This window comes from Neovison vison, chromosome X (assembly GCF_020171115.1).
Source record: "Neovison vison isolate M4711 chromosome X, ASM_NN_V1, whole genome shotgun sequence".
Taxonomy (NCBI): domain Eukaryota; kingdom Metazoa; phylum Chordata; class Mammalia; order Carnivora; family Mustelidae; genus Neogale; species Neogale vison.
The window spans coordinates 64,950,870-65,022,958 of record NC_058105.1 but is presented as its reverse complement, the minus strand read 5'-3'; the positions used below and the strand labels follow the sequence as shown (position 1 = coordinate 65,022,958).

The 72,089-nt window shown below is 37.1% G+C and overlaps 1 protein-coding gene across 1 annotated transcript; it reads right to left on the bottom strand.

Annotated features, from left to right (window-relative positions):
• Positions 1 to 12,211: 12,211 nt before the first annotated feature.
• On the bottom strand, positions 12,212 to 53,868 carry CYSLTR1 (cysteinyl leukotriene receptor 1). The gene is made up of 3 exons (XM_044235033.1): positions 53,590 to 53,868; positions 17,174 to 17,254; positions 12,212 to 13,469 (listed from the first exon to the last, which is right to left on the bottom strand). The coding sequence occupies exon 3, from the start codon at positions 13,440 to 13,442 to the stop codon at positions 12,420 to 12,422; it is 1,023 nt and encodes a 340-aa protein (XP_044090968.1). The 5' UTR covers positions 13,443 to 13,469; positions 17,174 to 17,254; positions 53,590 to 53,868; the 3' UTR covers positions 12,212 to 12,419.
• Positions 53,869 to 72,089: the final 18,221 nt, after the last annotated feature.

Genomic DNA, 72,089 nt, shown 5'->3' with positions numbered 1-72,089 from the left:
AACAATAAAACTAAAAAAACAATCTACTGAATTGGAGAAATTATTTTCAAATGACATATCCAATAAGGAGTTAATATCTAAAGTATATAAAGAATGTATACAACTCAACATACATAATCAAATTAAGAATAGGCAGAAGATATGAACAGACATTTCTCCAAAAAGGTGTGTAGATGGTGAATAGACACATGAAAACATGCTCAACATCACTTATCATCAGGGAAATTTAAATGAAAACTACAATGAGATATTGTCTCACACATATCAGAATTGTTAAAATCAACAACACATGAAACAACAACTGTTGGTGAGGATGTAGAGAAAAAGGAACACTTGTGTACTATTGGTGGGAATCCAAACTGGCATAGCTACTATGCAAAATGGTATGAAGTTTCCTCAAAAATTTAAAAATAGAATTACCATGTTATCCAGTAATTGCACTACTGGGTATTTATCCAAAGAATACAAAACATGAATTTGAAAGTATACATGCTCCCCTATATTTAGTGCAGCATTTTTTTACAATAGCAAAATTGTGGAAGCAGCCCATATTTGTCAATAGATGAATGGATAAGGAAGATAACATAGGTGTATGTGTAAAAAATGTGTATTTTCAATGGAATATCAGTCATCTACAATAAAGAATGAAAGCAAAACAAATGAACAAAGGAAAAAAAAGAGTAAAGTCAAGAACCAGACCCTTTACTGTAGAGAACAAACAGGTGGTTACCAGAGGGGAGTTGTGTGGGGCGATAAATGAAGTAAGTGATATGGCTTAAGAGGACATTTTTCTTGATTAGCATTGTGTAATGCATATAATTGTTGAATCATTACATTGTGCAATATTCTTCATCCATTCATTTAGGATGGACACTTGGATTTCTTCTGTATCATGGCTATTATAAATATTTTTGCAATAAACATTAGGTGTGCATTCATCTTTTTGAGTAAGTGTTTTTTTTTCTTCTTTGGGTAAATTCCCAGTAGTGGAATTACTGGATCATACAGCTATTCTATTTTTAATTTTTTGAGGAACCTCCATACTATTTTCCATAGGAGCTACACCAGTTTACATTGCCACCAATAGTTTATGAGGGTTCCCTTTTCTCCACATCCTCACCAACATTTGTTATTTCTTGTAGTTTTGATTTTATCCACTCTGATAGGTGTGAGGTGATATCCCGTTGTGGTTTTGATTTGCATTTCTCTGATGGTTAGTGATGCTGAGCATCTTTTCATGTGTGTTGGCCACCTGTAAGTCCTCTTGAGAAAAATGTCTTTTTAGGGGCATGTGGGTGGCTCAGTTGGTTGAGCTTGATTTCAGCTCAGTTCATGATCTTGGGGTTGTGTTATTGAGTACTGCATGGACACCATGCTCAGTGAGAGTCTGCTTGAAATTCTTTCCCTCTGCCTTCCTCCAATTCATGTGCACACACTCTCTCTCTAAAATGAATAAATTGTGGGAGGCCGCAATAAGGCTTGAGACGAGGACCAAACCAGGCCCTGACTTGTGCCTCCTTTAAAGTCCGAATAGCCTAACAAAAGGTTTAGGACGGGAAAAGTTGAGTAGCACTGAGAAAGGGTCTGTGCTATGTGTTGTGCGCTCGCCTACGTGACTTCCCACACGCTTGCTAAACAAATGAGAACAATTCGGTTGGGGTCATAAGTTCGTTGCTGGTCCTTGCTGCCCTAGTACAGCCCATAAATTCCTTTCAGGTTTGCTGTATCAATACAGAACAGTTGTACTGGCATCAGCCATTTGGCATCACAAGGTCTGCTTATAGTTAAATGTGAAACTTATTATGGGAACTCATGGTTGTTTAACTAGATACAGGTGTGTTGCTTCTCCTATTATCACTATATATATGGCCTTAATGCTTTGAATAAACTTAGCACTGTTGGACATTCTCCTCAGTGCTCTCCTGCCCCCATCTCTCTGTTTCTCGAGTTCTTTTCTTCATCCTCTTACCCTCATGTTCCTGGCTGATTTGTCACGCCAGCCACGACAAGTGGCGCCCGAACAGGGACCTGAGAACATTTTAAGGGGGTGCACATACAGGCAAGTAGTTGCCGACAGTCAGTTAAGAGGAGCCCGGGTTGACGGGTGACAGCAGGAGTAAAATAACATGGGGCAATTGCAGTCTATGAAACAGGTCTTCTTTATGACCGCTTCGCAGGCCCTTATGAAGCAAAAAGGGTCCAAGGTCTCTAAAAGGGCCTTGCAGATAATTATGTAAATAAGCCTTCTAGTATACCCAGGTTGCTGGGCCATCCCTAGCAAAGGGGACTCTGACTTTATCTCTCTCTGTTCTTCCTAATAGACGTGGGGGCTTCTCCCTCACTCATTTCCCATGGTAATGGCTATAACTGAAGCCAACTGGGGTTCGTCTAACTTGAGACAGAGACTGTAGGGAATATTCCCAAGCAGCTGCCGAAACTCTCTTTGTTTTGGGGAAGTTTTCCTGTCTTCTCTGGCCCGACTTGGACTGCTTAACCCCTCCCCCCTTGCTGGTGGGAAAGCATGGCATCTGCTCCTCTCTTGGAGCTGATGAGCTCTAAAACTGGGATTCCTTTCTCTGCCTCCTAGCAGCACTTTGTTTCTTCTGTCTCCCCCTTCTCCTGTTTCTGCACTAATGTGCGTGCAGCCTGCATGACTAGCCTCCATGCACCATGGATCCTTCTCTTTTCACTGTCAAGGAGCAAGAAGAGCAGCCCCTGGACCTAATGCCCCCCACTCCAGATCTCCCCACTCGTGTCTCAGGTAAACATTCAAAGTGGGGTGGGCCCAGGTGGAACATAAATCAGTATTGGAACTAAGTTAATTTGTTGGTTTAATTAAGATAAACATGTCTTTGAAGTTACAGCAGTAAACGTGAAGCTTTTATTCTATCAAAGTTTACTGAGGGGCGCCTGGGTGGCTCAGTGGGTTAAGCCTCTGCCTTCGGCTCAGGTCATGATCTCAGGGTCCTGGGATGGAGTCCCGCATTGGGCTCTCTGCTCAGCCGGGAGCCTGCTTCCTCCTCTCTCTCTGCCTGCCTCTCTGCCTCCTTGTGATCTCTCTGTCAAATAAATAAATAAAATCTTAAAAAAGTTTACTGAAGGTCAAATAAGCTTGTGTTATTTGTTAAAAATCTGTTAGCAAAGAAATGACTAAACTGATAGTTAATTGTCTGTCTCAAGGTTTTAATGGGTAATTACTGAAATAGCTTTCAAAGTTTTTAGTAACCTAAAAGTTCAAAATTTTGGTTGGATGACTGATGGAATTAAATCATGGACATCTAGGTCTTAACCAAACAGGGTAAAATGCTAAGTCATTAATTACTAAACATAGGTTTGTACTTTTGACTTCTTACAACAAAGAAAATAAGAATAATTAAATCTGTTGGTAAACATGTTTTGCACTTAACTGATTCATAAATTGGCATCTAAAGAACTCTGTTGTGACAGTTCACAATTAATAGTCTTCACTAGAGATTAAGGTGTTTTTAAGAGTACAAAATTCTACTAACTGTAAGACTGATAAAAATAAAAAGTAAACAACATTTTATTAAAGATAAAAGGTAATTTTGTCCTAAATAAGATGGTTGTTTGGAAGAAAATGGCTTGGGACAGAACCTAAATGCAAAAGAAAAGTTGTAGAAGGTTTATGAAGGGAAACCTTCAGAAAAGGAGAAAAAGACCAGATGCCTGATCCTGTCCTCCGCAGAGGATGCGATTTTGTTTGCGTTTTTCCTCAGGATGAGGATACCCCACGCTGGCTTCCAGAAAGGTGGTGCTGAATCCTCGCGTCTCCAACAGAGGATGGCTCGCCTCATGTTGAACGGCCAGAACAGACAGGGAAAAAAGACGTCTCCCACCTTATAGCCGGAGGGATGTTTCATGCAGAACTCTGGAAACTGGTTGCTGCCCTGGGACCAGTTGGAGTGCAAATAGCCAGGAGTGGTTATACTGCCACAAAAGACTTCAATCTGACTCTGCGGGCCTGTGTTCCTAGACCTTTTTTACTGGTAGTGGGCTCGGGATCAATAGTTCTCACCTCTTTCCAAGGGGGACATCTATCATATAATACCCATTGTGACCATTGTGTGTTAACAAATTGTCTACCTGTGTCCCTGCCTTCATTAGGCACAGGTCCCATGATAGTGTTTGTAACTATGCAACCTCCATATATGTTATTACCTGTAGAAGTAGAAGGACCTTGGTATGCTAATTATGGTTATCAGTTTGCCCTTGAATTGCAGTTGCAGCTCAAACGAGTCAAATGTTTTCTGGGTCTATTGATAGCAGGAATAGCAGCACTAGTAACACTCATTCTGGTTGTTTACTGGACTCCTCATTATATTACCTGCTTTTGTTTTAATATGGTGCATTGTACAGATTCATACTGGACAGCAACAATTACATGTACAAGCACAAATTCATATGCTTGACTTATTTAAAAAGGAGATGTGGGAGGCCGCAGTAAGGCTTGAGACGAGGACCAAACCAGGCCCTGACTTGTGCCTCCTTTAAAGTCCGAATAGCCTAACAAAAGGTTTAGGACGGGAAAAGTTGAGTAGCACTGAGAAAGGGTCTGTGCTATGTGTTGTGCGCTCGCCTACGTGACTTCCCACACGCTTGCTAAACAAATGAGAACAATTCGGTTGGGGTCATTAAGTTCGTTGCTGGTCCTTGCTGCCCTAGTACAGCCCATAAATTCCTTTCAGGTTTGCTGTATCAATACAGAACAGTTGTACTGGCATCAGCCATTTGGCATCACAAGGTCTGCTTATAGTTAAATGTGAAACTTATTATGGGAACTCATGGTTGTTTAACTAGATACAGGTGTGTTGCTTCTCCTATTATCACTATATATATGGCCTTAATGCTTTGAATAAACTTAGCACTGTTGGACATTCTCCTCAGTGCTCTCCTGCCCCCATCTCTCTGTTTCTCGAGTTCTTTTCTTCATCCTCTTACCCTCACATTCCTGGTTGATTTGTCATGCTGGCTGCGACAATAAATAAATCCTTAAAAAAGAAAAATTCTTTTAAAGTTTTCCCCATTAAAAAAATTACATTAATTTATTTATTATTTATTATTTATTTATATTGATTTATAAATATTCTCTTTATTCTCCAAGATTCTTCATAAGTATAAATCAGACAAGTAGTGGAAGGACCTTCTATTTTTGTTTGTTTGTTTAAAGTTTTAATTTAAATTCTAGTTAGTTAACATGTAGTATAATATTGGTTTTGGAAGTAGTGTTTAGTGTATATAACATCTGGTGCTCATCAAAAGTTCCTTTCTTAATACCCATCACCTACTCAGCTCATCCCCCACCCACCTCCTCTCCATCAACCCTCAGTTTGTTCTCTAGAGTTAAGAGTCTCTTATGGTTTTCCTCCTCTCTTTTTTCCTCCCTTCCCCTAGGTTCTTCAGTTTTATTTCTTAAGTTCCATCTAGGAATGAAATCATATTATTTGTCTTTTTTCTGACTTGCTTGTTTTGCTTAGCATAATACACTCTAGCTCCATCCATGACATTGAAAATTCTTCTGCCCATTTTTAAATTGGACTCTTTTTTTTTTTTGGTGTTGAGTTCTGTAAGTTCTTTTTATATTTTGGATAGTAATCTGTTATTGGATCCATCATTTATATGTGTCATCTTCTATTCAGCAGATTGTGTTTTTGCATTGTTAATGGTTTTCTTTGTTGTTGAAAAACTTTTTATTTTGGTATAGTTCCAATAGTTTAATCTTGATTTTGATTCCCTTGACAGAGGAGACCTATCTAGAAAAAAAATGTTTCTATGGATGATGTCAAAGTGATTATTGCCTATGCTTTCTTTTACCCATTCAGTCACACTATGAATTTTGATTGGAGCATTTAAGGCATTTACATTCAAAGTAATTATTGGGAGGTATGTACTTATTGCCACTTTGTTACTTGTTTTATGATTGGTTTGTAGTGCTCTGTTCCACTCATGACTTGTTCTCTTCCCTTGTGGTTTAATGGCTTTCTTTAGTGATATGATTTTTCACATTTCTTTTCCTTTCTTTTTGCATTTCTATTACAAGTTTTGATTTGTGGTTACCATTAGGTTGATATGTAACATCTTATGCATATAGCAGTCTATTTTATTTTGATGGTCAATTAAGTTTCAACCCATTCTAAAAGCACTAAATTTTTTTACTGCCCCCCAATGATGTACTTTACATCCTTTTATATTGTAAAGCCCTTGAGTTATTTTTATAGATATGATTTATTTTGCTGCTTTTGTGCTTTGATGTCTATTCTGGTTTTATAATTGATTAATCTACTATTTTTATTATACTGGTATGTAGTGAAATTTTTTACTTTCCCAATTTTCTTCCTCTTGATTATGGTCTTCATTTTCCACTTAAAGTATTATATTTAAAGTTTTTTGTAAGACTAGTGGTGATAAACTCCTTTAATTTTTGTTCATCTGGGAAACTATCTCTCCTTCTATTCTGAATGATAGCTTTGTTGGATAGCATATTCTTGGTTGCAGGTTTTTTCCTTTCAGTGCTTTGAATATATCATGACACTTCCTTCTGGCCTGCAAATTTTCTGCTAAAAAATTAGCTAATGGCCTTATAGGATTTCCTTTGTATATAACTGTTTTCTCTTGCTGCTTTTAAAAATTCTCTCTTTATCACTAATTTTGCCATTTTAATTACTATGTATCTTCGAGTGGTCCTCCTTAGATTGATTTTGTTGGGGGCTCTCTGAGCCTCCTGCATCTGGATGTCTGTTTTCCTTCTCAGATTAAGGAACTTCTTGGCTATCATTTCTTCATATAAATTTTCTGCCCCCTTTCTCTCTCTTCCTTTTCTGGTATGTCTATAATGAAAATTTTATTATGACTGATTTTGCTGACTTACCTTAACCTATTTTAATTAATTAATTTTTTTGCTGTCTAGTTTTATTGCTTTCCATTATTCTGTCTTCCTTCTCACTGATCCATTCTTGTGCATTTTCTAGTCTATTATATATTCTCTCTAATATATTGTTAATTTCTGTTATTCTTCATCTCTGATTTTTTAAAATATTTTCTATCTCTGTTGAATGTCTTGCGGAGATCCTCTACTCTTTTCTCAAGTCCAGTTAGTATGTGTTCGTAAGCTATGTGGGAACTGTTTATGCTTGTTCCTGCAGGTATCTGGGTATCATGGTTGGAGGGTGGGTTACAGAAATGGTGCCTGCCAGCTTTTTTGTTCTTGGATAAATCTCTTTAGGATCCTTACCCCCACCCCACTGAATGTTCTCAGTTTAGTAAATAAATCACTCTTTCATATATCCAGGTGTTTTCAACCACCAACCAGCTGCTTCTATGTTCTATCTTGCCAGAATTATTTATTATGTTGTTTCTTTAAGGGCAGTGATTCATTTTCTTCCTTCCAGCTTTCCCAGAGCTGAGCCTGGTGATTTTTAAAGTACCTGAAGTCAAGCCCCACTGATTGTAACAACTCATGAAGCTAAGTCCCACTTGTTTACAAAGCCAAATGTTATGTGGACTTGTCTTCCCATTACAGGTTCCTCATGTCTGGGGTCCCTGGCTTGGGGGATGTTCCTCTCCCTTCTTTGGAATTATGGCACACCTTCCATTTGTAGTTAGTCTCACCAGAAGTTTGGTTACCAAAGGGGTCTTTGCCTCTGTTACCATTTTTGATGTGACCTTCTCTCTACAGTTAGGTGTGGAGAATCTGTTCTGCCAGTTTGGGATCGCTTTCTGGGTTAATTGCAATGATATGGCTGTTATTTACTTGTATTCATGGGAGCATGTGAACTTAGGATCCTCTTACTCTGCTATCTTCCCAAGCTCTCCCCAATTTTGCTCCTTTAGTATCAGACAAAGGCATTCTAACCCAGGTTGTGCACATGAAGAATAAAATAAGTGTGCTTCTTTTCCTACCTCTGGTGCAGTGGTGCTTACTGAAAAAGGCCCACAAATCTACATTGCTCTGAAGTCCAATATCACCTTCAAAGCTTCTAAATTTTTTGCTGTTGTAGTTACTAAAGGGATAGTAAAGTTAGATATTGAGGTATATATTTAATTATCTCAAAAGACCATTTAAAAGTTAATTAAAAATGAAAAATCATATTATTAAAGTGAAAGCCAGGAGATTTTGACAACAAAGAGAAACAAGTTTATGGTCTGATAGGAGTATACACAACCATTTATGTTTATTCTGGAGAATAAAATACAATGAATTGCCTTAATATTTGACATTATTTTTTGAATGCTGACACTCTTGGTTGAACAAAATAAAAACACCAAATGTATAATGAAAATGAGCTGGAATAGCTGATGTATTTTCAAAGGACTATTAGAAACCAAAGGAATGTATGTAAAGACTGTGGCATGGTAATGCCACAGAGTATTATATAGACATTAGAAATTATAAACACTAAAGTCCTTCAAATTCAATATTTTAGGATAGTATACAATATTCTTAAGATGTTTTTCCAAATAAAATCATAGGCTTTAGTTCATGGTACTTGTGTTCATGTATTTAAAAAATTAAGCATATAGTTATTTAAACCTGTTTTGTAAAATAAATAAATCATTGAAAAAACCTTCACTTTTACTTCTTATTTTGAAGGTAGAAAATGGTTCAGCAGGAGAGCATAGCAAATTAAGAAACTGAGTTCTGGAGTCAGACTGCCTAGATTTGAATCCTAGTTCTGATCCTTACTAGCTGTCTGACAAAGGGCAAGTTACTTAATTTCTTTGTGTCTCAGTTTTTAAATCAGAAAAATAGGAGTAAGAATAGTATATATATCACAGGGCAATTATAAACATTAAATGAGGTGATATAGATAAAATACTTAAAACAGAATAAAAGGTCATTAATTAAGTACCCTGATTTAAAGGCATAGTTTTCAACCTCAAGGAATTGATAATTCCATAAAGTGTTAAGTCCACTTTGGGAGAAAATACTTACACATAAGAAAAAACTAGAAAATAATTATTAAACTGTTTCATACAAGATAAAAAACATAAATGATGTAAAGAATAAAAACAAATTTGTGGTTAGCTTGTGGGTATGCTTCTCTGTGGGAGAAAGTGGGACTGCTAGCAAAAGTGAGAACATAAGAAAACACAGAAGTGGGAATAACTAAGACAAAAGGTTTCTAAATTTGCATTAGAATTTAATTATGCCCATATTTTGTTCTAAATCTTTCAAAATTTAGAATCGATGTTGTAAATATGAATCGGTATATTTAAGTAACAAAACCATTTATAAGTACTTTAGAATTAAAGGTAAAGCTTTAACATATGAATGTTAATATACATATGTATGTTATGATCACATTTGAGTTTCAAAAATGCCCTGTAAAAAAAGGCAAGACAAGTGTTTTTATTACCGTTTTACAAATGAAGAAGTTGAAAATCAGAATTCATGTCACTTGCTTAAAGTTACACCACTAGTAAGTACTAGAGACCAGATTAGCAACCAGGTCTTCGGCTTCCAATGTAGTGCTGTTCCATCACACTATACTTATGGAATAGCAGAAAGCTAAGAACATGAGAAATGAGGACTGAATGTTTTGATAGATATTATGTTTGATCTTCACCTCAAACAGGGAAAAAAATGGTATAGGATAAAAGTGTAGATACTGCCAAATATCAGGTATGTTAAAAATAATGGATACCAGTTAGATATACTATGCCTTAGAGGTCCTCTTTCTTTTTGAGTGTTTTCCTAAGGGGTTGCAACATTAGAAGTGAAATAGAAATAACATACACATGGAAGATTCAGATAGAATCCTTTCATAGCTTTTTTCTTCACCATTATCATTTTCTCTGAGGTAATGTGCCTTTTTAATTAATTAATTAATTTATTTTTTTATTCCAATTTATTTATTTTCAGAAAAACAGTATTCATTATTTTTTCACCACACCCAGTGCTCCATGCAAGCCGTGCCCTCTATAATACCCACCACCTGGTACCCCAACCTCCCACCCCCCCGCCACTTCAAACCCCTCAGACTGTTTTTCAGGGTCCATAGTCTCTCATGGTTCACCTCCCCTTCCAATTTACCCAAATTCCCTACTCCTCTCTAATGCCCCTTGTCCTCCATGCTATTTGTTATGCTCCACAAATAAGTGAAACCATATGATAATTGACTCTCTCTGCTTGACTTATTTCACTCAGCATAATCTCTTCCAGTCCCATCCATGTTGCTACAAAAGTTGGGTATTCATCCTTTCTGATGGAGGCATAGTACTCTATACTGTATATGGACCACATTTTCCTTATCCCTTCATCCGTTGAAGGGCATCTTGGTTCTTTCTATAGTTTGGCGACCGTGGCCATTGCTGCTATAAACATTGGGGTACAGATGGCCCTTCTTTTCACGACATCTGTATCTTTGGGGTAAATACCCAGTAGTGCAATTGCAGGGTCGTAGGGAAGCTCTATTTTTAATTTCTTGAGGAATCTCCACACTGTTCTCCAAAGAGGCTGGACCAACTTGCATTCCCACCAACAGTGGAAGAGGGTTCCCCTTTCTCCACATCCTCTCCAACACATGTTGTTTCCTGTTTTGTTAATTTTGGCCATTCTAACTGGTGTAGGGTGATATCTCAATGTGGTTTTAATTTGAATCTCCCTGAGGGCTAATGATGATGAGCATTTTTTCATGTGTCTGATAGCCATTTGTATGTCTTGATTGGAGAAGTTTCTGTTCATATCTTCTGCCCATTTTTTGATGTGTTTGTCTGTTTCATGTGTGTTGAGTTTGAGGAGTTCATTATAGATCCTGGATATCAACCTTTTGTCTGTACTGTCATTTGCAAATATCTTCTCCCATTCCGTGGGTTGCCTCTTTGTTTTTTTGACTGTTTCCTTTGCTGTGCAGAAGCTTTTGATTTTGATGAAGTCCCAGAAGTTTATTTTTGCTTTTGTTTCCTTTGCCTTTGGAGACGTATCTTGAAAGAAGTTGCTGTGGCTGATATCAAAGAGATTACTGCCTATGTTCTCCTCTAAGATTCAAATGCGCCTTTTGAAACACAGAATGAAGGAACAGACCACACTTCAGCAAAAGCTTGCCCATGAATATTATATTTCAGCCTTAATCAAGTTGGTGTGTTTAAAGAACAAAGCTTCCACTGTAATATAAAACCCGACATAAACATCTTGATATTTCTATCTACTTGCCAATAGAGAAGAAAAAGTACAAAATAATAATAAAACTTATAATTAACTTCCATGCATAAGTGCATGTCATAGAGCAAAATCTCTGATATAGTTACATAAATATAAGTTCTTCCAAAACAACTTATAGTATCAACATTCAGATTTTATTCATAAACCCACTGTAGGTAGTTTTGATCCCAATAAGTCTGTAGAAAAGTAAAACCCTTTCCCTCTTCTTTAGATAAATTTTAAATTATTTCTGTTCATATATGGGACTGTCAGTTGTTTGGTTCTTAAGGAAGAATTGTAGGGAGAGAATTCCCTGTAAGAACTTCAATAAACAACAAAAACTCCATCATTCTCTTTTGAGGGACTGGGTCAGGAGCAGAAGGAAATTGGACACAAACTAGCTTTTGACCAAGTTCATACTACTCAGTTTCCAGGTTGCAATATGCAACCTGGAAACTTTAGGGCCATTTGGCTGCATATTAGGGTGTTCTAGCACTTGCATATTCTGTTTTGGAAGAAATGGCCCTACTTCGCCTAGTCATTCAATACTACAAAGGAAGAGAGTGACAGGACATTTTATGTAACTCCTGGATCATTCCAGTTCTCATCTAATGGCACGCATGCAAAGGAATATGTTAGAGTGACTGGGGATTAATTGCTAATTTTGTATCTTAAAGGACTAGTTCTTATCCTTTGTGAAGCTTTTATTTGAGGGAAAAAACTTGGGTTTTTTTGGAAAAAGCTTTTATTTGAGGGAAAAACTTTGGTCTCAGATCCATTTTTTACAATGCCAAGACAAAAAGGTTCTTCACCTTTCAGTGAATGATCAAAAAACTACTTATAATTTAGTTAATAGTTGTGGACTGAGGGGCGTCTGGGTGGCTCAGTGGGTTAAAGCCTCTGCCTTCAGTTCAGGTCATGATCCCAGGGTCCTGGGATCAAGCCCCCAATCAGGCTGTCTGCTCAGCAGGGAGCTTGCTTCCCTTCCTCTCTCTCTGCCTGCCTCTCTGCCTACTTGTGATCTCTGTCTGTCAAATAAATAAATAAAAAAATCTTAAAAAAAAGTTGTGGACTGAATTTTTAAAACTTAAAATATCCTTAGGACCTCTAACAGTGTGGATTCATAAATGAGATATATTTATAGACATACATGCAGTTAGGTACTTATAAATCATTAATGGAAATACTCATTTTTTGTAGATAATTTGAGGTAATATTTGGGAAACTTTTTTCAATGATTTTCATTGGAAATGGGTTTAAATTATTCTCTACATGTTTCTTCTCTTTTTTCTGGCGAAGAGCCCTTTTTCTTGGTTACATAAGTCACACTGGACAAGGAATGCTTTCTAAATGTAGACAGTCTTCTCCTAAAGCTCCCCCCTGAAAAGAAATATAAGAGAGGGTCAAAGCAACAATTTGATGCAGCCAGAGACAAGGTTATGACCACTGACTTTTGCATTCTAAGAACAGAATCACAAGGTTTAGTTTCATTGTGTAAAAAATGAAGGTGGATGGTGCGTTGAATATGATATGGCATGAAGCTAATCAAAAAGGCAGCTGTCACAACTATGATCATTCCTACAGCTTTTTTGCGGCTTGATAGATTTTTCTTCAGTGAATTTTTAAGTAAGGTTAAAATGATCATTGTGTAACATACAATTATAGTAACAAAAGGAATGATAAATCCAACAAACAATGACACATAATGCAAGACCAAAACATAATTTTTAGCTTGATTGTCCTGTGGAGGCTCAAAGCACTTGGTATTGTTTTTCTCATCTTCATAAGTTTTGGACATAAGAAATGGAGAACTGGTCAAAATCACAAAAATCCAAATGCTAACACATACAAACCTGGCTTTCTTCTGTGTAATCAAATTAATGTTCTGTACTGGAAAAACAATTGCAATACACCGGAAAAAGCTCATGGCTGTCATAAAGAAGATACTACAATAGAGGTTGACATACAAGGCATAGGTGCTGAGACGGCACAAAAAGTCACCAAAAAGCCAAACGCCTTTGTGAACATAATAGACTACACGGAGAGGCAGTGTACACACACACAGTAGATCTGCTACTGCTAAATTAGTCATGTATACTTGGAAAGCTGACTTCTTGTGATTTGTTTTTATGAGGACATAGAGCACAAAGCTATTTCCAAAGAAACCCACAACAGAGATCATAGAGTACAAGGTGGAATACACTTGATTGCGGAAGTCATCAATAGTGTCATTGCACGTGTTGTTATTGGCAGCAGATAATGTCAGATTCCCGACTCCATCCATGTTTCTCTAGGACTGTCTCCTTGGTGCCTAAAAAATATATATATACTATATATATACATATATATATATACACACATATATATACATATATCCTTGTCAATTTTTATTAGACAATAAATTATAGGGCTTATTAAGATTTCATTTTATATTGTCATATATATACTTTTTGACCCTGGCAGGAAGCAGAGATGGTGGGGCAATAAAGAGGGATTCAGCAGCACCTTGCTTCTAGGAGAAGGGTTTGGGTCCTATAGGCATCAAGAAAACTCTTTTTCCCTCCTTTCCCACCCAAGTTTGTTTAATGGACTTCCTTCTAATCTTCAAAACCTAGCCAGGATAGCTCTGCTTTTCTTTTAAGTCATATTACTCTAGGCTATTCTGTAAATCTTCCTTTTTAATTGAGTTTTTCTATTAGATAAAATCTTTAATGATAGTCATTTTTCATAAATATAAATATCCATATATCCATCTATCTATAGCTATCTATCTATCATTATCTATCTATTGGAAGAGCATTGAATTTTCTTGGAGAATAAAATCTAGGTGAAAATACTCAGTTCCCAGAGGAGCCTGAGTGGCTCAGTGGGTTAAAGCCTCTGCCTTCGGCTCAGGTCATGATCCCAGGGTCCTGGGATTGAGACCCGAATTGTACCCTCTGCTCAGCAGGGAGCCTACTTCCTCCTCTCTCTCTGCCTGCCTGTCTGCCTACTTGTTATCTCTGTCTGTCAAATAATTAAATAAAATCTTAAAGGAAAAAAAAAAGAAAATACTTGGTTTCTTCAAGAAAAGGGCTTCCTAGGTAACATCTGCTGGTTGATGCTCATTTAATTGTTTTAATGAGGGAAAAAAGTTCCAAAGAGGTAAAAAAAAAAATTAAAAAAAAATCTGCACCATAAGTTAAGGCCCTGAGGAAAGATGTAACATAACTCGTTAAAATATACTTTCTGGGTAAGGATATTGTTACAGCTGTTTATTCTTGCTCTCTTCCTAGACTCACTCTCAAAGCCATACTATTCAATGATGCATGGTCATTTCTTTCATACCAAGAGGTTGTTACTTGGTCTAGGTTAGTTAAACTATATCAAGACAGTCAATTAAGGCATTAAACAAGCTCTGATCAGATAGCTCTAGGCCTAGGGATGAGACAATGTGAAAATAATTTCTAGTGTTCCTCCAGATTCTTTAATTCTTTAAGAAAGTGGGAGCAACTCATCAATATAGAATATGGTGGATAACCTTTTTTTGTGGATAAACTTTGATTAAAGTCTGATTTCTTGGCCTTTTACACAGTTCTTTCTCCTGAGTAAAAGAAAGTTGGGGTTTGTAAGGTGGCAAGACTGCTTGAACATGCAAGAACTCCCAACAATGGAGGGGATTGATCTTGTCCCTGAATTAGAAATAATGAAACGAAGAGCTATGGGAGTGGTTGTAGGTGAGATATAACTTCCAGGTTTACTACTGCTAAATACTTGGCTAGTTGTTTCATTTTTTCCTTTAATTGAAAAATGTCATAATTTTTCACCAAGGACTGTTGGTATATGACAAAAAACTGAGGATTAATCATTCTGAGGGTGGATACCTAAGGTCAAAGAGATAAATGAGTTGACTATTCCCAACTTCTGCATTATTTTTCAGTTTGCTTTCCAGTTACCTGCCTCTGTCACCTTTGGTTCCCTGAACTCAAGTGCAATTGTGGAAAAGAGGGAAACTGCCTAAACTTAAGTCTTTCTTTGTTAGCCCTGTTGCTAGGTTTTCCACAAATTGTGCAGTTATGATGAGGCACTAGATGGCGCTGTTGAGGTTTTTTGTTTGTTTTTTGCTATACCCTTGGAGAACTACACTTGAAAGGTGTTAGATTAATTACCATCTGTCTTTCCTACCACTATCAATCCCCACAACATCTTTCTAAAAGCTCTAGGTAAATTGTCCATATACTGGGGCTTCTTCCAACTATATCATATTCTGTTCTAAAAACTTCAGTGGTCCCTGAGGGCTTTCAGAATAAAATCCAAACTTCTTACACTATGGAGTATTATGCCTCCATCAGAAAGGACGAATATCCAACTTTTGTAGCAACATGGACAGGACTGGAAGAGATTATGCTGAGTGAAATCAGTCAAGCAGAGAGAGTCAATTATCATATGGTTTCACTCATTTGTGGAGCATAACCAATAGCATGGAGGACAAGGGGCGTTAGAGAGTAGTAGGGAATTTGGGTAAATTGGAAGGGGAGGTGAACCATGAGAGACTATGGACCCTGAAAAACAGTCTGAGGGGTTTGAAGTGGCGGGGGGGTGGGAGTTTGGGGTACCAGGTGGTGGGTATTATAGAGGGCACGGCTTGCATGGAGCACTGGGTGTGGTGAAAAAATAATGAATACTGTTTTTCTGAAAATAAATAAATTGGGGAAAAAAAATCCAAACTTCTTGGCATGGTATTTAAGGCTCTCTATAGTCCAGTTTCAACTAAATTTTCCTAGCTTCTCTCTCACTTTTCTTCTTTGCACACCCTATAATTCAATGAAACAACTATTTTACTATGCTAGGTACATGTGCTACATGTTTTCTCACCTGACTTTTTTCCATGCCATTTCTCTTGCCTAAAGTACTCTTTCCACCATCTAGGTATATGCACAAACTCGAATTACACCCTTTTTGGGTGTAAAGACTTTAAGACTTTCCTCATTCTCCTTCCACAGTAATTTCTATCATTTTCCCTTCTAGAGAACTCTAAATTTCTCTTTCAGATCAATGATTTGTATGTATATGTTATCTTCCCTTATAGACTATCTGGTTGATATATAAGAAGGCATGTCAAACAAGGCTAAGACATACGTACTTTGATCATAGATGTTCAACAAATGCTAACTGAATGAATAAATACATGAATGATGAACAAGTTTGTCATTTTAAATTATTATTTATCATTCAAAACCACTTAGAGTTATCTTTGCATTCCAGTATCATTTAAAATCTTTCCAGCCTCAGAGCCTAAAGTTGCTTCTTAAGGTATTAAGGAAGGAACTAAATCGTAATGCTAACTGTAAGATTGAAAAACATTATATCTTGACACAGAATAATCATTTGTTTTTGTGTTAAATATTATAAATTTGACATTCCAGATCTTTGAATAAAAGGTGCCAAATAAAATTGATAAATTAATGGACAGCAGATGGTCATTAGTCCCATTAATAAATTTTCCAGTCCTTACAGACCAAAATAAACTTTCCTAGTAATGTTGGTATCTTAAGTTCAACTGTTTATTTATAACTAAGTCAAATCAATGACTTGTATTAGGTCATAAAAAGAAAATTGTAGAACTTTCAAACAAGTAATGACTCATAGAAGGATAGAGATCATGTAGTCTAAGCCACTCATTTCACAAATTATGGCTTTGCTTATCTTAGACAGCATTTAATTTATTTTTATAGAATTTACTGTGATCCCCAAATAATGAGACCCACACTATATGAATTCAGAGATACCTAATTCCTATTCCTGCCTTCAAGCAGCTCAAAGTCTGGGTGGGGGGTGATAACTCAGAAGTATGGAAAACTTATAATATAGTATGGTAAGAACTATCTTAGAACAAAGAAAATGGGCTATTAATTGATCAATATAAACAAACAATAAACACAAAATTATTTTTTTTGCAGATGACAAAGGAAGTTACTTTGTTAAGATAATTTGCAAGTTGAAGAAACAAGATTGATTTGGAAAGTGGAACCATACCTCTTTCTGACACTGCAGTGCCTTTCACGAATGTTCCTAGTTAGTGGTCAGTGCTTCTTATGATGTAATTTCAGATGAAGCCTAAAATGAAATCACAAGATTGAAAAGAAAGTCAGTGACATAAGAAGGAGTCCAGAAGGGTCATGGGAACTTAGTGGCCTTAAGTACAGATCCAGGGTGTGTCATGGGACATCACAGCTTTACTGACAGATTTAGGTCTAGTTATTTGATTCCTTCCATGCCTCCTTCTTTCTTCTACTATCATTTTTACATCCCTAGGGGATGGGGGTGGAACTTTGAGTATGGACCAGGGCTGATCACAAATTTTTGTTGCTGTGTGCAGGAAGCTTCTGTATTTAAAGATGAACCCAGGATTATAAAAATATTCTCCTCTCTATGAAACCATGATATTTCCCCTATTTTCTCTTCTAAAATGTTTGTTATTAAGTTCAAAGGGGAAATAATTTGGAAGTTCATATACAAGGGTCTGTTTTTTTAGGAAAAAGCATTAGAACATTAAAAATATCAAATATATCTATCTGGAATGGCTTATGGACAGTTTTTATTGAAGGAATTATAGATCAGAAGACCTTGGGCCCTTCTCCCTAAAATCTCACAGTATCAGTTATTGTTTGTATCATTAATTTGGCATATTTATATGCCTTCAGAAATCAACTGTTTTATAGTTTTATTGTTAAATTTTCATGAGTATATGCTTCTTCTCTTCAATTAAACTATATCAGAAAATCTAATGAAGTGTAACAAATCTCCAAGAAATAAACAAATAAGGGCTTTTGTGAAATGGTAGCAATCTGAACACCCCCCCTTCCCCAATTTATATTTCCCTATGGCAATTTTCTTCCCTGAATGCGGGCACCACATAGGCTGGCCACTTTTCATTTATCTGTGGCCTAAGTACCAAAAAATAAATATCTTTCAGTTTATCCTTAGCAAGTATCAACACACCAGACTTTTCTAAAGGAACTCTGCAGAAAAAAAAAAAATCAAATGGAAAATAAAGGAAATTAAAAATATAAAATGGAGACAAGTTTTAAAAGTAGGAATACGAACCTACAGCTCTAATATTGCTGTTTGAATCCACTCTGTATTCCAATAACCATTTTTTAGATCCTCTCCAATTTATTTTCCCTTTCTGAATTTCCCTTCTTTTCCCAATAAGGAATTGTTATAGGTAACTTACTACTAGCAGTCTGGGTGAAGTATGGGCTGCAGGTGAGGAACTAGTCAAACTGAGTTGGCTTTTTATTTTTTTACTTAGTCAATAAATTTTCTTTTTTGTTTAGCTTGCCCTAGATATCTGTAATCAATAAAGGTATACTGACTGAATATTGAATGAAAAAAATCTGAGCCTAAAATTATATGATTTCACTCACCTATGGAGAAAATTAACTTCACTCTGTCACAATTTTGTATTTAGTCAAAGCTTATATTTTTTCCTAGTGTGGAAAGAGAAAGAAAGTTTGTGAGCTTCTAAGACCCATCTATGAGAAGTGTAGTTTTACCAGGCTAATGTACTAGTTATCCATATCCATGGTAGTTGTACAATTATAGTTTAGTTCATGGTACATGCACAAGAGATTACATGTCACATTGTCTGGGAAACAGTGTTTCCTCAAATTTGGGATTCTGACATATCTTCTATTATTATTATTATTATTATTATTTAGAAATTCTGAGCTTTGCATATAGCAGGCACTCAATACTTTCACTCTTTGCCTTTTTTTTTTTTTCTAGTTTCCTCGAGGACTCTTGTCTCTGACAGTAGCTTCTGCTAAAATTGGATTCTACCATTCTTATCTGGGTGATTGGGTGGGTAGACATCAGGCCAATAAGTGAAAGTGTGGATATACAATTTTTTATTTTAATTATTTAGTTTAGGTTTTATTTAGATATTTTGTTTGGGTTACCTTAAATCCATGAGTGTGTGTGTGTGTGTGTGTGTGTGTGTGTTTGTGTATTCTTTCTTCAGGCTTTAGCCTCCAATGAACCTATAACCTGGTCAAGCAAGCTCCAGTGAATGAGGGAAGTAAGAGTTTCAGAAATAATCTGACAATACAAGGTCCCAATTCACATATGATACTCTTTATTGTTGCTGCACTGGAACTACCTATAAACAAGAATGACTTTCACATTTTGTATTAAGTGTGGTCTGGGTAGAGCTGGGGATCTACCTACCTAGGCTGGTGTCTTCTATTAAGTGAGGGTAGTAATAGTACTTCTTCTTTTATTTCCGGTCAAACAAAAAGCCATTCCTCTTCCTCTCAATCCAATTTAGTACATTTCTCCATTGATGTCCTGCAGTGTTTTGTTTGTACTTTCTTGATAATTTTCATTTATTGTTTTGTGTCATAGTCATAATTCCCACCCCAATTCCACTAGATCTTAAGAGCAATAACCAAGTCTTATTCTTTCTGTATTTCATGCTGTGAACAGTTCAGTGTGTTTTAAACATCAGTTGGTTTGAATTAATCAATTTTCTATAAACTTTTAGTGATGTTTTACCAAAATCAGAGGGAATCCTTGCATGGAGAAAGACAATGAACATGGTGGAAAGTTTGTAGGACTGATAGGCCCAAGACCTGGATCATACCCTGGGCTATCGTGGATGATTAATTGTGCAAACTTGAGTAAATTACTTCCTCCCTATGATCTCTTCACTTATCTGCATTTCAATAGGTTTATATTATATATCTCCGAATTTCCTTTCAGTTTGCCATTCTAGAAATCTATGAAGGGTAGGGTATCATTTTCCTTGGTTTAAAGGAATTTTTTTCCTTGTTTAATCTTAGGAACAAAAGAGCAAGTAAGATGAGAGATCTATGGCTTTAGTGAAGAGGAACATGGACAAAAGCCTGGTTTTTAAATAATATTTTCAATAATGCAAATAATGTTTGCAAGCTTGATTTAAGACTAGTAGTTGTTCCCTGAGTTTTAGGTGAACATCTGAGAGAAATACCCCATTCCTCTTTGTTTATATTAGCTGTTCTCAGGATACAAATTTGGCCAGGGCCTCTAAAGGCAACACAGAAGTTCTAGCTTTGACAGTGGTTTCTAAACTAACTGCTAATCTTATGATGTAAAGTCGTCCCACTTTCTAGGACATTTTTCTCACTGGCCTTAGCCCTTTTGGTATATAATAACAAGTTATAACATCTCTTGTTCTGGCAGTATTATCACCATTCTTTAGATCTTCTAACAGAGAAACTTCTAAAGTCATCTTTGTTGTTTCCTTTTTGTCATCTTTCCTATGAGATGCCCCTCATGCTTGATCATATGATGTTAGGGCTGCAGGGCCAACAATACATCCATCCATATCTCGGCTAATACATGACATCTGTCCTGCAAAGTATCTAACAAGCCTTAATTTCTTTTAAATGACTATCTGATACTACATTTTACTCTTTGTTTTCTTCATTCTCTTTCATTACTGGTACTATTTCTTCACTTCTGGCTCTCCTTACCTCATACATAGATGACATAATTACCTACTTTCTACATGCACCTAGTATTTTAGCCATGCTGAACCGTTTGTAATTCCTGGAGAGGTTTTTCATACCCTATTAATTTCAGGCCTTTTTGCCTCAAAATCATCTTACACATTACTGCCACACCAGTCATTCTTTTTTAAAAAAATATTAAAATTATTCTTCACACCAGTCATTCTTTAACCTTTGGTTGCACTTGTCTTTTGGCTGCTCAAGAGCCTACAATGACTATAATAAAATCCCAGGTTATATTTCAGGCAACCTCTTCCACAATCTAACCTTAGTCTCCTATCCAACCTTCTGTCTTACAGAGAAAGATAATAATGACAGAAGCCAAAGAAGTATTAGTAGTTGGTAAAAGAAAAAAAATCCACTAGTAAGTACTAAGGAGAGCCTAGGACTGTCAGAAGGAGAGCCCTGAAATAAACTGTGGGGTCTTTTTGGATGTATAGTTTTTCAAACTAAGATGTGATGCAGAATGAAAGTGACAGCCTAATTATTGAAATAGTGACTCCTGGCCAGACTTGGGTCAGGAACAAGTTATCCTGACATGCAAATTTAAAATTCTGATTGTTTTGACAGGCATGTTCCTTGAGTATAGTATAGGGAGCCACCAAATTAAGCCAATATCCCTGCCCTTCAGATCAGTGATTTTTTTCTCCCTGAGATTATGCCTTATAGTACCAAGGTTTAAGTTGTTTTTAATGTTATCCTGTCATCATTTCCACGTATCCATGGTTTTTACCCAACTCCTTCCCCCCAGGCCTACCTCCAGCCCTGCACAACTTGAACCATATTTTGAGCAATGAAACATCTATTTTGACCTTGTTATTGATCCAATCTAAACAAATCATAAACTTTTTTTTGCTTTTAAGTAATATCTTTGGAGATAATCCAGTATAATTGATATCTCTAATAATCCTAATCAGGGGAGATGCCAGGGCCAGCTTTGATCAACAGAATGACAGGTAGGAGTTTGTTTGTGTTCTGGCCTTTCGACTCTAAAATGGTCTTATGAGATGATCTGACTTCTGAAATTTGGCTCCCAAAAGACTGTGAGAAAATTTTTAATAGTTATATTAATCTAAATTTGGGGACTTTACACTATGATTGTATTTTGTTGGACTAAAGCAAATTACAAATCTTCTTACTTGGGAAAAGGACTCACTTATTTGGGTTATTAAGTGCCCAAAAAACAAAGTAATCTGCATAAGGAAAGAGATATATATTCTATAAGGAACAGGAATATAATGTGGAAAATTCCACTGAGTCTACTATGTTTTCCAAAATAAAGGAAGACAGTGAAATAATTCAAAATTAGAGGAAAAGGAACATGGTTGATTTTAAGATAAGTTGGTTTTAAAAAATGTGTGTTTTTGAGAAAGGTAGATGTAGGTTATGGTGTTGAGGGGTAGCAGAAAATTTCTTCAGTTTATATCATGGATAAGCAAGAGGACTACAGTTGTTTAAAATATCCCAAATTCCACAAGGAGGTTATAAACTCACTTTATTTTAAAGTTTAGAATTTGAGGGGTGCCTGGGTGGCTTAGTTGGTTAAACATCTAGCTTCAGCTCAAGTCATGGTCCCAGGGTCCTGGAATTGAGCCCCACATTGGACTCCTTGCTCAGTGGGGAGCCTGCTTTTCTATCCCTCTGCCTGCCGCTCCCCCTGCTTGTGCTCCTTCTGTCTCTGTCAAATAGCTAAATAAAATATAAAAAACAAAATAAAGTTTAGAATTTGAAGAAATGTCCAAATAGAAAATATTTAGGTTTAAAAACAATCTTAGGAAGAATGTGGTCATTGATTTTTTTTTTCCAATTGTGGTCATTGATTTTAAATGTTTCCAAAAGATGAAAGAGAATGAAATTCATAAAATGATGATTGGATTTGGTAATTAGGAGGCCAGTGGTGACCTTAGAGAATAAATTTACAATAGAATATTGAGTTTAGAAAAAATATACGAGGCTTAAAACTTTTAATCGGACTTTTTGGTCTCCATTTAGATAACCATTATCAATAAAAAGAGAAAAAGGATGAATGAAGGTATATTAGTTTTCTATTGTTGTATAACAAATTATCATAAACTTAAAACAACACCAACTTATTTTCTCTTAGTTACCATGGTTTAGGAGTTCAGGTATGAGTTATCTGGGTCTTCTGCTTAGGGTCTTACACAGCAGCAATCAAGTTGTCAGCCAGAACTCTGACCTCACTGGAGGCTAAGGATCCTTTTCCAAGATCACTGGTTGTTGGCAAAATTCATTCCTTGTTTTTGTATGATTAAGCCCTGTTTCCTTGCTGACTATTGACCAGGAACTGCTCTCAGCTCCTAGAGGTCACCCTCAGGCCCATGACACATAATCCTCTTCTCTCACAAAATGGTTATTTGATTTGCTTTCTTCCAGGATATCAGGAGAGTGATCTCTCTGTTCAATTATTTCTGAATTCTTTCTATTAACTTAAGGTCTTTTGTGGGAGCTGGGGGCTGGTCTTCTTTTAAAGGCCTCACCTGATTAAATAGTGCCACCCAGGATAACTTCTTGTTTGGTTAACTGAAAGCCAACTGATTGGTATTCTAACACATGAATGAAATTCCCTCATATTTGTAGTCCCATCCACACTCAAGGGGAGTTGATTTTATAGAGTTGTTCATGAAGGAGAAAGAATCCTGGAGCCATCTTTAAATTCCACCTTCCAAAGAAGAAATGTCTAGGAGGGATTTTCTAGGGAGGAAAGTGTTGTCCAAAGGCAAGCTAGAAAAATCTACAAAGAGTAGCAGCAATAGAAGTGTGGGTTTATACATAGAAATCTAAGGATAATTGGTTAAAGTTCTTCAAGTAGGTGTTCATTTCTTCTCAGACAATTTTTTTCCTGGTAAGGTGTGAGTGAAACAGTTGTAATCGGCATATAAATGCTCTAACAGAAAAAGATGATCAGAAATCTTTGCCTAGAGTCCAGGTGAAGTCTCCTGGTTATCTTAGAGGAAAAGCTAGAAATGAAATGAAAGCTTCCAGATAAAGGCAAGATTTTCCAGTATGGAAAGAAGCTCTTTTAAAAAGGCACAAAATGCCATTAAAGAAACTCAGTGGGGAATTAGATCATCCAGTTGTTCAATATTGGGTAGCCTTTAGTGTGGAGGAACAGACTATGCCTTACTTCTATAAATGTCACAGAACAGTAATGCAGTTACATTTTTTCTCAGGAATGTATATATTTTTGAGACTTTGGCTAGTACATCCCTAGGTATCTACTCTTAGTGAATACAGTGAAATGGAAATGGATTATGACTATGCAATGGCAGATGAAAACTTAACTAAACTTAATTTAATTGAGCAAAACTCTTCTGTTTAAATTATTTGATTAATGGCTTATTGTTTGTCATGAATAGAATAAAATGAAATGTCTATTGAGTCCTGTCTAAATTACCTCAAACTATTAAATATTCAACTAAACTTACTGAGGTTGAACAGAAATTTTTTAAGGATAAGGTTGGAAACTGAATCTCTAAGTTTAACTTCTGTATTTCTATATCTATAAAGATTGGTAAAAATACAAGATCAATTTGTTGTAAATACTAAATGAGGAGCAGAAAGTTAGCAGCTGAGTAGGAGGGTCCTAGGTTTGCCTTGTCCCACAAACACAAATAGATAGTTCTCAGATTATCCTAAATACTCCAGAAACTGACTTGAAGATAGACAGAAAAAAAAAACAGAAAGGGGGAGGGGAAACATCATATTGAAGAAGGCAGGAAGTGCTGAGAGGTGGTTTAAGGAAGAAATAGACTGTGGGTGTTGTGGAGGAGAAGGGGCCATGGTCCTTGGAGAAGGGCAAGAAAGAGATGAACACACAAGGAAACGTACAAGGAAAAATTTCCCCCAAAGCCATTGGTGTGGAAAACAAGAGGGGCTGAATTTCAAGAGTTCTTACAACCAGTAGGGCTTAAAGCCTAGAATTTAAATAGTCAGCATGCTTGGCTGGGATAGACCCCTGAAAGCACTGCACTGCTCCTACAGAGAAGACAGGCAAACAACTGGCAGACAGGGTGGAAACAGCAATCTAAAGAGCACAAAGAGCACTTGGGGCACACAGTGGAGAGATTATTATTTCTTCTCAGAGCACCTCATTGAGATGCAGCATTCATGGAGATACCTCTCAGGGAAAAAGTTGCTGGCTGGCAACATTTCCCTCCTCCACCCCTCAGAGCCACCTACAGCAAATAGCACAGCATTGATAACTGGCTGCCTAAATTGCTTACACTAAGCCCCACTCCCCCGTGCTCTTGTGGAATTGCCCTTCTTGGTCACCCTTTCCCCAGTACCAGGGTGGCAGGTACCTCCACCAGAAGACTAGAACAAATCCCTCCTCACACCATTTTACAGACCAGAGAATTTTGCAAGGCTTCAGTTACAGTAGAGGTGGTGACAAGTCTCATTGCATAAGCAGACAAGAGCACGATTAGCTAGAATTTTCCACAAAGGCCAGGGACCAAACACTGCCCACAGCAGTCAAGGAAAACCTCTGCAGATGACAGACTTGGAGGTTAGAGAAGCCAGAACAGAACAACAGAGAACACACAACACACAACACACACTGGAGTTACTTCCTGAAGCACCAGGCCCTGGGAACTACATGATCTTTTCTCCACAAGGCCATTACTTTCAGGAGCAGGAGATAAAACCATTTTTTCTAACATAAAGAAGAAATGTGAGACAAAATGTGAAGACAGAGGAATTTATCCCAAAAGACAGAACAAGATAAGGCCACTGCCAGAGACCTAAGTGAAACAAATATAAGTAAAATGTCTGATGGAGAACTTAAACAATGATCATAAGGTTACTCACTGGGCTTGAGAAAAGAAGACATAAGGGAGACCTTTACCATAGAGATAAAAGAGTCCAAAAAGAATCAAAGAGATGAAGAATGTAACAAATGAGATTAAAAACAAGTTTCATTGAATGAACAGGAGGCTAGAATTGGCAGAGAAACAAATTAATGACCCAGACAAAGTAATGGAAAGCAATGGAACTGAACAAAAAGGAGAAAGAAGAATTATACAAAATAAAAATAAACTTAGGGGACTCAATTACTCCATCAAATGTAATAACATTTGTATTATAGGAGTCCCATAAGAAGAAAGAGAAAAGGGGGCAGAATATTTATTTGAAGAAGTAACAACTGAAAAACTTTTCTAAGAGACATCCAGATAAAGAGACACAGAGAACTCCCATCAGAATCAACAAAGGTAACACCAAGACATATTGAAATTAATTTGAAACGTGATAAAGAAAAAAAATCTTAAAAGTAGCAAGACAGAAGTATTCCTTAACTTATAAGGAAAGACCCATAAAGCTAGCTGGAGATCTATTAACAGAAATTTGGCAAGCCAGAAGGCAGTGGCATGATATATTCAAAGTGCTGAATGGGAAAAATCTGAAACCAGCCATCTTCTACCCAGCAAGACTATCATTCAGAATCGAAGGAGAGATAGAGTTTCCCAGACAAATAAAACCTAAAGAAGTTTGTGACCACTAAACCAGCTCAACAAGAAATATTAAAGGGGGCTCTTTAGTGGAAAGGAGAGACCAAACGTGACAACATAAATGCAGGAGACACAAGAGCAGTAAAAATAAGTGTTTCTGTAAAAATTAGTCATGGGACTCACACACAAAAAGGATATAGAATATAATAACATACACCAAAAATGTGACAAGTAAAGGAAAAAGGAATGGGTTCAAATGTGAATGATCATCAACTCAATATCGACTCCTATGTACAGAAGAGGTTATATACATGTATAATGGTAACCATATATAAAAAAACCACTAAAAGATATGCAAAGAATAAAGAGAAAGAAATCCAAATATATCACTAAATAAAACCAGGAAATATGAAAGAAAGACAAGAAATGAACAGAGAAAATCTCTAGAAAAAAACCACAAAAAAGTAATAAAATGGCAACAAATACCTATCTATCAACAATTACTTTGATGTAAATGGATTAACACACCAGTCAAAAGACATAGGGTGTCAGAATGGACAAAAAAACAAGACCTAAGTATATGCTGCCAACAAAAGACTCATTTTAATTAATTAATTAGTTAATTAATTATGTTATGTTAGTCACCATACAGTACATCATTAGTTTTTGATGTAGTGTTCCATGAGTCATTGTTTGCATGAAACACCCAGTGCTCCATGCAATATGTGCCCTCCTTAATACCCATCACCAGGCTCACCCATTCTCCCACTCTCCTCCTCTCTAAAACCCTCAGTTAGTTTCTCAGAGTCCATAGTCTCTCATGGTTTGTCTCCCCCTCCGATTTCCCCCCCTTCATTTCCCTCTTCCTTCTCCTAATGTCCTATGTGCTATTCCTTATGTTCCACAAATAAGTGAAACCATATGATAATTGACTTTCTCAGTTTGACTTATTTCACTCAGCATAATCTCCTCCAGTCCCATCCATGTTGCTGGAAAAGTTGGTTTTTCATCCTTTCTGATGGCTGAGTAATATTCCATTGTGTATATGGACCACATCTTCTCTATCCATTCATCTGTTGAAGGGCATCTTGACTCTTTCCACAGTTTGGCTATTGTGGACATTGCTGATATGAACATTAAGGTGCATATGGCCCTTCTTTCCACTACATCTGTATCTTTGGGGGTAAATACATAGTTGTGCAATTGTTGGGATACAGTATAGCTCTATTTTTAATTTTCTGAGGAAACTCCACACTATTTTCCAAAGTGGCTGTACCAATTTGCATTTCCACCAACAGTGTAAGAGGGTTCCCCTTTCTCCACAATCTTTCCAACAGTTGTTTCTTGTCTTGTCGATCTTTGCCATTCTAACAGGTGTAAGGTTGTAATCTCAATGCAGTTTTGATTTGAATTTCCTTGATGACTAATAATGAACAGTTTTTTCATGTGTCTGTTAGCCATTTGTATGTCTTCTTTGGAGAAGTGTCTATTCATGTCTTCTGCCCATTTTTTCTGACTTGATTATTTGGTTTTTGGGTGTTGAGCTTGAGAAGTTCTTTGTAGATCTTGGACATCAACCTTTGTCTATAGTGTCCTTTGCAAATATCTTATCCCATTCTGTAGGTCGCCTTTTTGTTTTGTTGACTGTTTCCTTGCTGTGCAGAAGCTTTTTATCTTGATGAAGTCCCAAAAGTTCATTTTTGCTTTTGTTTCCCTTGCCTTTAGAGATGTGTCTTGCAAAAGACTCATTTTAGACCTAAAGACACTTTCAGATTAAAAGTGAAGGAATGATGTGTTTGCCTGTTTCGTGTGTGTTGAGTTTGAGGAGTTCATTGTAGATCCTGGATATCAACCTTTTGTCTGTACTGTCATTTGCAAATATCTTCTCCCATTCCGTGGGTTGCCTCTTTGTTTTTTGACTGTTTCCTTTGCTGTGCAGAAGCTTTTGATTTTGATGAAGTCCCAAAAGTTTAATTTCACTTTTGTTTCCTTTGCCTTTGGAGACATATCTTGACAGAAGTTGCTGTAGCTGATATCAAAGAGATTACTGCCTATGTTCTCCTCTAAGATTCTGATGGATTCCTGTCTCACGTTGAGGTCTTTTATCCATTTTGAGTTTATCTTTGTATATGGTGTAAGAGAATGGTCGAGTTTCATTCTTCTACATATAGCTATCCAGTTTTCCCAGCACCATTTATTGAAGAGACTGTCTTTTTTCCACTGTATATTTTTTCCTGTTTTGTCAAAGATTAATTGACCATAGAGTTGAGGGTCCATATCTGGGCTCTCTACTCTGTTCCACTGGTCTATGTGTCTGTTTTTATGCCAGTACCATGCTGTCTTGGTGACCACAGCTTTGTAATAAAGCTTGAAATCAGGTAACGTGATGCCGCCAGCTTTATTTTTGTTTTTCAACATTTCCTTAGCGATTCGGGGTCTCTTCTGATTCCATACAAATTTTAGGATCATTTGCTCCAGCTCTTTGAAGAATGCCGGTGGAATTTTGATCGGAATGGCATTAAAAGTATAGATTGCTCTAGGCAGTATAGACATTTTAACAATGTTTATTCTTCCGATCCAAGAGCATGGAATGGTCTTCCATCTACTTGTGTCTTCTTCAATTTCTTTCATGAGTGTTCTGTAGTTCCTCAAGTACAGATCCTTTACCTCTTTGGTTAGGTTTATTCCCAGGTATCTTATGGTTCTTGGTGCTATAGTAAATGGAATCGATTCTCTAATTTCCCTTTCTGTATTTTCATTGTTAGTGTATAAGAAAGCCACTGATTTCTGCACATTGACTTTGTATCCTGCCACGTTGCTGAATTGCTGTATGAGTTCTAGTAGTTTGGGGGTGGAGTCTTTTGGGTTTTCCATATAAAGAATCATGTCATCTGCGAAGAGAGAAAGTTTGACTTCTTCATTACCAATTTGGATACCTTTTATTTCTCTCTGTTGTCTGATTGCTGTTGCTAGGACTTCTAATACTATGTTGAACAAGAGTGGTGAAAGTGGGCATCCTTGTCTTGTTCCTGATCTCAATGGGAAGGCTGCAAACTTTTTCCCATTGAGGATGATATTTGCAGTGGGTCTTTCTTAGATAGATTTGATGAGGTTCAGGAATGTTCCCTCTATCCCTATACTTTGAAGTGTTTTAATCAGGAACGGATGCAGGCAAACACATCAAAAAATGGGAAGAAGATATTAACAGACACTTCTCCAATCAAGACATTCAAATGGCTATGAGACACATGAAAATATGTTCATCATCATTAGCCCTCAGGGACATTCAAATTAAAACCACATTGAGATATCACCTTACACCAGTTAGAATGGCCAAAATTAACAAAACAGGAAACAACATGTGTTGGAGGGGATGTGGAGAAAGGGGAACCCTCTTACACTTTTGGTGGGAATGCAAGTTGGTCCAGCCTCTTTGGAGAACAGTGTGGAGATTCCTCAAGAAATTAAAAATAGAGCTTCCCTATGACCCTGCAATTGCACTCCTGGGTATTTACCCCAAAGACACAGATGTCGTGAAAAGAAGGGCCATCTGTACCCCAATGTTTATAGCAGCAATGGCCACGGTCGCCAAACTATGGAAAGAACCAAGATGCCCTTCAACAGATGAATGGATAAGGAAGATGTGGTCCATATACACTATGGAATATTATGCCTCCATCAGAAAGGATGAATACCCAACTTTTGTAGCAACATGGATGGGACTGGAAGAGATTATGCTGAGTGAAATAAGTCAAGCAGAGAGAGTCAATTATCATATGGTTTCACTTATTTGTGGAGCATAACAAATAGCATGGAGGACATGGGGAGTTAGAGAGGAGAAGGGAGTTGGGGGAAATTGGAAGGGGAGGTGAATCATGAGAGACTATGGACTCTGAAAAACAATCTGAGGGGTTTGAAGGTGGGAAGTTGGGGTACCAGGTGGTGGGTATTATAGAGGGCACGGTTTGCATGGATCACTGGGTGTGGTGAAAAAATAATGAATACTGTTTTTCTGAAAATAAATAAATTGGAAAAAAATTTTAAAAAGGAAAATTAATAAACAAAAAAAGTGAAAGAATGAGAAATTATAACGCAAATGGATGTGGAAAGAAAGCAGGAATAGCAATACTTATATGGAACAAAGTAGACTTCAAAACAAAGACTTTAACAAGACAAAAAATGATGGGCACTATGTTATAATCAAGGGGGCAATCCAAACAGAAGATAAAACATTTGTAAGTAATTATGCACCCAGTATGGGACACTGGAAACATATAAAATAATTAATAACAAACACAAAGGAACTCATTGGTAATAACATAATAATAGTATGGACTCTAACATCTTACTTACATCAATGGGCAGGTCATCTAAGCATAAAATCAACAAGAAAACAATGGTTTTAAATGACACATTGGACCTGATGGACTTAATAACTATATTAAGAACATTCTATCCTAAAAGTGCAGAATACACATTCTTTTCAAGTACACACAAAACATTCCCCATAATACATCATGTATTAGCCCTAAACACAAGTCTCAACAAATTCAAAAATATCAAGGATATACCATACATTTCTTCTGACAAGAATGCTATGAAACTAGAAGTCAGCCACAAGGAAAAGTTTGATATGGAAACTAAAGGAACAGTAGAACAGATCAATGAAACTAGGAGTTTGTTCTTTGAAACAATTTATAAAATTGATAAAATTTTACCCAGACTTATCAAGAAAAAAAGAGAAAGGACTCAAATAAAATCAGAATGGGAGGATAAGTAACAACCAACACCAAAGAAATACAATCAGAACATTATGAAAACTATATGCCAACAAATGGCATAACCTGGAAGAAGTGAATAAATTCCTAGAAACATAAAAACCACCAAAACTGAAAAAGAAAAAATGGAAAAACCTCGATACAGAAAGTCAGCATAGAAATTGAACTCCCAAGAAACAAAACTCCAGGAGCAGATGGCTTCACAGATGAATTCTGCCAAATATATAAAGAAGAGTGAATATCTATTTTTCTCAAACTATTCTCAAAAAATGGGGAATAAAGGAAAACTTCCAAATTCACTCTATGAGGCCAACATTACCCTGTTACCAAAACTAGATAAAGACACCACTAAAAAGAGAACTAAGTGGCGGGGGTGGGGTGGGAGGTGGGGGTACCAGGTGGTGGGTATTATAGAGGGCACGGCTTGCATGGAGCACTGGGTGTGGTGAAAAAATAATGAATAATGATTTTCTGAAAATAAATAAATTGGAAAAAAAAAGAGAACTAAGTGATGAGAACTAAATGAACTAAATGAAGCAAATGAAAATGAACATAGACACAAAAATCCTCAATAAAATACTAGTAAACTAAATCCAACAATGTATTAAAAAATATTGTTCACCATGACCAAGTGGGATTTATTCCTATGTTGTAAGGATAGTTTAATATTTGTATTATTTGTATTATTACACAAATACATGTATTTGTGGTCTTTCCAAACTTTTCCTTGTGGTTGACTTCTAGTTTCATAACATTCTTGTCAGAAGAAATGTATGGTATATGGTATCTATCAACATGATACATCACATTAAGAACATATCTCAGCACAATAAAGGTCATGTATGAAAACTTTTCACCTAATATCATCCTCAATGGAGGAACAACTGAGAGATTTTCTGCTAAGGTCAGGAACAAGAAAGATATGTCCCTTCTTACTATTTTAATTCAACATAGTAATGGAAGTCCTAGCTATAACAATAAGAAAACAAAAAGAAATAAAAGATATTGTAATTGGCAAGGAAGAAGTAAAACTTTCACTATTTGCAGAAGACATGATATTCCATGTGGAAAACTTGACTCAACAAATAACTGCTAGATCTCATAAATGAATTCATTAAAGTCACAGGATACAAAATCAACATACAGAAGTCTGTTTCATTTCTATACAGCAATAATGAAGCAGCTAAAAGAGAAATTAAGGAACCAATTTCATTTACAACTGCTGCAAAACTATAAGACACCTAAGAATAAGCCTAATTAAAGGAATAAAAAATATGTATTCTGAAAACTGCAAAGCACTGATGAAAGAAATTGAAGATGACACAAAGAAATGGAAGACATCTCATGCTCATGGATTAGAAAAAAAAGTACTGTTAAAATGTCCATATTACTCAAAGCAATCTACACATTTAATGCAATCCCTATCAAAATACCAACAGCATTTCTAGGGTGCTTGGGAGGCTCAGTTGGTTAAGCGTCTGACTCTTGATTTAGGTTCTGGTCATGATTTCAGGGTTGTGGGATCGAGCCTGGCATTAGGCACCACACTTAGTGGAGAGTCTGCTTGAGATTCGCTCTCTCTCCTTCTACCCACCCCCCCACTGCTCATGCTCTCTTTTTCTAAAATAAATAAATAAATTTAAAAAATACCAGTAGTATTTTTTACAAGACTAGAACAAACCCACAATTTGTGTGGAAACCCGAAATAGCTAGAGCAACCTTGAAAAAGAAAAGCAAATCCAGAGGCATAACAATTCCAGACTTAAAGTTGTATTACAAAGCTATGGTGATCAATATGGTACTGACACAAAATAAACAAATAGGTCAATAGAGTAGAATGGAAAACCCAAAAGTAAACCCACAATTATATGGTCAATTAAAGCAGCAAAGAATTTCCAATGGAGAAAAGACAGTCTCTTCAACAAATGGTATTGAGAAAAATGGACAGGAACATGCAAAAGAATGCAACTGAACCTCTTTATTACACCATAGATACAAATAAGTTCAAAATGGATGAAAGACCTGTGAGATCTCAAACCAGAAAAATCTTAGAAGATAGCAGAGCAGTAACTTCTTCCACATTTGCCATAGTACCTTCTTTCTAGATATGTCTTCTCAGACAAGGAAAACAAAGTCACAAATAAATTATTGGGACTACATCAAAATAAAAATCTTCTATATAGCAAAGGAAATAATCAACAAAATTAAAAGGTAGTGTGTGGGAGAAAATATTTGCAAATGACATAACTGATAATAAAACTCAATACCTCCAAAATGAATAATCCAATTAACAAGTGGGCAGAAGATATGAATAGACATTTTTCCAAAGAAGTCATAGACATGGTGAACAGGTACATGAAAAGATGCTCAGCATCACTTATCAACAAAGAAATGCAAATCAAAATTACATTACAATGAGATATCACTTCACACCTATCAGAAAGGCTTAAAATTAAGAACTCAAGAAACAACAGATGTTGCTGAAGATGTAGAGAATGGGGAACCCTTTTGCCCTGTCATAGGGAATGCAAACTGTTTCAGCCACTGTGGAAAACAGTGAGGAGGTCCCTCAAAAAGTAAAAAATAGAAATACTCTATGATCCTGTAATCTCACTAAAAGGTATTTGCCCAAAGGATGCAAAAACACTAATTCAAAGGGAAACATGCACCTTGATGTTTATAGCAGCATTATCTACAATAGCCAAATTATGTAAACAAAAAATTTATGGGAACAGCTCCAAAATTCATGATCAATGAATGGATATATAGTCAATGAAATATTATTCAGTCATAAAAAAATGAAATCTTGCCATTTGCAAGATGGAGTTAGAGAGTATTATGCTAAGTGAAATAAGCCAGTCAGAGAAAAACAAATACCATATTATTTCACTCATATATGGAATTTAAGAAACAAAACAAATGAACAAAGGGAAAAAAGTGAGAGGAAAACCAAGAAAGAGACTATTAATATAGAGAACAAACTAATGGTTACCAGAGGGGAGTTGGGTGGGGGGAATGGGTTAAGTATGTGTGGGATATTAAAGAATGCACTTGTGATGTCACCAGGTGATTTGTGGAGGTGTTGAATCACTATATTGTACACTTGAAACTAATGTTACAGTGTATGTTAACTGATTGGAATTTAAATAAAAACTTAAAAAATTAAATAAGAAAAAATATTAAGTACTAGAAGTATTAAGAGGAAATTAAGCTGATTTTGTAAAGAGAAAGGCTGATTTAAAACTTAAATCCTATCCTTTGTAACACTCAATAATAAAGCAGAGAAATGTGGTATAACTCTACAACTTACTACTTTATGCCTAATATTATATTCAATTTATTAAGAATATATTCTAAACCTCTATTATTTCTGTTTATGTACTTGGCTCAGCTCTTCTCATCCAAAGGTTTTAGGGCAGGTACTATGATTTCTCATCTTTGTTTTCTCAACAAACTTAGTTCAGAGTTTGGACATGGTAAGCCCTCAGAGATGTTAATGATTAGTATTGAATTGGCAGGAATATGAGAATGATAATTGATCTGTGTTGGTCTGAGACTAATAGAAGCCATATTTTACAGGTTTGGCCTTGGCCTACCACTGTTACTGATATCCTCAATAATAGGCAAGGAAACAGAATTATTATTTTATGCAGATGTTACCAATGTACAGGTAGGGGTTAGAATTCTAAATTACTTTGAAAAATTAAATGTGTTAGAAGATGTAACTAAGGTGAATGCCCAATAAGCCTGTGTAGTTCCTTCCTTCTTTCCTTCCTTCCTTCCTTCCTTCCTTCATCTATCTATCTATCTATCTATCTATCTATCTATCTATCTATCTATCTTTCTTTCTTTCTTTCTTTCTCTTCCTTCCTTTCAAGTTTTTTTTAAAAAAAGTTCAGGTTAGTTAACATATAGTATAATATTAATTTCAGAATTGAAGTAGAATTTAGTGATTCATCACTTACATATAACATCTCGTTCTCATCACAAGTATCCTCCATAATACCCACCACCCATTTAACCCATATCACCATGCCCACCTCCCCTCCAGCAACCCTCAATTTGTTCTCTGTAGTTAAGAGTCTATTTTATGGTTTGTCTCTCTCTTATTTTTTTCCATGTTCATCTGTTTCATTTCTTAAATTCCACATATGAGTGAAATCATATGGCATTTGTCTTATTTTGCTTAGCATATTTCATTTAGCTTATTACATGTTTCACTTAGAATAATACACTCTCTAGCTCCATCCATGATGTTTCAAATAGAAAAATTTTATTCTTTTTTTATGGCTGAGTAATATATTCCATATAGATATGCCAAGACTTTTTTTTTCAATTTATTTATTTTCAGAAAAACATTATTCATTATTTTTTCACCACACCCAGTGCTCCATGCAAGCCGTGCCCTCTATAATACCCACCACCAAACTCTTCAGATTGTTTTTCAGAGTCCATAGTCTCTCATGGTTCACCTCCCCTTCCAATTTACCCAAATTCCCTACTCCTCTCTAATGCCCCTTGTCCTCCATGCTATTTGTTATGCTCCACAAATAAGTGAAACCATATGATAATTGACTCTCTCTGCTTGACGTATTTCACTCAGCATAATCTCTTCCAGTCCCGTCCATGTTGCTACAAAAGTTGGGTATTCATCCTTTCTGATGGAGGCATAATACTCCATCGTGTATATGGACCACATCTTCCTTATCCATTCATCCGTTGAAGGGCATCTTGGTTCTTTCCATAGTTTGGCGACTGTGGCCATTGCTGCTATAAACATTGGGGTACAGAAGGCCCTTCTTTTCACGGCATCTGTATCTTTGGGGTAAATACCCAGGAGTCCAATTGCAGGGTCGTAGGGAAGCTCTATTTTTAATTTCTTGAGGAATCTCCACACTGTTCTCCAAAGAGGCTGAACCAACTTGCATTCCCACCAACAGTGTAAGAGGGTTCCCCTTTCTCCACATCCCCTCCAACACATGTTGTTTCCTGTTTTGTTAATTTTGGCCATTCTAACTGGTGTAAGGTGATATCTCAATGTGGTTTTAATTTGAATGTCCCTGAGGGCTAATGATGATGAGCATTTTTTCATGTGTCTGATAGCCATTTGTATTTCTTGATTGGAGAAGTGTCTGTTCATATCTTCTGCCCATTTTTTGGCTGTGATCACCAAGACAGCATGGTACTGGCATAAAAACAGTCACATAGACCAGTGGAACAGAGTAGAGAGCCCAGATATGGACCCTCAACTCTATGGTCAATTAATCTTCGACAAAACAGGAAAAAATATACAGTGGAAAAAAGACAGTCTCTTCAATAAATGGTGCTGGGAAAACTGGACAGCTATATGTAGAAGAATGAAACTCGACCATTCTCTTACACCGTACACAAAGATCAACTCAAAATGGATAAAAAACCTCAACGTGAGACAGGAATCCATCAGAATCTTAGAGGAGAACATAGGCAGTAATCTCTTAGATATCAGCCACAGCAACTTCTTTCAAGATACGTCTCCAAAGGCAAAGGGAACAAAAGCGAAAATAAACTTCTGGGACTTCATCAAAATCTGCACAGCAAAGGAAACAGTCAAAAAAACAAAGAGGCAACCCATGGAATGGGAGAAGATATTTGCAAATGACAGTACAGACAAAAGGTTGATATCCAGGATCTATAATGAACTCCTCAAACTCAACCCACACGAAACAGGCAAACACATCAAAAAATGGGCCAAGACTTTTTTTTTTATCCATTTACCAGTTGTTGGACCCTTGGGCTCTTTCCATAATTTGGCTATTGTTGATAATGCTGCTATAAACAGTGGGGTCCTTCTGAATCAGTATTTTGTATCCTTTGGGTACATGCCAAGTAGTGCAATTGCTGGATCATAGGGTATTCTTGTTTTAACTTTATGAAGAACCTCCACACAATTCTTCACGCTGGCTGAACCACTTTGCATTCCCAAAAAGAGTGTATGAGGGTTCACCTCCCTCTGCATCCTTGTTAACATCTGTTGTTTCTTGTGTTCTTGATTTTAGCCATTCTGACAGGTGTTAGGTGATATCTCATTGTAGTTTTGATTTGTACTTCCCTGATGATGCGTGATGAGCATCTTTTCATGTGTCTGGTGGCCATTAATTATGTCTTCTTCAGAAAAATGTCTATTCATGTCTTCTGACCATTTCTTAACTGGATTATTTGTTTTTGGGTGTTTTATAAAAACCTTATAGATTTTGGATACTAACCTTTTATCAGATATGTCCTTTGCAAATATCTCCTCCCGTTCCAAAGCTTACCTTTTTTGTTGATGGTTTCCTTCACTGTGCAGAAGCATTTTATCTTGATGAAGTCTGAATAGTTTATTTTTGCCTTTGTTTCCCTTACTTCAGGAGACAGATCAAGGAAAAAGTTGCTACAGCTGATGACAAAGTGGTTACTGCCTGTGTTCTCTAGGATTTTGATGGTGTTTTGATTTTGTGTTTCTGTGTATGGTGTAAGAAAGTGGTCTAGTTTCATTCTTTTGCATGTTGTTATCCATTTTCCCCAACACCATTTGTTGAAGGGACAGGTTTTTTTTTCCCACCATTGGACATTTTTTTTCCAATTTATTTATTTTCAGAAAAACAGTATTCATTATTTTTTTCACCACACCCAGTGCTCCATGCAAGCTGTGCCCTCTATAATACCCACCACCTGGTACCCCAACCTTCCACCCCCCCGCCACTTCAAACCCCTCAGACATTTTTTTTCTACTTTGTCAAAGATTACCGTAGACTTGAAGGTCCATTTCTGGGTTCTTTATTCTGTTCCATTGATCTATGTGTCTGTTTTTGTGCCAGTACCATACTGTCTTTTTTTATATATAATTTTTTCAATTTATTTGTTTTCAGAAAAACAGTATTCATTATTTTTTTACCACACCCAGTGCTCCATGCAATCCTTGCCCTCTATAATACCCACCACCTGGTACCCCAACCTCCCACCCCCCCACCACTTCAAACCCCTCAGATTGTTTTTCAGAGTCCATAGTCTCTCATGATTCACCTTCCCTTCTAATTTACCCCAACTCCCTTCTCCTCTCTAACACCCCTTTTCCTCCATGCTATTTGTTATGCTTCACAAATAAATGAAACCATATGATAATTGACTCTCTCTGCTTGACTTATTTCACTCAGCATAATCTCTTCCAGTCCCGTCCATGTTGCTCCAAAAGTTGGGTATTCATCCTTTCTGATGGAGGCATAATACTCCATCGTGTATATGGACCACATCTTCCTTATCCATTCGTCTGCTGAAGGGCATCTTGGTTCTTTCCATAGTTTGGCGACTGTGGCCATTGCTGCTATAAACATTGGAGTACATTATATTACAAAGCTGCTGTCATCAAGACCCGATGGTACTGATGGCCCTTCTTTTCACGACATCTGGGGGTACAGATGTCGTGAAAAGAAGGGCCATCAGTACCATACTGTCTTGATGACAGCAGCTTTGTAATATAATGTGAAGTCCAGAATTATCATACCTCCAGCTTTACTTTTCTTTTTCAAGATTGCTTTGGCTATTCAGAGTCTTTTGTGGTGCCATACAAATTTTAGGATTGTTCTAGCTCTGAGAAAAGTGATGGTGGTATTGTGATAGAGACTGCATTAAATGTGTAGATTGAATCTTATAGACATTTGTACAATATTTGTTGTTCCAATCCATGACAATGGAATGTTTTTCCATTTCTTTGTTATGAAAGAAATTGAAGATAAACACACAAAAATGGAAATTCTTTCATAGTGTTCTAAAGCTTTCAGTACAGGTCTTTTACCTCTTTTGTTAGATTTAATCCTAAATATCTCTTGGTTTTTGTTGCAGTTGTAAATGGGATCAATTCTTTGATTTCTCCTTCTGCTTCTTCATTATTGCTATGTAGAAATGCAACGGTTTTCCGTATGTTGATTTTGTATCTTATGACTTTGCTGAATTTGTGTCTCAGTTCTAATATTTTTTTGGTGGAGTCTTTCAGGTTTTCTACATTGAGAATCATGTTGTCTGAAAATAGTGAATGTTTGACTTCTTCCTTGCCAATTTGGATGCCTTTTATTTCTTTTTGTTGTCTGATTGCTGAGGTTAGGCCTTCCAGTGCTATGTCAACTAATAAAGGTGAGAGTGGACATCCTTGTCTTGTTTCTCACCACAGTGTAAAAATTCCCAGTTTTTCCCCATTAAGGATGATATTAGCTGTGGGTCTTTCATCTGTGGTCTTTATGATGTTGACATATGTTCCCTCTATCTCTACTTTATTGAGGAAGTTTATCAAGAATAAATGCTGGGGGCACCTGGGTGGCTCAGTGGGTTAAAGTCTCTGCCTTCAGCTCAGGTCATGATCTCAGGGTTCTAGGATTGAGCCCCGCATCAGGCTCCCTGCTCCATGGGGAGCCTGCTTCCCCCCACCCTCCACCTGTCTCTCTGCTGACTTGTGATCTCTGTCAAATAAATAAATAAAATTAAAAAAAAGAATAAATGCTGTTTCTTATCCTTTCTTTTATTAATGTGGTGTATCTCGTTGATTGATTTGTGAATATTGAAGCATGCTTGCAGCCCAGGAATAAATCCCACTTGATTGTGGTGAATAATTCTTTTTTTTTAAATAATTATTTTAATGTACTGTTGGATTCAATTTGCTAGTATTTTGTTGAGAATTTTTGCATCCATGTTCACCAGGGATACTGGCCTGTAATTCTCATTTTAGTGGGGTCTTTGGTTTTGTAATCAAGGTAATGCTGACCTCATAGAAGGAGACTGGAAAATTTTCTTCCATTTCTATTTTTTGGAACTATTTGGAAGAATAAGTATTAACTCTTCTTTAAATGTAGGGTAGAATTCCCTTGGGAAACCATCTGGCTCTGCACTTTTGTTTTTTGGGAGATTTTTAAATTACTGATTCAATTTCTTTGGTTATTATCAGTATGCTGATAATATTCTCTTATAATTGTCTGTATTTCCTTGGTGTTGGTTGTGGTCTCTCTTCTCTTATTCTTTATTTTATTTATTTGGGTCCTTTCTCTTTTTTATTTTTGATAAACCTGGCTAGAAGCTTGTCAATTTTTTTAATTCTTAAGAAGAACCACCAGGTCCTGGTTTCGTTGTTGTGCTCTATTTTTCTTGTTGTTTCTATATAATTTATTTCTGCTCTAATCTTTGTTATTTCCTTTCTGCTGGTTTTAGGATCTTTTAAAAATTCTTTTTATATTTTTTTATTCTTTTCCCAGCTCCTTTATGTGTATGCTTAGGTTGTGTATTTGATATTTTTCTTGTTTCTTGAGGTAGGTCTGTATAGCTATATATTTCCCTCTGACTGCTTTTGCTGCATTTCAAAGATTTTGTACCATCATGTTTTCATTTTTTTCCACATATTTTTTATTTGTTACTTTCTATTCTAGTTGACCCATTCATTCTTTAGTAGGATGTTCCTTAGTCTCCATGTATCTGTGGTCTTTCCAAATTTTTCTTGTGGTTGACTTCAAGTTTCATAGCATTGTGGTTGGAAAATATGCATTGTATAAATCTCCATCTTTTTTACTTGTTGAAGCCTGATTTGTGACCCAGTATGTGGTATCTTCTTAAGAATGTCCCATGTGCACTTAAAAAGAATGTGTTCTGCTACTTTAGGATGAAATGTTCTGAGTGTATCTGTTAAGAGTATCTGGTCCAGTGTGTCACTCAAAGCCATTGTTTCCTTGTTGATTTTATGCTAGATATTCTGTATTGTTGTAAGTGGAGTGTTCAAGTCCTGTACTCTAATTGTATTATTATCAATGAGTTCCTTTATGTTTATTATTAATTGTTTTACATATTTGGGTTCTCCCAACTTCAGGGCATAGATATTTACAATTATAAGATCTTGTTGGATAGATCTGTTTATTTTATTACAGTGCCTTCTTCATCTCTTCTTACAGTCTTTGGCTAAAATGTATTTTATCAGATAAGTATTGCTACTCTGGTTTTCTTTTGATGTCCATTTGCAAGATAAATGTTTCTCCAGCCTCTTTTTTTCAATCTGCAAGTGTCTCTAGGTCTAAAATGAGTCTCTTGTAGGCAGCATATAGATGGGTCTTCATTTTTTTTATTCCATCTTAACACTCTATGTCTTTTTTATTTTGATTGGAGCATATAGTCCATTTTCATTCAGAGTGATTACTGATAGATATGAATTTAGTGCCATTTTATTAATTGTTTTGTTGTTGTTTCTGGAGATTTTCTCTTTTCCTTATAGTCTTTTTTGCTTTTGGTCTTTCTTTCCCATTCAAAGATTCCCCTCTAGTGTTTCTTGTAGGGCTGGGTTAGGTTTTTTTTTGTTGTTGTTGTTGTTGTTGCTTTTTGTTTTTTTTGTCTGGGAAACTATCTTCCTTGTGTTCTGCTTGACAGAATATATGATTAAGATGGTGTTAGTGAGAGTTACTTCCTCACTCTCCTTTCCTTTGCTCAGGCCATTTTGTCGTCTGATATGCTCTTTTTCCTCATTGCTATCAGATGTAATTTTAGCCATCTTTAAGACCATCTCTCTCTTTTTTTTAAATAAATTAATTTATTTATTTTCAGAAAAATAGTATTCTTTTTTTTTTTTTTACTGTCTGAGCCCTCTTGTAGGGTTTTTTTTCCAATTTATTTATTTTCAGAAAAACAGTATTCATTATTTTTTCACCACACCCAGTGCTCCATGCAATCCGTGCCCTCCATAATACCCACCACCCGGTACCCCAACCTCCCACCCCCACGCCATTTCAAACCCCTCAGATTGTTTTTCGGAGTCCATAGCCTCTCATGGTTCACCTCCCCTTCCAATTTCTCCCAACTCCATTCTCCTCTCTAACACCCCTTGTCCTCCATGCTATTTGTTATGCTCCACAAATAAGTGACCATCTCTTACATCATCTCTCCCTTAAAATTTCCTGTCCCTCTGTACTACTGCGATATGTTGGTCATATTAAAAGGGATATATAGGGGTACCTGGGTGGCTCAGTGGGTTAAGCCTCTGCCTTCGGTTCAGGTCATGATCCCAGGTCCCGGGATCGAGCCCCGCATCAGGCCCTCTGCTCAGCGGGGAGCCTGCTTCCTCTTCTCTCTACCTGCCTCTCTGCCTACTTGTGATCTCTGTCTGTCAAATAAATAAATAAAATCTTTAAAAAAAATAAAAGGGATATATAAGCCACTTACTATACGTCAGTTCTGTGCTAGACCTTTGGAAAATAAGATACAAACCTTGTCCATTAAAAGTTTACACTCCACTAGAGGGAGACACAGATGTGTTAACAATTTAATTCACTGCACCATTACAGCTGCACTAATAGAAATTTATAAGGGACATAGAATGGGAATATAAATGGTGCATGCATGTTAGTAAAGGTTTCATAAAATATAGAAGAGTATGGCAGGTAGGAAAAATCTTTTTCAGCAGGGGAAGAAAGTAGAATAAGCAAAGGGTTGGAGATGAGAAAAAGACTGACATGTGTAAGGAAAAGTAAACATGTGATAGGGATGAAATGTAAGATAAAAGTGTGTGCAGGTGTGCATGTTTGGGTGTACGTATCTGTATGTTATTGGACTATGGGGTTTAAAAGTAAGAAAACAAGTTGGAGAGAAATACAGGAACTAGGTCATTAAAAACCTTGTATACTATTCTGGAGAATTCAAGTTTATCCTCTAGGGAGTAGGGAGCTATTAGAAGGTGCAGAGTGAGAAAAAATACTGACAACACTGACATGTAAATGAAAGAGGAAGTGGAGCAGAAAAGATATAGGTTAATCATCCCAAGAGGTTTAATTTTCTTGGTAAAATAAAAAATAATAATGTCTGGTGAGAAATAGAGGGCTTCACTCAGGGTCAGGTTCTCTGAAAGTTAGTGAAGGTTTGAATGGTAGTTCTGGGAAATGGGACAGAAATATGACCAAGAAGAAACTGAAGGCCCAAGAGAAATTGGAGAGTGTGAGTTTTTAATGGACCCAGTCTGCAAACTGTGTGATTTATTCCAGCCTGGGATTTATCAACAGCCTGGATTTAGGAGAGAAAAAGATTATAAATGCTTACATTGATATAAGATTGGGAGTAATAGGGCAAATTTATGGAAGGACAGTAAGGTAAGAAAGTTGAAAGATGATGCTACTAAAAGAGTGGTTAACAGTGAAACTGTGAAGAAGTTTTAACAGATTGGGAGAAAAGGGAGTGACCAAGGGACTAGAAGATTTACCGAAATTTAAGAAGTGGTGTAGTGGCGGGGCATCTGTGTGGCTCAGTCATTAAGCATCTGCCTTTGGCCAGGTAATGATTCCAGGCTCCTGGGTTTGAGCTCCACATTTGGTGGGCTCCCTACTCAGCAGGAAACCTGCTTCTCCCTTTCCCACTCCCCTTGGTTGTGTTCCCTCTCTTGCTGTGTCTTTCTCTCTGTCAAATAAATAAATAAATAAAATCTTAAAAAAAAAAAGAAGTGGTGTAGTGGCAATAAGGGTGTGATAGAACTGAAAGTCTAGGAGTCTGTGGTCAGAGTGTGGTACACTGGAGTTTAAGATCTCATTGTGTGATAATAAATGAGGCTCTAAGTGTGGCCATGAAATGAGTAGGCAAGGTGGAATGTGAATGGTTGCTCTAGATAAGGAAGTCAAGTAATTTGAAGTCAGTGTATTAGGTTGGTTGTTTACATGGAAGATGAAGGTGATAGAAGGGTTTGAGGTAGAGAGGGAGATCACAAGCCAAATGCTACATTATTCAGTGAGCTAGAGAAAAATAATCAAGAGGTCAATAGATGGTGATATTAATAAGGAAGATTAAAGGGTGCCATAGGTGAGTGGCTTTCATATTATGGTAGAAGAGTAATGGTTTAATGTGGCACCAGGAAGCCAAGAGACATCCAACAGACTCTCTAGGCCTCAAAGTAGATAAGATGTAGAAAAATAAGCAGCTTACTTTTGATGGGGGAGGATCAGGTTTCACATAAAGCAATGATGTGGTGGGAGAATTATTTGAAGAGATTTAGGATATAGGGGAACTTATAATGAAAAAGGAGGTTCTAGAGGGCACAGTGAGGGGGGGGTTAGTAGAAAGGTTAGATGTGGAAGGAAAAATTAGAAGGGAGGAAGTACAGGGTATTCTCAGGATGTTAGAACCTTGGAGAACATTTGACCACAGTGACCAATGGTTCAACTGCAAAATTCAATTTTGTATTTCTACCTTTTTAACTTTTTCTTATAGTAATTTGTGTATTTACATAATCTCTACTACCAAATTATGGACTTTTTTGAGGCCAAAGACAAGATCTAATTAATAAGAATAATTTCTCTAGAGCTTAGCAAGGAACATTACACTCATTCCTCAATAAATGTGTTGACTCAGACTAACTCATTTCAGAATTATTTTATTGAGTCACCTAAGATGTATATTTCTTTTATTATATTTCTTCTTATTTTCCCTTTGGTGTAACTTTTGAAACAGGAACAGGGATTTTTTTCAGAACATTTTATCAAAGCAAAAAAGTTAAGTACAACTTTGTATGAGAACTAAATTTAAATAGTTTGTTTCCTCATCCAACTAAAGTGACTCATCCAACTAAAGTGATGCACAAGTCTGGCAACAGAATTATGATTTACCGTGGATCAGCTGGAAGTGAGACCAGTAAATTCAACTAGATTGCAAGTTCCTTGAAAACAGGGATTAAGTCTTTGTTTTCTCTTTCCCATTTTACTTCCTTTTATATCTCCCCAGTTTTCTTCTAGAGTGGTTAGCATGGTACTTTGCATACACAGCAGGAACACAATGAATGTCTAATGAGATTCTATGCCATTCTTTTTTTTTCATCTCTGTAGGACATTTTTTTAAATTTATTTTTTATTTATTTTCAGCATAACAGTATTCATTAATTTTGCACCACACCCAGGTACCACCACCTGGTACCCCGATCTCCCACACCCCCGCCCCTTTAAAACCCTCAGATTGTTTTTCAGAGTCCATAGTCTCTCATGGTTCACCTCCCCTTCCAATTTACCCCAACTTCCTTCTCCTCTCTATCTGTAGAACATTTTATTTTTAGCTTGGTTTGCCTCTTTGCTTCCATTTTAATGTGAACTAAATGTAGACTGGAGACTGTGAGTCCTGGTATAGTAATACATGGTATAATAGCTTTCTTTCCATTTTGATTATTAGTTAAATATGATATTCCATTATTAAAGATAAGAGGCATAATAAATAATTTACTAAACCTTTACATATAACTTAAGATGCCTTGTTTGGAAGTATCTAAATTTAGAAAGCTTTTGCTTAGTTTAAGGTTGCATGTTTGCTGTTGTGGTGTGAGTGACAAAAGGTTATATGACACAACTATTGTCAACCATTCAGAGCTTCTTTCTGTTTCCAGGGTACAGTGTTTCACTCATATTGGATTTGTTAGGCTTTGCTTACTCAGGAAATGTGTCTATAAGCAAAGGTTATAAAGAGAGTTTGTTTTATATCCACAAATCTATTTGAAAAAGGCCAGAGCATGTTGCCATTCTTTTAAATAAATTATAAAAAAAAAGAAAATTATATTATTGAGTCATGTTAGTAGAATGTAACAAGAAGTGCCAGTTTGAGCCAGAAGCGATCCTGGAAATCCTGTTCCAAAGGACTTTTTTTTTTTTTTTAAAGATTTTATTTATTTATTTGACAGAGAGAAATCACAAGTAGGCAGAGAGGCAGGCAGAGAGAGAGAGAGGGAAGCAGGCTCCCTGCTGAGCAGATAGCCCGACGCGGGACTCGATCCCAGGACTCTGAGATCACGACCTGAGCCGAAGGCAGCGGCTTAACCCACTGAGCCACCCAGGCGCCCCCCAAAGGACTTTTACATGTGAAAAAATGAAACCTGTGAATGGGAGAGGAATAGCGTTGACTTGTTCAAGATCATATGGCTAATGACAGGGCTGGAACTAGAACCCAGGCATTACAACTTTCAGTCCAGTTCTGTTACTACACTGCTACTCTTCTTTTTGGTCTCCCTTCATCAATGACGGTTTTTCAGATAGCCAATGGAAGTTGTTAAGTGTATCTAAGATCTGTGAAATGCAAATGTTTGGTGTTTTGGTGTTTAGTTCTTTGCTTCTCTCTTTCCCTTGAAAAACTACCAACTCCCATGGTTTAAAAAGATCACTTTCATGTGGATGACTCAAATCTCTGTCTCAGCCACAAACCACTCACCTGAACTTTAGTCTCATTTTCAACTGCCTATAAGATTTCTTTTCTTGGATCTTAATGCTTTTTCCTCAGTTTCAACATGCTTAAAGACACGTATACTATCTTCTCTCCCAAATCAACTGTTCCAACTGACTTTTCTGTTTTTTTTTTTAATTGACATTAAACATCTTGCAGTTATTTGGCAACTATGATGAAGGTAGTCATATTTGATCTTCCCTGATCTCATTCCTCATGTGTGAACCCAAAGTTCTGTTGATTCTTATATTGCAGTGTCTCCTGGCATTCTCCTATCAATTTATATCAGGGTCTCTGTCTCATCATGCCTTGTCTATCTGAAGATACTCAAACTATGTATCCTTTTTCACCTTTACATAGTCAAAGAGGTGAGCTTGGCAAATTTCTACTTATACTTCACAATTCAAGTTGAAGGTGCTATTTTTTATAAATGTTCCCTTGCTTGTGGTTCTATTGTCTTATTTATTACTGTAAATAATCACTGTAATCACTCTTTTTGATTACATGTCTCTCATATCCATTTAGACAGTGACCCTATTAATGACAGTGAGTCTACATCATACAGATTTGCTCTCTTCCCCTGGTAACTGAGCAACTTTGGAAGAATAATTGTGTGGTATTGGGTGCTTTTGAGCAAGACATTGCCTTACTTCCCCAAGTTGTGTGCCTGAGGAGGTGGAAGAAGAAGCAAGTTTTTGGTATGGAAGTACAGGCTTTATTGTGCAGGAATCTAGATAATGGCATAAAATAGAAGTGAAATATGGACTCCACTAGCAGGGTAAAGTCTATTAAAAAGAAACCTGAAAAACTAAAAAATAGTATAGGGGACTATGACTTGTGGATAAACACCACAAATCACTGGAGAAGAAAGTAAAGGAGGTGGAGCAAATGAATCCACACATTTAGAAAGGGACAGAAGACAAAGGCCTTAAAACAAAAAAAGCAAAATATTTTATTAAAAACTAATGATGTACTATACATTGGATAATTGAATTTAAATAAAAAAAAGTAGCTTGTTGGGGCTGAAGGAGAGTTCAAAAGTGGTCTAGGTCGGAGATTGATGAGAATCCAGAGGCCCAAGGATGTGTCTGACTATAAGGTTTGGGTGAAACTGATAATGAATGTTTTTGAATTCAGCCAACAGGAGAGACAGAAAGATCAAATCAGCATTTGGATGTAGTATTATGATTGAATTAAGTTTGAAACCTCCTCCAAGACTCCCTTTGCCTTTCTAGTAAATGCTAGCATGCACCGGATGGTCTGCATGTGTTGGAACACTGCCAACAAGGACAGGGTGATGAGGGCAGGGCCACAGCAGAAGAGGAAGTGGGGGAGGTTGGGACTTGGGGCTCACTCTTCTGAGACAGATACTTCTGCTGAGCAGCAGCAAGATCCAGAAAGCTTAATTTTCATGAAAATACGGTTCAGTGGGGCCCTACTTTTATTTGGCCAACTCCCCAGTGCCGTTTTTGCTGTTCTCCATGTATCCTATTACTGTCAAATGGAAAAAGTGTGTTGTGCTGTTTATCCTATAAAGGTAAGCTCAAGGAAGTGAGAGACAATTTCCTCCCAGCTTTACTGAGGTATAATTGACAAATAAAATCAGAAGATATTTAAAGTGTACAATGTGGTGTTGATATTTATACACACACATACACACTGTGAAGGGAATTCTCCCATCAAGTTAATAAATTGGAACAATGTTTTATTAATCTTCTGCTACAACAAGTGTTTATTGAATGGATGCATAATAAATAGAATCAGCAAATATAAGTGCTTTGTAAACTGGAAAGCATTATAAAATGTAATTTTTTATGACTCTCTACTCATACTCTACTCCTTTACACCTACTTTGACCACCCTATTCTATACTCATATGTCTCTTCTTTCAACTTGTATTATTATTACTGCCTGTACCAATAATATCACAGTCAGTATTCTACTATCCTCTAGCTTATAATGTGTAGGAATCTTGTCTCCCTAGGTAGATTGTGAACTTCTCTAGGGTAGGAGAAAAAAAGTCCAGCCTTTTTTTTCTTTAAGCTCTGCGAACCCCAAACCTAGCCTATCACAATGTTTTGTGCCATAGAAAATGTGCAATAAATGTTTATCGAGTGATTTGTCATTAATTGGAGCAAAGCTACACATCAACTCTGGGATTTTAATCTATAAACAATCAGGCTTGTACTAATGATTACAGAGACTTTCCCCCATGTCAAAAAAAATTGGGGGGAGGGGAGTAGAAAGACCTGCCTGTCATCACAATAACCTTACTGTCACAATAAGTAAATTTTTAACTTGACATTTCCATGAAAATGCTTTGCAGCATTCTCACTGGTATTAGAAACTACAGGAGAGTCAATACTTCATTGTTGACAACTCTAAGATGTTTTTTCTTGGATAGCTTATTTATCATTAAGAGGAGAACATTGCGCCAATCAAATTGGGCCGCTCTTGCCAGACAGCTGGATTCCAAACCAAGGAAAGTGTTCAACCCCAAAAGAACCTGGATGTGGCATTCAGAGCTAATGACACAGTATGTCCCTTTACATAATACTGGAACTCAAATGTTTTATCCTGGATGTTGGTGGGGATGCACAGTGGGAAGATAGTTCTACCCTTAGTCTGGGTGATAGAAATATGTTAAAGACAGCTTACATACTTTTGAATTTATTGTAAAGTACTAACTGGAGGGCCTACTTTTTACAGGGATGACTTTTAAGTCTCTACCTAATTACCAACAACTTGGAAACCCCCTAAGTTCTGAGGTCATTGCTGGCAGCTGACTCTGAGGCCTGCCTTTAACTTCTTGGAATTTAGATGCCTGGGTTTTAGAAGCAGGTTAATTGTTCTGTAGGAGACTTTTTTACTGAAGGCCTTTGTCTTAAATCAGAATTCAAGTTCAGATTAAACAAAATAGGTAACCAATTTGGAATGAAAAGAAACTTTTTACATTTTCTGAGGCCTGAACTTCCTAGGAACTTTGCAATAAATACATAAGATGTGTCAGAGATGTCTGAGTGTTGCTATTGTTAGCTTAATTCCACTTATGTTAAAATCCATGACAACAGAAGGACAACTCTATATAAAAACAAAGACTGTTAATCTGAAATAGATGAGAAATATCAGTAAGTCTTACATGTTAGATATTTGAAAATGTGATTCCAAACTGGATTTTTCTTTCCTTTTTTTTAAAGAGGTATTGACAGTAAATAGAAGAAAGCCTGAATGTTCTAGGGGAGTCTAAGTCTAGATCTCAGCTCCTTTTCCTTTTCCATTAGCTACATTTAAGTAGATGTTCAAATGTCCGGGATGTATTGATTCTATAAACCCTGTAAATATGATAATGACATTTTATTCATTAAAAAGAAAATCAACTCTGTTTAAGTGCTCAAGGGTCTTTGTTTACTTTTCTGTTTTGTCTCTTTCCCCCTATTTCTGCCAGGCAACTCTCTAACTTCTCCCAAACATTTAAAGCTTTTTCTTTCTAATTCTCTCCTAAATACTGAAGAAAAACTGGTGGGGCATAAAGAAAAGAGAAATTATGATGGGAGGGAGTGGCATTGGATGGAATGAGGAAGCACGATAGATAAGTTTTGTAGTGCACAACTTCTTTAAACAGCGATCTTTTCTACCAAACTACAAAGAGTTATCAGCTGAAAGCAAAAGTAATTATAATTAGCATCAGTATTGTAACATGAACTAGTGGACCAAATGGACCAAAAATCAAATCAGGTTAAACGACCTACTTTGTTGTCTTTTCTGTAACGATGAGGTTATACTACCACCTCCTATGAGTACATTAGTCTTCTTAGCAGTTGCATTTCCTTGGTGAAAATCAGCAAATTGGCATTCACATTAAGACTTGCACAGGTATAATAGAATTCATGGTAACCAGAGAGTCGAGTCCTACTGACATCCTAAAAGTAGGATGAGATTGCTGATGCTTACTTAGAATAAAGTCCCTGTTTAGAGGTGAAGTACTTGGAGCAGAAAGTAACTGGCCACACTCCCTCCACATGCAATCAACTTTGTTATGTGTCTTACTTTCCTAGAATGGAATTTAAACAAAATCCTTTTGGATGGTAGTTTGTATTTTTAAGTTAATTTCATATTTATCATTTTAGTAGTTCTGAAAAATATCTCTATAACCTCATTATTACATTGGATACGTGAGGAAACCAAGAAATACAGATGTTCAATAACTTGTTGGAGAACACACAGCTGATTAAAAGGCAAATCTAGGATGAACTCCCAGTTATCCAGGCCCAGTTTCCTTCCCACTGAAACCCATGCAGCAAGGTAGTTTAAAGATGCCAATGTTTTGTTGCTGAGTTTATGACAGAGTCCAATTTGAAAGATAACTTGAAACAAAAGATCTCGATGCTTATTTATATTAGAATAACTTAATATTTATTGGGTGCTCATGGTATGTATGTAGCACTATGCTAGTTATTGTTGGGAAGAGGAAGTTTAAAAGAATATATAACCTGATACCTTCTCTCAAGACTCTTGGTATATTTTGATGAGAAGAATTATATTTCTGTGGCACTTATTTCTCAGGAATCTCTTCTTTCTCTTGACCAAAACTGTATGACCTGCACAAGTTACAGTTTTTGGTCATCTTTGATTTGCTTTCTCTAAGATGAGACAGTCTTATGGTCTTGGCTGTCACATTCTTCACATTAACTTTGGCCTCTACCACTTACTCATCACTCATATTCAGGGCCATTGTTTCCAACAATCATAAGACATTATTTCTTGGAATTTTTGCCATCTCCTCAATAGGTCAAAAACTGATCATCATGTCATACAATCCCCACTTCCATCTCCAAATTACCTAATTCTATGAAGAGTAGTAAAACCACTGCCCAGATCCCAAAGGTTCAAAATTTCAGGGATAGCTCTGATTTTCCTATGCTGCCTATATCTAATCACTCACCAACTTCCATCTATTATTCCTCTTAAATGACTCATTGAGTTTTTCTCCATTCCATTTCTACTGCCACCAAACTAGCTTATAGCTCCATTAATTTTTACACTTTACATGAGCTTTTCCAGTTCCAGTTTTTTCAAATGTAGTCAGGCCTATGAAACTCTGCCAGATTCATCTACTAAAAACATTTTTCTATCATATTCTCATTTATTCAAAATTTCCTGGTAGATTCCCTATTTAAAAGTGCCTGGAATTCAGTGCCTAATAGTTTGGTCTTAAATTTCTATCCAAATTGATTTTCTATGACTCTTCAACTCAATCCCTTCATCCTAGTCAGATTGGGCTCTTTGGTGTGTACCCTGTAGGTGTCAAAATCACTGCAGGTGTCAAATTCATTCTTGATATTATGTATTTCTGACATCACTTCTGTGACTAGAACTGAATTCAAACAACATATATTCATCACTTACTATGTGCACAGAAAGTTTGCTAAGCATGGTCCCATATCCTAGATATTCTTTTAGGCCTATCTCATTTTATCTCCTCTATGAAGCCTTCTTCATTCAGCCTGCTCATTGCTCTCTTTTTTCCATAAACTCCTTTACATTAAAAACATGACATTGTGGAACACCTGCGTGGCTCAGTCAGTTAAGTATCTGCCTTCTGCTCAGGTAATACTCTTTCTCTTTCTCTGACAAATAAATAAATACAATCTTTAAAATAAAAACAAAAAACTCCCAAAAAACCACATAACGTTGGTTTACTGTCTCATATTTTTATGTTCTGTAGGTCTTGTATGCCCTCCAATATTGTAAATTCCTCAAGGGCAGGAACTACATCTTACCTTTGTGCCACATAATGTATTGAACTTAACTGACACTTGTTTAACAGATTATAGCAGATTTGAGATATTTTAATGAGAACATAAGAAATAAAAAAAATGGATCAAGGTAGAGGTCCATGCAGAGCTATGGTATTTAAGAGATAATGATCGCTTTCATGGCATCAAATAAGATTAGATATATTTCTTAAGGATCAGTGTCATCCCTTTAATCCCTTATTATCAGCCAGTGATCCTGCAAAGGCAAATTTATAATTTTCTGCATCATGGAAGAATCTCACTTTTATCCCAGATTAGTACTTCCTAAATATATCAAAACTTTGATTAAGGGTAAGAGAGAAAAGTAGTAAAAAATGAAATTGATGATTCTGGGTGAGGAAGACACCAAAATGCTGAATTTGGAATGGACTCAATCTGAAAACTTTCTTTAACCTATTCTGTTTGGGTTCACTGACTCCCAGGGTAATTCATGATATTTGCAGAAAATAATCAGCTAGTGCAGTCATTTAAATATTATGGGGGCCTGGGGAGCAGTTTTTATTAAGGGTGTATTAAAAATATAAACGTAGTACGTGAGGTCATTTATTTGCTATGTAAACAGAGACCACTTTTAGTTCTAATTGGGCAATTAATAGTAAAACAAAAATAGAAAATATTTTTTAATGATTGCAATAGATACTATAAGCTTAAAATTATCTAGAAGCAAATTTCACTAATATATCTGAAACATGCTGCAGTACCAAGTCCCAGTTTACTTACATTTTGTTTTACAATAATCAGTTGATAAATATATGATGTCATGGCCTCTTTGTAGCGTTCAAAAGAATCAGAGCACTGAAAGGCAGAGCCACTAGATTTAAGGGTTTTTTTTTCCATTTTATTTGTTTACCCTTGAAAACAGGTTATTTGCTACTAAATAGAACTATGCTTCTGACCAAGATTTTGATTTAAATGTATGAAGTGTTGGCTCCATGTAAACCTTGTCTATGTCAAATTTGTCTATGTTACTAAATAGATCATGCAATTCCGTGATGGTCATTTATAGTTGTGAGAACTTCCTACTTGCAGTGGTTAGGTGGAACTTGTCAATTTCTAGTTGTATGCTGTTTGTTAGCAAATTTGTTAATGCCTCTGCACCTATTTCTTTATTTGCAAAATAGGGATAGTAACTCTCACCCTGTCTAAAATGCCGGATGTTGAGAAGTTCAAATGGGATAATGAATGTGAAACTACTCTGTAAATATAACAGGTCATTCTTCAGTATTTGTTTTACTTTTATCAGTTTCTATTTTCTTCCCATAAATGAAAGAAACTGCCACTACTGATTAGAGAAACCTCACGGAGTCCTTAAAAGAAGATTTTAAACTATGTCTTCTATTTCTAATTTAATTGCAAAGGAGCTGGAGGCTTGGGTAGTGTCTCCTCTGTATTTTGCCACATTGAGCTCCTAGCAGAAGCACTTAGCAATACTTGTTGACAGACTGACTAGTTATCAGATATCTAGCCAATAAATAAATCAGAAAGAATTCATAGTAGTAGCTTAATTTTAAAACAGGCAAAGCAGATTAATAATCCCAAACTTCTGGGAATTTGGTAAAATCTCTTAACAGCACAATTTTACTACATACTGTTTTAGTAATAGCACGAAATATCAAATGTTACCTTTTGCCTTCAAGATTGACAGTTCGGGGTCCTTTTGCATTTATTCTCAGAAGCACACTCCAAGTCTTCATTAAATCCAATCTATTCATCCCTTGGAGAGCTAACCGTCTTGGTGAGCTGCATAGTGAATCTGAATACCCTGAAGGGTCTTGAAAGCACACTCCGTATACAGGGTGCCTGTTTACGCAAGCCTCTTTGAAAAAATGGGTTGCTACGATTTTCAGGAAGAAAGAGGGCAGGGCATATATGCTAGCCAATGTATACAGATGCTTCTTCCTCTTTCAGATTAGTCCTCAAACTGTAAAGCACGCCTAAATTTGGTTTCTCTGGTGCAAAGTGGGGGAGGGGAAAGCAGGGGGAGGGAAGAAGAGTAGAAACTGGATACTTGCAAGTTGTTGTGTATATAAATAATCTTTTACATCTAGCTCCAGCAACAGAATTCTCAGGAAATCTTGTAGCTGCTCTGAGATGGGAAACAGGAAGGAGTATACTCTGTCCAGCTTAGTTGTCTTTAATTTTTATGACTCGATGGGGTGGGGGTGGTTAGAATATTTTTAGGCCAAGAAAGATAATCTTACCAGTATATGCTAATCTAACTGCCATTATGTGAAACTTGATTTTAGGCAAGATAAATTTCATCCCCCAAGCCTCTCTGTCCCCCATTCTCTCTTTCTCTTTCTGTTGCTCTTTCTTTTATTATATTTGTGGCTCTAACCACATTCTAAAGAGTCTTTTTCTTTTTGGTGCCTTATATTCTGGCAAATAATTGTCTAGTTTGAGCTTCATTTCATGAAATCCCCACAACAGACATTGCCTCCACTGGATTAAAGGTAATTTTGTTTCTGTCACATTGAGAATGACCTGGAATGAATGACCTGGAATGAATTCTCTCTTAGGAATTTGAAGTCAAGTAAATACTCTTAGATTTTGGCTAATCTCTGGAGTGTTTAAATAATGGGATGCTCTGTCTTCTGGAGAATAAGGACATAGCAGTCTGCTGTGTCTTGATTGGAGCTTGGGGTGGCACCTTGATATTATGAACAAAATGGATGAGACCTTGGTGTGAGTTGGTTACATCAATTATATTAAGTTACATTAAGGTGGACTATAAGGGGATGGGTATAAATATGTTCATTTTAATACCTTTTAAACATGGTCCTATAACTAATAATTATAATTAATTTGGTACTCAGTAAAATAAGAGCCCTCTGGCTTGCTACTGGCTGCAGAAACAAAGCTATTTACTCAAACTTTACATCTGTAGGTACCTGAATTATATCACAGGAAACCTGGGGCTAGGACACTAAGAGTTCTGAAATCTTCTTCTTTCATAGAATTCTTAGCTGTGGTAGTGGGTGGAGGACAAGGCCATCCAAGCAAGTTAAAAGGGAAGATAACATTTGCATCCAAGACCAGACTCTTTAATCCTCCCCTTGGGAGTTTTACTAACTAAAGTGATGGTATAACTAGAATTTCTTCAGCTGAGTTTGGATCCTCAGAGACCCAGGGGAAAGTTAATAAGGGAGGCAAAGGATGACTTATCACTTCCCCTCTGGTCTGGACTGTTACAGTCATCTTGAGCTATGGTGAAAAAGTAGTTTATACTGAAGCAGGAAGTAAAGAGAAAGGGGTTATATATTTGATCTTCAAGATAGGATCACAATAGTTGTAACAGAGAGGGGATGCCTTGTGCTGCTCCTGTGTGTTCCCCTACTTACTTCCTCCCTTAGCTGCTTCTCTGCTTCCTGAGCAATGGGAAAGGGTAGTAGTGCTGCACCCACACCCAGTTGGGTCTTTCCCCTGTTTAGCTGTGTCAGTTTATAGGATGGTTGATATAATTAACTTCAGACTACTCATCTCCTTCCTTCACATTTCCATCTTTTATTCTCCTTTCTATTTATCTTCATTATATACTTATTCTAACATTTTCTATCATTCCAGGAAATGGTGAACTGCTCAAGTTGATGCCTCTCCTGTTTTCTCTCTACTCTTTGTCATTTCCTCAGACTCTACCAGTTCTTACTTTATTACTGAGTTGGAGAGGATCAAGTAGGGAATGGTGAGGAAGATGGGGAATAGCATGTAGTTGGATGGGAACTCTGTCTTAATGAAGTAGGACTTCGGTAGAAGGAAGGATTTGCATACAACATTCAGACATTAACTATGAGCCACAAGATTCATAGCTTACATGGGTTCACAGAGCTGAAAAGTGATCTTAAACTAATTTTATTTAGATTTTTTTATTCAGTTGGATTCCTGAGGGTATCAAAGGTCTAACTGATGATTCTGTCCCAAGATACTAGTTTACAGCCTTGTTTGGTTTTTCAAATAAATAAATCTAGTCCAGCTTTCTTATATTAGAGATGAGGAAACCGAGGCCAGAGAGAGACTTTCTCAAGATGTACTCGTTTTACCACAAAATCAAGAGGAGTCTTTTTTCTTCCAGAACTGAAATTCTTATTTAATTATAAATTCACAATTAAAATTAATGACACATTTGAAAGGAAGATAAAGAGTGTTACTATAATCATGGTAAAGTGATATACACACATGTACATTCATTCACAGAAACTGGAATAGACTTGATTCATCCTTTCATTTCAGCTTATGGAAACCCAGAGACAATAAAAAAATATCAGTCTAAATACCATATAATTTCTCTCATATGTGGAATTTAAGAAACAAAACATGAATATAGGGTGAGGGAAGGAAAAACAAAATAAGAATTATAACATAAGAGATTCTTAACTACAGGGTCACGGATGGGGACATAGGTGGGGGGTTGGAGTAATTGGGTGATGTGCATTAATGAGGGCACTTGATGTAATAAGCACTGGGTATTATATGCACTGATGAGCCACTAAGTTCTACCTTGGAAATTAATAATACACTATATGTTAACTAAATTGAATTTAAATAAAAAGAAAAAAAATCAGTCTATCTGTGAAAGTAAGGCTTTGAACACTTTTCCTCTTCCTGCCTCAGGGCCCACCCCATGAATGTAAAGCAATCCTGGATTATCATTTCTGGAGAGTTCCGGGTACACTAACAGAATTTCAGAAGAGTTTGAATGAAACCTGTTGAAAAGAAATCTGCTAAAATCTGTTGAAAATTAAATCCTAGGACAGATTGTACAGATCATTGAAATCAACATCCTTACGTTATTCTGTGCTGTCCAATATAGTAGCCATTAGATACATGTGGTTATTTAAACTAAACTGTTAAATAGAGCTAACCTATGACCCTGCAATTCCACTATGGGTATTTACCCCAAAGATACAGATGTAGTGAAAAAAAAAAGGGCCATATGTACTCCAATGTTCATAGCAGCAATGGTCACAACAGCCAAACTGTGGAAAGAACCAAGATGCCCTTCAACAGATGAATGGATAAAGAAGATGGTCCATATATACAATGGATATTATGCCTCCATCAGAAAGGATGAATACCCAACTTTTGTATCAACATGGATGGGAGTGGAGGAGATTATGCTGAGTGAAATAAGTCAAGCAGAGAAAGTCAATTACCATATGGTTTCACTTGTGGTTCATAAGGAATAACATGGAGGACATTAGGAGAAGTAAAGGAAAAGTGAATTGGGGTAAATTGGAAGGGGAGACAAAGTAAGAGATACTGTGGACTCTGAGAAATAAACTGAGGGTTTGGAGAAAGGGGGTTAGGGGGATGGGTGAGCCTGGTGGTGGGTATTAAGGAGGGTACATATTGCATGGAGCACTGGGTGTGGTGCATAAAAAAATGAATCTTGGAGCATTGAAAAAATAAAAAAAAGAAAAAAGAAAACAATAAACTAAACTTTAAATTAATAAAATAAAATAAAATACATTCTGTCTTTTTTTTTCCAATTTATTTATTTTCAGCATAACATTATTCATTATTTTTTCAACACATCCAGTGATCCATGCAATCTGTGCCCTCTATAATACCCACCACCTGGTATCCCAACCTCCCACACCCCCGCCACTTCAAACCCCTCAGATTGTTTTTCAGAGTCCATAGTCTCTCATGATTCACCTCCCCTTCCAATTTCCCCCAACTCCCCTCTCCTCTCTAACTCCCCATGTCCTCCATGCTATTTGTTATGGTCGACAAATAAGTGAAACCATATGATAATTGACTCTCTCTGCTTGACTTATTTCACTCAGCATAATCTCTTCATGTTCATGTTGCTACAAAAGTTGGGTATTCGTCCTTTCTGATGGAGGCATAATACTCCATAGTGTATATGGACCACATCTTCCTTATCCATTCGTCCATTGAAGGGCATCTTGGTTCTTTCCATAGTTTGGTGACCATGGCCATTGCTGCTATAAACATTGGGGTCCAGATGGCCCTTCTTTTCACTACATCTGTATATTTGGGGTAAATACCCAGGAGTGCAATTGCAGGGTCATAGGGAAGTTCTATTTTAACTTCTTGAGGAATCTCCACACTTCTCCAAAGAGGCTGCACCAACTTGCATTCCCACCAACACTGTAAGAGGGTTCCCCTTTCTCCACAGCCCTCCAACACATGTTGTTTCCTGTCTTGTTAATTTTGGCCATTCTAACTGGTGTAAGGTGATATCTCAAAGTGGTTTTAATTTGAATCTCCCTGAGGGCTAGTGATTATGAGCATTTTTTCACATGTCTGATAGCCATTTGTATGTCTTCATTGGAGAAGTCTCTGTTCATATCTTCTGCCCATTTTTTATATGATTGCCTGTTTTGTGTGTGTTGAGTTTGAAGAGTTCATTATAGATCCTGGATATCAACCTTTTGTCTGTACTGTCATTTGCAAAATATCTACTCCCATTCCGTGGGTTGCCGCTTTGTTTTTTTGACTGTTTCCTTGGCTGTGCAGAAGCTTTTGATTTTGATGAAGTCCCAAAAGTTTATTTTCGCTTTTGTTTCCTTTGCCTTTGGAGACATAACATGAAAGAAGTTGCTGTGGCTGATATCGAAAAGATTGCTGCTTATATTCTCCTTTAGGATTCTGATGGATGCCTGTCTCACGTTGAGGTCTTTTATCCATTTTGACTTTATCTTTGTGTATGGTGTAAGAGAATGGTCGAGTTTCATTCTTCTGCATATAGCTGTCAAGTTTTCCCAGCACCATTTATTGAAGAGACTGTCTTTTTTCCACTGGATATTTTTTCCTGTTTTATCGAAGATTAATTGACCATAGAGTTGAGGGTCCATATCTGGGCTCTCTACTCTGTTTCACTGGTCTATGTGTCTGTTTTAATGCCAGTACCATGCTGTCTTGGTGACCACAGCTTTGTAATAAAGCTTGAAATCAGGTAACGTGATGCCCCCAGTTTTATTTTTGTTTTTCAACATTTCCTTAGCGATTTGGGGTCTCTTCTGATTCCATAAAAATTTTAGGATTATTTGCTCCAGCTCTTTGAAGAATACTGGTGGAATTTTGATTGGAATGGCATTAAAAGTATAGATTGCTCTAGGCAGTATAGACATTTTAACAATGTTTATTCTTCTGATCCAAGAGCATGGAATGATCTTCCATCTTTTTGTTTCTTCTTCAATTACCTTCATGAGTGTTCTGTAGTTCCTCAAGTACAGATCCTTTACCTCTTTGGTTAGGTTTATTCCCAGGTATCTTATGGTTCTTGGTGCTATAGTAAATGGAATCGATTCTCTAATTTCCCTTTCTGTATTTTCATTGTTAGTGTATAAGAAAGCCACTGATTTCTGCACATTGACTTTGTATCCTGCCACGTTGCTGAATTGCTGTATGAGTTCTAGTAGTTTGGGGGTGGAGTCTTTTGGGTTTTCCATATAAAGAATCATGTCATCTGCGAAGAGAGAGAGTTTGACTTCTTCTTTGCCAATTTGGATACTTTTTATTTCTCTTTGTTGTCTGGTTGCTGTTGCTAGGACTTCTAATACTATGTTGAACAAGAGTGATGAGAGTGGGCATCCTTGTCTTGCTCCTGATCTCAATGGTAAGGCTGCAAGCTTTTTCCCATTGAGGATGATATTTGCTGTGGGTCTTTCATAGATAGATTTGATGAAATTCAGGAATGTTCCCTCTATCCCTACACTTTGAGAGGACCATGTGGTTCTTCTCTCTTCTATTTTTATTTGTTGCATCACATTGATTGATTTGTGAATGTTGAACCATCCTTGTAGCCCAGGGATGAATCCCACCTGGCCATGGTGGATAATCTTTTTAATGTGTTGTTGGATCCTGTTGACTAGGATCTTGTTGATAATCTTAGCATCCATATTCATCAGTGATATTGGTCTGAAGTTCTCCTTTTTGGTGGGGTCTTTGCCTGGTTTGGGGATCATGGTAATGCTGGCTTTATAGAAAGAGACTGGAAGTTTTCCTTCTGCTTCAATTTTTTGAAACAGCTTCAGAAGAATAGGTGTTATTTCTTCTTTGAAAGTTTGGTAGAATTCCCGAGGGAATCTGTCAGGTCCTAGGCTCTTATTTTTGGGAGGTTTTTGATCACTGCTTCAATCTCGTTACTAGATATCGGTCTATTCAGGTTGTTGATTTCTTCCTGGTTCAATTTTGGGAGTTTATAGTTTTCCAGGAATGCATCCATTTCATTTAGGTTGCTAAGCTTATTGACATATAACTGTTGATAATAACTTCTGATGATTGTTTCTACTTCCTTGGTGTTAGTTGTGATCCCTCCCTTTTCATTTATAATTTAATGAATTTGGGCTTTCTCCCTTTTCTTTTGGATTAGTGTAGCCAGTGGCTTATCAATCTTATTTATTCTTTCAAAAAACCAGCTTCTAGTTTCATTGATATGTTCTACTGTATCTTTGGTTTCTCCCTCATTGATCTCAGCTCTAATCTTGATGATTTCCCTTCTGATGTGTGGAGTTGGTTTGATTTGTTGATCCTCCAGTTCTTTAAGGTGTAGAGACAGCTGCTGTGTTCTGGATTTTTCAATTTTTTTGAGCGAGGCTTGGATGGCTATGTATTTCCCCCTTAGGACCGCCTTTGCTGTATTCCATAGGTTTTGACCGAAGTGTCTTCATTCTCATTGGTTTCCATGAATTGTTTTAGTTCTCCTTTGATTTCCTGGTTGATCCAAGCATTCTTAAGCAAGGTGGCCTTTAGCTTCCAGGTATTTGAGTTCCTTCTGAACTTTTCCTTGTGATTGAGCTCCAGTTTCAAAGCATTGTGATCTGAGAATATGCAGGGAATAATCTCAGTCTTTTGGTATCAGATGAGTCCTGATTTGTGACCCAGTATGTGGTCTATTCTTGAGAAGGTTCCATGTGCACTTGAGAAGAATGAGTATTATGTTGTTTTAGGGTGGAATGTTGGGGGCATAGATATTTACAATTGTTAGATCATCTTGGTGGATAGTCCCTTTAAGGATTATGTAATGTCCTTCTGTATCTCTGACTACAGTCTTTAGTTTAAAATCTAATATCTGATATGAGAATCGCTACCCCAGCCTTCTTTTGAGGCCCATTGGCATGAAAGATGCTTCTCCATCCCTTCACTTTCAATCTGGGTGTATCTTTAGGTTCAAAATGGGTCTCTTGTAGACAACATATGGATAGGTCCTGTCGTTTTATCCAATCTGCAACCCTGTGCCATTTTATGGGCGCATTTAGGCCATTCACATAGAGAGTGATTATTGATAGATACGTTTTTAAAGACATCGAGTTACCTTTGAAGTGTTTTTTTCTGTAGATTGTCTCTATATTTCTGTTCAATGCTATTCTTGGGATTTTTCCTCTTATAGAACCCACCTTAATATTTCCTGCAGTGTCGGCTTGGTGGTTGCATAGTCTTTTAAGCCTTGCCGGTCTTGGAAACTCTTTATCTCTCCATCCATTTTAAATGTCAGTCTTGCTGGATAAAGTATTCTTGGCTGCATGTTCTTCTCATTTAGTGCCCTGAATATATCTTGCCAGCCTCTTCTGGCTTGCCAGGTCTCTGTGGACAGGTCTGACGTTATTCTGATGGGCTTTCCTCTGTAAGTAAGGAGGCTCTTTGCCCTAGCGGCTTTCAAGAGATTATACCTACAATTATAATTCCTCAATTTGACTATTAGGTGTTGTGATTTTTTTTGGAATGTGTAATCATGGGTGGAGACCGTTCAGCCTCTAGTCTATGAATGCTGGTTTTATTCGCGAGATTGGGAAAATTTTCATGAAGGACTTGTTCTACTATATCTTCTAGACTTCTTTCTTTCTCCTCTCCTTCAGGGATTCCAATAATTCTGACATTGGAACATTATTGGCATCCTTTATTTCCCTGACTCTGTTTTCATGGTTTCTAAGCTGTTTGTTCCAGGCTTCCTCCTGATCCTTTCTCTCTATCTGTTTGTCTTCCAGATCACTAATTCTATCTTCTGTCTCAGTTACCCTAGCTTTGAGAGAGTTTAGATTAGATTGGAACTCATTGAGAGCATTGTGGACCTCCTCCCTGGTAGCTTTAAGCTCTGCCCTAACATTGTGAACGTCCTGTCTGGTCGCTTTCAGCTCGGCCCTAATCAGTTCTGTTTGGTCATCCATGGCTTTCTCCAACCTAGCTATTGCCTGGATAATTGTTAGCCTGAATTTTCTTTCCGACATATTGTCTATGTTGATATCCATTAGCTCTGTTGCAGAAGGTCCATCCTCTTTATTTTTCTTCTGTTGGGCATTCCTCCTCCTAGTCATTTTGGTGGGAGATGACTGAACAGATGTAGCAGGATGTATTAACCGTGGTACAGGCAAGATGCACCCTGGAACACTTCTGAGCAATCAGGATTCCCCACCCAAACGAGAGACAAAAGAAAAGAAAAAGAAAACGAGAGAGAGAGAGAGAGAGAGACAGGAAAGAAAGGGAAGATGAAAGAGAAGGTTCAGCCAAAATGGGCCCCAAGGTAAGATTTATGAAGTAGACAAACAAAAATGGACAAACAAAAAGACTGATAAAAGTATATGACAAGAGAAAAAAAAATATATGCAAATAAAGGAAGAACCTCATAAAAAAGAACCCCAAGTGTACGATTTATATACTATCAGGACAAACACAAAAACACAGAAACACTGGTGGAAGAAAAAGATGGGAGAGTGGCTATAAATTCTCAGTATGGACGAGGAAGGTTGTTTTGATTCTTCCTGGATGTATCTTGATATCTTTGTTAAAGGACTCAACTTTCCTAAGATAAAGGGGGATTAAAAATTGGTTTACCTATAGGGTTAGTATTGACTGGGGAATGGGGATTACTTTGAAGTTTAACTCTATATGAATATTAGAAGAAAAAAGTAAAAAGGAATAAACTAGACTAAACTAAACTAAAACTTAAAAAAAAGAAGGAATTAAAAAATAGAAATGCAAAAGAAAAACATAGGTCTATGTATCAAAAGTTGAGGTTAGAAGGTTATAATGGAATGTGATGTACTGGACAGTTCGCTGTGATGGTTATTAGGTTAAATAAATTACCTATATATATATAAAAAATGAACGAGAATAGTGGAAATTAATGAAAAATCAAAGTTTTCCTATGAAGTAGTGGTTGTTCACTTGTAGTCCTTTTTTTTTTTTCTTTCTTGGTTTGTTTTCTGGGGGAGGGGCCTGCCACGTGGGTTTTCAGTCAGTGATGTTCCCTGAGATAAGTCCTCCCGCCCCCCTCAAGGGGTGGGCTTTGAGGAAACTGGTTTTTTTTTTTTTTTCAGGCTTTTGTTCTCTGGTGGTTTTTATGTTTCTTCACTTTTTTTTTTCTCACTTTGACCGCTTTTGATGGTTTTTGTAGTTTTAGAGGAAAACAAACCGTACCCTGATCTCCCTCTCAGAGAGAAGCCTCAGTCTGGCTGCAGAGCCTAAATAAGTTCCCCCTTGGTCACTGGCAGAGAAGGTTCCAAGTCGTGGTCCCTGGGGATACAGGATCTTTTGTTTGTACCCAAAGCCAAGGCAGTGGCGGCTGTCTGGGCAGCTCCAGACTGCCAGAGAGATTCCAAGCAGCAATGGCACACTGCGATTTTCCCTCTGGCCTGGGCTGGGAGTGCCTGGTCTTTCTAAGACCAGGGTCTAAGAGCGCCCGGCTTGCGCGCACCAATTTCAGGGGAGGCTGAGGTTCGTGCGCGAGTCTCAGGCTCTGAGAACGGGGTGCAGGTCCTAGAACACCAAGCTGGGCCTTTGCACACCTCTCTGGGAGGAGAGTCTGAAACAATGGCGCGTATCAAAGGGGGCACCGGCTGGGCCTTTATACCTCTCTCAGGGGAGTATCTCAGGCTCTATAGCAGGGCTCTCCTGTTCTGCCGCCCAGCGTGGCTCCCATCCCCTCACAGGAAAAGGACCCCACGTGTTCTCAGGCGCCCTGGTGGCTTAGGGACCAAGAGCTGGTTTCTCTGCCGCACTCTCTCTTCCTCAGCGCCAGGGGAGGCTGTCCTGGGACCAGGGACCAGGGACTTAAGTCCCTGTCCCTAGCCATCCCAATTCCCACAATTTCCCCCCGAGATCCTTTGCTCTTTTGGAGTGCTTTCAACCAGTCTCCAAGTTAATGCTAGTCCCCAGATGCAGGGCACTCTCGCTCGTATTGGGGGTATTACTTTCTAACAGGTCGCCTCTGGTGGCTCCCTCCCCCTTGTGTTTATCTTCTGCTATCAGTCCGCCATTCCCACTCTGCTTTACCTTCCCACTGGCATCTTCTCCCCGTGTAGAGATACAGATGTGTGTAATTCTGCTCTCAGGCTGATTTCATGGGTGATTGGAGTTCTTTGGTAGGTAATCAGCTCACTTTGGGGTACAAGTTGAAAAGGCGCCTCCTCCTACTCCCCCACCATCTTGTCCCCCTAAATTCTGTCTTTTAATCACACTAGCCACCTTCCAGATACTCATAGCTACACATGGTTAGTGGATACTGCATTGAATAACATGGTTTTAAAATAGATTCAAAGCATAGTCAATGGTGAAAAACTAGGAGTTTCTCCCATAAAGTGAGGAACAAGATAAGGATGTCCACTTTCACCACTTTTATTCAGCATAGTATGGGAAGTCCTAGCCACAGTAGTCAAGAAGAAAAAGAAATGGAAGGCCTCCAAGTTAGTAAGGAAGAAGCAAAATTTTCACTATTTGCAGATGACATGATACTGTATGTAGAAAACCCTAAAGACTCCACCAAGAAACTACTAGAACTGATAAATTCACTGATGTTGCAGGATACAAGATCAATGTATAGAAATCTGTTGCATTTATACACACTAATAATAAAGGAGCAGAAAAAAATTAAGAAAATAATCACATTTATAATTGCACCCCAAATAATAAAATACCTAGGAAGAAAGACTTGTACTCTGAAAACTCTAAAACACTGACTAAAGAAATTGAAGATGACATAAACAAATAAAAAGATACTCCATACTCTTGGATTGGAAAAAGAAATATTGTTAAAATGCCCATACTACCAAAGGCACTCCACAGATTTAATACAATCTCTATCCAATACCAACAGCATTTTTCACAGAACTACCAAAAAAATAAAAAAATATTAAGGAAGCCACAAAAGACCCCAATACCAAAGCAATCTTAAGAAAGGAAGACAAAGTTGGAGGTGTTACAATTCCAGATTTCAGATTATACTAGAAAGCTGTAGTAGTCAAAACGGTATGGTACTGGCATATACATAGATGAATAGATTAATGGCATAGAACAGAAAGCCCAGAAATAAATTCACAATTATATGGTCAAATAATCTTTGACAAAGGAGGCAAGAATAAACAATGTGAAAAAGATAATCTTTTCAACCAATGGTGTTAGGAAAACCGGACAGCTACATGCAACAGAATGAAACTGGACCACTTTCTTTCACCATACACAAAAATAAAGTCAAAATCAATTAAAGATATAAATGTGACACCTGAAACCATAAAAATCCTAGACAAGAACATAAGTAGTAATTTCTCTGATATCTGCTTTAGCAACATTTTCTAGATATGTCTCTTCAGACAAAGGAAACAAAACAAAAAATAAACTATTGAGACTACATCAAAATAAAGCTTCTGCACAGCAAAGGAAACAACCAACAAAACTAAAAGACAGCCTTCAAAATGGAGAAGATATTTGCAAATGACATATCTGATGAAGGGTTAGTATTCAAAATATATAAAAAACTTACAAAATTCAATACCCCCCAAATGAATAATCCAATTAAAAAATGGGCAGAAGACATGAACATTTTTTCAAAGAAGATATTCAGATGGCCAACAGACACATGAGAAGATGTTCAGCATCACTCATCATCATAGAAATGCAAACCAAAACTACAATGAGCAATCACCTACACCTATCAGAATGGCTAAAATCAACAACACAAGAAATAACAAGTTTTGGCAAGGATGTGGAGAAATGGAAACCCTCTTGCCCTGTTGGTGGGAATGCAAACTGGTGCAGCCACTGTGAAAAATGTTATGGAGGTTCCTTAAAAATAAGGGTGCCTGGGTAGCTCAGTCAATTGAACGTCCAACTTTTGATTTCTGTTTAGGGCATTATGGTCTCAGCTTCGTGTGATGAGGCCTGCATCAGGCTCCATGCTCAGTGGGGAGGGTGCTTGAGATTCTCTCTCTCCCTCTACCCCTCCCATGACTTGTGCTCTGTCTCTCTCTAAAATAAATCCATCAATCTTTGAAAAAAAAAAAAAGCTAAAAATAGAACTGCCCTAAGAGGCTCCTTACTTACAGAGGGAAGCCCATCAGAATAATGTCAGACCTGTCCACAGAGACCTGGCAAGCCAGAAGAGGCTGGCAAGATATATTCAGGGCACTAAATGGGAAGAACATGCAGCCAAGAATACTTTATCCAGCAAGACTGACATTCAAAATGGATGGAGAGATAAAGAGTTTCCAAGACCGGCAAGGCGTAAAAGACTATGCAACCACCAAGCCGACACTGCAGGAAATATTAAGGAGGGTTCTATAAAAGAGGAAAAATCCCAAGAATAGCATTGAACAGAAATATAGAGACAGTCTACAGAAAGAAATACTTCAAAGGTAACTCAATGTCAATAAAAACGTATCTATCAATAATCACTCTCAATGTGAATGGCCTAAATGCACCCATAAAACGGCACAGGGTTGCAGATTGGATAAAACGACAGGACCCATGCATATGCTTTCTACAAGAGACCCATTTTGAACCTAAAGATACACGCAGACTGAAAGTGAAGGGGTGGAGAAGCATCTTTCATGCCAATGGGACTCAAAAGAAGGCTGGGGTAGCGATTCTCATATCAGATAAATTAGACTTCAAACTAAAGACTGTAGTCAGAGATACAGAAGGACACTACATAATCCTTAAAGGGACTATCCACCAAGATGATCTAACAATTGTAAATATCTATGCTCCCAATATGGGAGCAGCCAATTACTTAAGAAAACTGTTAATCAAGATAAAGAGTCATATTGATATGAATACACTAATCGTAGGAGATCTTAACACGCCTCTTTCAGAATTAGACAGATCATTGAAGCAGAAAATCAATAAAGAAACAAGAGCATTGAATGACACATTGGACCAGATGGACCTCATAGATATATACAGAACATTCCACCCTAAAACAACAGAATACTCATTCTTCTCAAGTGCACACGGAACCTTCTCCAGAATAGACCACATACTGGGTCACAAATCAGGACTCAATCGATACCAAAAGACCGAGATTATTCCCTGCATATTCTCAGATCACAATGCTTTGAAACTGGAGCTCAATCACAAGGAAAAGTTCAGAAGGAACTCAAACACCTGGAAGCTAAAGACCACCTTGCTTAAGAATGCTTGGATCAACCAGGAAATCAAAGAAGAACTGAAAAAATTCATGGAAACCAATGAGAATGAAGACACTTCGGTCCAAAACCTATGGGATACAGCAAAGGCGGTCCTATGGGGAGAATATATAGCCATCCAAGCCTCGCTCAAAAAAATTGAAAAATCCAGAACACAGCAGCTGTCTCTACACCTTAAAGAACTGGAGGATCAACAAGAAATCAAACCAACTCCACACATAAGAAGAGAAATCATCAAGATTAGAGCTGAGATCAATGAGGGAGAAACCAAAGATACAGTAGAACGTATCAATGAAACTAGAAGCTGGTTTTTTGAAAGAATCAATAAGATCGATAAGCCACTGGCTACACTAATCCAAAAGAAAAGAGAGAAAGCCCAAATTCATAAAATTATGAATGAAAAGGGAGAGATCACAACTAACACCAAGGAAGTAGAAACAATCATCAGAAGTTATTATGAACAGTTATATGCCAATAAGCTTAGCAACCTAGATGAAATGGATGCATTCCTGGAAAACTATAAACTCCCAAAATTGAACCAGGAAGAAATCGACAACCTGAATAGACCGATATCTAATAACGAGATTGAATCAGTGATCAAAAACCTTCCAAAAAACAAGAGCCCAGGACCTGACGGATTCCCTGGGGAATTCTACCAAACCTTTAAAGAAGAAATAACACCTATTCTCCTGAAGCTGTTTCAAAAAATTGAAGCAGAAGGAAAACTTGCAGACTCTTTCTATGAAGCCAGCATTACCCTGATCCCAAACCAGGCAAGGACCCTACCAAAAAGGAGAATTTCAGACCAATATCACTGATGAATATGGATGCTAAGATTCTGAACAAGATCCTAGATCCAACAGCACATTAAAAAGATTATCCACGGGACGCCTGGGTGGCGCAGTTGGTTGGCCGACTGCCTTCGGCTCAGGGCGTGATCCTGGAGTCCCGGGATCGAGTCCCACATCAGGCTCCCAGCTCCATGGGGAGTCTGCTTTGCTCTCTGACCTTCTCCTCGCTCGTGCTCTCTCTCACTGTCTCTCTCTCTCAAATAAATAAATAAAATCTTTAAAAAAAAAAAAAAAGATTATCCACCATGACCAGGTGGGATTCATCCCTGGGCTACAAGGATGGTTCAACATTCGCAAATCAATCAATGTGATACAACAAATTAATATGAGAAGAGAGAAGAACCACATGGTCCTCTCAATTGATGCAGAAAAAGCATTTGGCAAAATCCAACATCCGTTCTTGATTAAAACGCTTCAAAGTATGGGGATAGAGGGAACATTCCTGAACCTCATCAAATCTATCTATGAAAGACCCACAGCAAATATCATCCTCAATGGGAAAACGCTTGCAGCCTTCCCATTGAGATCAGGAGCAAGACAAGGATGCCCACTTTCACCACTCTTGTTCAACATAGTATTAGAAGTCCTAGCAACAGCAATCAGACAACAGAGAGAAATAAAAGGTATCCAAATTGGTAATGAAGAAGTCAAACTCTCTCTCTTCGCAGATGGCATGATTCTTTATATAGAAAACCCAAAAGACTCCACCCCCAAACTACTAGAACTCATACAGCAATTCAGCAACGTGGCAGGATACAAAGTCAATGTGCAGAAATCAGTGGCTTTCTTATACACTAACAATGAAAATACAGAAAGGGAAATTAGAGAATCGATTCCATTTACTATAGCACCAAGAACCATAAGATACCTGGGAATAAACCTAACTAAAGAGGTAAAGGATCTGTACTCGAGGAACTACAGAACACTCATGAAAGAAATTGAAGAAGACACAAATAGATGGAAGACCATTCCATGCTCTTGGATCGGAAGAATAAACATTGTTAAAATGTCTCTACTGCCTAGAGCAATCTATACTTTTAATGCCATTCCGATCAAAATTCCACCGGCATTCTTCAAAGAGCTGGAGCAAATGATCCTAAAATTTGTATGGAATCAGAAGAGACCCCAAATCGCTAAGGAAATGTTGAAAAACAAAAATAAAGCTGGCGGCATCACCTTACCTGATTTTAAGCTTTATTACAAAGCTGTGATCACCAAGACATCATGGTACTGGCATAAAAACAGACACATAGACCAGTGGAACAGAGTAGAGAGCCCAGATATGGACCTTCAACTCTATGGTCAATTAATCTTTGACAAAACAGGAAAAAATATACAGAGGAAAAAAGACAGTCTCTTCAATAAATGGTGCTGGGAAAACTGGACAGCTATATGTAGAAGAATGAAACTTGACCATTCTCTTACACCGTACACAAAGATCAACTCAAAATGGATAAAAAACCTCAACGTGAGACAGGAATCCATCAGAATCTTAGAGGAGAACATAGGCAGTAATCTCTTAGATATCAGCCACAGCAACTTCTTTCAAGATATGTCTCCAAAGGCAAAGGAAACAAAAGCGAAAATAAACTTCTGGGACTTCATCAAAATCAAAAGCTTCTGCACAGCAAAGGAAACAGTCAAAAAAACAAAGAGGCAACCCACGGAATGGGAGAAGATATTTGCAAATGACAGTACAGACAAAAGGTTGATATCCAGGATCTATAACGAACTCCTCAAACTCAACACACATGAAACAGACAAACACATCAAAAAATGGGCAGAAGATATAAACAGACACTTCTCCAATCAAGACATACAAATGGCTATCAGACACATGAAAAAATGCTCATCATCATTAGCCCTCAGGGACATTCAAATTAAAACCACATTGAGATATCACCTTACATCAGTTAGAATGGCCAAAATTAACAAAACAGGAAACAACATGTGTTGGAGAGGATGTGGAGAAAGGGGAACCCTCTTACACTGTTGGTGGGAATGCAAGTTGGTGCAGCCTCTTTGGAGAACAGTGTGGATATTCCTCAAGAAATTAAAAATAGTGCTTCCCTACGACCCTGCAATTGCATTCCTGGGTATTTACCCCAAAGACACAGATGTCGTGAAAAGAAGGGCCATCTGTACCCCAATGTTTATAGCAGCAATAGCCACAGTCGCCAAACTATGGAAAGAACCAAGATGCCCTTCAACAGACGAATGGATAAGGAAGATGTGGTCCATATACACTATGGAGTATTATGCCTCCATCAGAAAGGATGAATACCCAACTTTTGTAGCAACATGGACGGGACTGGAAGAGATTATGCTGAGTGAAATAAGTCAAGCAGAGAGAGTCAATTATCATATGGTTTCACTTATTTGTGGAGCATAACAAATAGCATGGAGGACAAGGGGCGTTAGAGAGGAGAAGGGAATTTGGGTAACTTGGAAGGAGAGGTGAACCATGAGAGACTATGGACTCTGAAAAACAATCTGAGGGGTTTGAAGTGGCGGGGGGGTGGGAGGTTGGGGTACCAGGTGGTGGGTATTATAGAGGGCACGGCTTGCATGGAGCACTGGGTGTGGTGAAAATATAATGAATAATGATTTTCTGAAAATAAATAAATTGGAAAAAAAATAGAACTTCCCTGTGATCCAGGAAACACACTTCTGGATATTTATCTCAAAAGTAAAAAAAAAAAAATTCAAAGGGGGCATGCACCCTAATACTTATTGCAGGATTATTTATAGTAACCAAATTATGGAAGCAGCCCATTTTTCTGACAGATGAATGGATAATGATGTAATATAATACTTATATATACTAGTGTGACTTCACAGAAAACTTTTTGTTCCTTGGAAAAACCTAACTAACGTACTTTTACATGTTTGTAGACTATCTATGTAATATATATATATATATATATGTTATTTAACCATAAAGAAGAATGAAAAACTGCTATTAACAACAACATGGATGGAGCTAGAGAGTATAGTGCTAAGTTAAACGAGTCAAAGAAAGAAAAATACCGTATGATTTTACTCATATGTGGAAATTAAGAAACAAAGCAAATGAAAAAAAGAAGAAAAAAGAGACAAACCAAAATACAGACTCTTAACTGTAGAAAAGAAACATACCAGAAATCAGAGGGGAGGTGGGTCAGGAGATGGGTGTAATAGGTGAAGGAGAGTTAGAATACAATTATCCTGATGAGCACTGAGTAATATATAGAATTGTTGAATCATTGTATTGTACACTTGAAAGTAACATAACACTTTGCTAACTACACTGGAATTAAAATAAAAAATAGAATAGAGTTTAAAATTAATATCTAGTTTGGCTAGGAAGTATCGTAAGTACAAGATCATATAATTAAATGCCATAATTGGAAAAAGAATAAGGTTTCTGGATTCCCAGTCAAGAGTAATCAGATTCATTTCCACACCCTATGTAGTTATTTCTATCTCTGTCTATCTATGGGCATAACTGAGGTACACTGTGTATGTGACATTATTTGTGGGCTTGCAGTTTTAGGAGGAAAGCATCTAGTTAGCAAGGATGAGGGAGCTCCTTTACATGGTTTTGTACAGTTCTTACCATTCTTCCCTGAGAGGACGAGATGAGGTAGTACACAAAAACGTGGAGTGAAAAGAAAGTTATACAAATGGAAGTTATAGTATTGATCAACTCCAGCTTTACTCCATTATATTTAATATCCCTGAGTTCAGGTGGAGATGGATATTTGTGGGGAAACAGGCTGGACTGGTCGGTCAGTTTGGCAAGTGAAGTGAGAGAGAGTATGTTGGGAGTGTGTGGTCAGGGAACCTACAACTACTACTGAGTTATTTTAGGAGTATCTAAGAAATTCACAGCTATTCAAAACTCTTA

What these genes read in the sequence shown, in the direction of transcription:
- CYSLTR1 (XM_044235033.1), bottom strand. Translation starts at nt 13,442, where the DNA reads ATGGATGGAGTCGGGAATCTGACATTATCTGCTGCCAATAACAACACG.